The sequence below is a fragment of the Alosa pseudoharengus genome, unplaced genomic scaffold (assembly GCF_046254945.1).
Source record: "Alosa pseudoharengus isolate Yale_2024_CS ecotype anadromous, Long Island Sound unplaced genomic scaffold, YU_APseudo_1.1 YU_APseudo_1.1_scf_13, whole genome shotgun sequence".
Classification (NCBI taxonomy): domain Eukaryota; kingdom Metazoa; phylum Chordata; class Actinopteri; order Clupeiformes; family Clupeidae; genus Alosa; species Alosa pseudoharengus.
In genome coordinates, this window is record NW_027468598.1 from 26,047,702 (window position 1) to 26,119,790 (window position 72,089).

General features: G+C 42.4%; 2 protein-coding genes and 1 pseudogene across 2 annotated transcripts; all 3 read left to right on the plus strand.

Annotated features, from left to right (window-relative positions):
* Positions 1-4,309: 4,309 nt before the first annotated feature.
* On the plus strand, positions 4,310-14,871 carry LOC143121371 (olfactory receptor 5F1-like). The gene is made up of 3 exons (XM_076281730.1): positions 4,310-4,765; positions 4,928-5,089; positions 14,764-14,871. The coding sequence occupies exons 1-3, from the start codon at positions 4,310-4,312 to the stop codon at positions 14,869-14,871; spliced, it is 726 nt and encodes a 241-aa protein (XP_076137845.1).
* Positions 14,872-23,781: 8,910 nt separating this feature from the next.
* On the plus strand, positions 23,782-40,901 carry LOC143121373 (olfactory receptor 5F1-like; annotated as a pseudogene).
* A 21,509-nt stretch (positions 40,902-62,410) lies between these two features.
* LOC143121374 (olfactory receptor 52L1-like) lies at positions 62,411-69,342 on the plus strand. The gene is made up of 2 exons (XM_076281731.1): positions 62,411-63,318; positions 69,180-69,342. Exons 1-2 carry the CDS (start codon positions 62,411-62,413, stop codon positions 69,217-69,219), a joined length of 948 nt encoding a protein of 315 aa, XP_076137846.1. The 3' UTR covers positions 69,220-69,342.
* Positions 69,343-72,089: the final 2,747 nt, after the last annotated feature.

Genomic DNA, 72,089 nt, shown 5'->3' on the forward strand with positions numbered 1-72,089 from the left:
ACCTTTCATACACAGTTGTCTGGGGTGAACAGAGCCTTAAAAAATCACTTTAATCAAGTACAACACCAAGTTCCTGAACTCAAAGACTTCCGCCTGGTCTCTGCATATAGGAGAAACAGGAACTTACAAGACATGTTAGTTCATACACGTTTTGACCGTCCACAGCGGGAAAATGGGCCTTTTCTGTTCCCACATTACATAGTTAACTCCCTCACAGGTAAGGGTGCACCAATTGTTAGACGCCTTGAACCTGACTCTGTAAATCTGGTCTATGCCGTTAAATGCATGACTTGTGGTGCCCTATACATTGGTGAAACCAAACATTCCATGAAAATACGAGTCAGACAACACCTTTACTACATCCGTAAGAACAAGGATAGGTGCGTTTACAACCATTTTCAAATTCATTCCATTGATCAGCTTAGAATCATGGGCCTCCAATCAGACCATTCCTGGACCAAGCAACATAGACTGAATGTTGAACGTAGGTGGATGTTAAAACTTAACACAATTGAACCGTGGGGCTTAAATGAAAAATGGTAATTTACGCCTCATGTAATTACTAGTGTATGACTAGTGTATTACCGTATTAAGATCATGTTATTACTGCGTAATTACTAGTGTATTACCTTATTGGGATCATACTATTACTGTGTAATTACTAGTGTATTACTAGTTTATTACCTTATTAGGATCTTACTATTACTGTGTTATTACCATCATTTGAACCTCCTTATTCTGCCTGCTCCTTTCCAGGATTGTTACCAATAAAGCGAACCTGTGGCTGTGTCTTCCTTGTCCTTGTTGATTGTTGTCTAGGGTTCTAGAACATCTTTTTGACGTTCCAGTGTTTAATACTAGTATGGGTTTAAACAAAGTGATGTCTTGACTTTTATGGAGACCATGTTAGTTTTACCTGGGAAACTTAGACCAAGATGATCAACACATAGACTACAAAATCTTACTGTACAAAAACCCTCAAAAAAACTTCTAAAGTGAGAAAATTGTAGTCTTATTTTTTTTCTCTCACAAAAAAAAAAAAAAAAATTACAAAGTCTACTCTTGTAGAATGTCATAGGTATACAATGGGTTAAAAAAAGTGTGTTTGCAGATTTTGGGGTGTCTGTATGCCTTTTTGGTCAATTAGGATGGGTCTATATAGTACTAGAATTTAAAAACCAGGATTTTCCTGTTGGAACACCTCATTAGTTCTAATTTTTTAATTTTTTTCAATTTCTTTTGTTTTTTGCTATTAATTATGTGTGTTATAGATTACTTTTTTCTCAGGAAACTGCCTTATACTCAACAGTATAGAGGAAGAGTGCCGACCAGACACCCGGGAGTCCTGGGTTCAATTCCTGGCTCTGCCCCCCCCCCCCCTTTTTTTTCCCCTTCTCCATTTGTGTGTAATTTATGGTTTAGTCTAAATCATATCAAAACCATATCCTAACCCTAACCTCAGTGATAAGTATAAATCATATCATAACCCTTACCTTAACCCAAACCCTGACCCTAACCTCAGTGATAAGTATAAACCATATCATAACCCTAACCTTAACCCAAACCCTGACCCTAACCTCAGTGATAAGTATAAATCATATCATAACCCTAACCTTAACCTCTGTGACAAATCCAACTGGGATTCTAAAATGAGCATCTGCTCAATAGCTCAGGGGTAAACCTGGGGTATGCCACGCTGAGGACCAGGGTTCAATTCCCACCCTTTTGTTTCTTACCTTCCCTTCCCCCCTTTTTCTTTATAGGTTGTCTTTTCTTGACCATATCCAAAAGCACAGGTGGCAGAGTGCATGAGCTGGGGGTTACCACCCAGGAGTCCCGGGTTCGATCCTTGGCAGGCACGAAGCCACATTTCCTACTCCCTTACCACAAGTTGCCTGTACCTTCTCTATATTCTAATCCTAATCCTAACCCAAAAACCGAATGACACTTAATGACAGAAGCGTTATGTCATAAATGTTTATGACTTGTTTATGACACGTTCATGACAGTGTCATGTCACTCTTATGTCGATACCGTCAAGTAAAGTGTAACCATTATTTCTTACATACTGCATAACACTGAGTCCATCAGTTGATCACGTTACACTATTTATGCGACTAGTGGTAGTCATCTTGTGTCCAGATGTTATGCCAACCTTTGGACATATTGGAACGTCTGATTGAGCATATCTCCCTGTTAGCCAAGGTATACAAAAACTTTTCTCCGTACACCACCTGCAGATCACGTTTCACAACTGCCAAAGCAGAAGTGGGGCTGTGGCCAATTTCGAACAGTCCTGTGAAGGTTTGTTGTACACTTTTCCCCCACATCTCGGTGACGGACAGCGTCCACAACATAGAGATTGTGATTGGTGATTCACAATGCGAACCTCATACGGGTCCTTAAATTGTTGTTCAATAAACTTTCTTTTAGAAGAGCTGTAGTCCTTTTTCCTTACGCTATCCTGCATTTTCAGATAATAAAACAAAACTCGCGATAACCCGTTTCAAAATAAAAGTCAACCCCTTCTTACACATAAAAATAAAAGGCCTATTCATTCACAAACTAATAGTTAAACAAATATTATAATAAAGGCAAAATAGAAAGTATAAACAGATACATTTCTTAAATATAGAACCTTAAGGCGAGACACGGCAGGTGAAAACATCGTTTTTTCATGCACTGGTCAATTTTCGAGATTTTGAGCTAGTCTGTTACCTTAGCATGTATTCTATCACACTACTACAACAAAAAAGTCCGATTTACACATTTAGGTGTTTATTTCATTATATTGTGTCTACTCGCGCCTGTATATTTATCCTAAATTCAGCAAAAGTTAGCATTCTAACCTTGCATGCACTCCCGCGACTGTGACCCAAACATATCCTGTGTAGTACCGTTGGAAAGCTCTGTTTTTCCTGTATCACGCTATGTGTTCCATATATGGACACTTCCTTTGTATCAGCAACCAATCGCGAAAGTTCAAAGACGAGTCTAGGCTGAGAACGGAATCTCATTGGGTCTTTCAAGGCTGTTTTCTCAAAACGAGCTCCCACTCTGAGCAAGGAAACTCCACTTCAGAAGCACTTACATACACCAAACTTTCTAGACTTATGCCTAACTATATTTCGAAGATATTTACAGAGGGGTTTGTTGATATATTATTCCTAGCCTGACTTACATGACATTTTATGCCTAAAAACATGGCAAAAATCGATTTTTTATGGCTATTGACATTATATTCTGATTTACAGGATAACTAAAGTAGATATTCATTAATCCCTCTGTAATTTTTTCAACATCTATTATCTGAACACAATGAAAACATAATTTTGAACCTGGCTGTATCCAATGCTCAGGTTTCTTGTTTTAAAATGTATGCAAATTAGCGCATATTTAATGAGATAATGCCTAATTTGCATATGTAAACATTATATTACAGAAAACTTGTAATACATTCTCATATTAATGTAAGTAATCAACTGGGTAAGTTTCATAATGATATCTGCTTGTTAAAATTTTTACCCTATTCACCTGTAGTGTCTCGCCTTAATGGGGTCATTTACAATAACACTTCCAATACTTCTAAGACACAATAACATCATGAACTTCACATCATTAAACTCACATGCTTATTTGCACCAGATTATTACACCGAGTGCACAACTGAAGCATTGTGTTCATAAAACAGTTTAAGATCTAATGGTCTGGTCTAATTTTTTCAAAAATGTGTGCTGCTATCACTTCTGGTGTACCCAGTTCCATCAATTATAGTCGAAGCTAATTGTTGTTGTACGCTCTGTGAACTGAATGCTTCAGTTGCACTCCCATTGTACCCCAGCTGTAGTGTTTGCAACTTGTCATAACTATGAGGATGAGATCTGTGGTGATAAAATGTCACTGATTGTACCTCTCTGTGAGGGCAGTTTAGATATCTCATTCCTGTAGCATTTCTCGGTGAGGGCAGTTTAGATAACACGTTTTGATATCTCATTCCTGTAGCATTCACTGTGTTCATTCGTGGAAATCAAAACATGATATAGGTCCCTAAGGTGGAGGTTAAGGTATAAATGAGCTATCGACAGTATCTGTATCTAGTGCTTGTGTTCACAGAATAACAAAAAGTAGCCAGAGTATACAGCTGTAAGCTGTTCAAACATTGTGAATATACTTTTAATCAATACACTTTAATGTATAATACTAAATATGATATTTTATTTGGTATATGTTTGTAGGTGGATGTATTTAAATGCTTCATGATGTTAAATGTGCTGTAGCATTACATTACATGTGAAATATGCCTGAAATTATGGGAAACATCTCTACTTTTAAATTCTTTATTCTTTCTGGGCTGCAGGACTCAGGAGTTTACAAGCCTCTGTACTTCTGTTTGGTGTTTGTCCTTTACACCCTCATTATTATAGTCAACTTAACATTGATCTTTATTGTGACAGTGGATAAAAGTCTCCATGAGCCCATGTACATTTTCATCTGCAATCTGTCTGCAAATGGACTTTTCGGGACTGTTGGTTTTTACCCTAAATTTTTGCTGGACTTGCAATCTGACATTCACACAATAGCCCACAGTTGGTGCATGATTCAAACGTATGTTATTTATAGCTCTGGATTAAGTGAAATTACAGTTTTAACAGTGATGTCATACGACCGCTATGTGGCAATTTGCAGACCACTGCAATACCACAACATTATGTCTCCACATGTTGTGTTGAAGTTGCTTATATTAGCCTGGTCTTCTAATCTTTTGGCAACAGCAATAGTTATTCTCCTGACTTCTAGAATACCCATTTGTGGATCTCACATCCATAAACTATTCTGTGACAATCCTTCAATGTTAATGCTGGGGTGTCATCGAGCAATAGCCAACCGGGTATGGAGTATGTTAGTTATTTCAGTATATCTTCTACAGTTTGTTTTCATTTTAATTTCTTATGCTCATATTGTCAAGGTTTGTATATCATCTAGTGAGGGTAGAGCAAAGTTCAGTAAAACTTGTGTGCCTCATATTGTGGTCATGGTCATATATAGTGTGACTGGATTGTTTGATGTATTTTACAGCTGGGATGGTTCAGTAAATCTTCCAACTGGTGTGCGTAATGCATTGTCTATACAATTTCTGATTTTTCCTCCACTACTGAACCCAATAATTTATGGCCTACAACTTCCACAGATACGTGGAAAAGTACTATGCAGACAACGTTGTAAACACATGTGTTATCTTAGAAACAATGGATGATTAATCATTGTTTGATAAACCCTGACCTCTTGTTCTGAAATTAGATGTTGAAGTACAGACTGTGACCCCAACTGATAAATATAGTTTCTTCACTTAATCATGATTTGAGGTCAGTTAAATACTTTGGACATTGGACAACAGAGATTATAAAATGTAGAGCTTACATAATGTATTGTTGACAAATTTAACTGTATTGACTGTCCATTGAATATAGGAAGACATAAAATGACCTTTTGTATTATGTGCTTTGTTGATATATTTAAGATGTAGTTTGTTATAAAATAAATCCTTTTTTCTGTGTGGCTGGGAGGGTAGCTATTATTTCTGTATATCAGGACACCTATGAAGTAGATCTGGTGAAAAAGTTTATTCGCCGGTCCATATCAGTCAGCAATCAAAGAAAGTACATTGGCTGTTGTTGGCTTCTTTATAAACTAAACTGCATGTTTCCCTCGCTTGCTATAAATGCATGACTATCACCTACTATCGGTGTCCCAATATACAGAATTAATGAAACCACTTTGCGTTTTGGAGGTCTTTACCTCCGCCTCATTCATTAAAGGTACACTATGCAAGATTTCACCTTAATATAACCTTTACAAAGGTTACAAAGGTAGGTTGTCTTCTACACAATGATAATAAAAATGGAATACATATTTTATTTGGTAATGAGGGTCAGCAACATGTCATAAGTCTAGAAAATTCATAACTACATAAATAACAAGAATTAATATAACTTATCTGTCAATATATTTAAAAACAACAACAGCATAACCATAACAACAAGAATGCTGTTACAATTATATAAAAAAAAACATCAGACACATTCAAACAACTACAACTTTACATCTATACTATATCCAACTACGTTCCCATTCTTTATTATGTTTAGGCTACTTCAGCCTCAGATTTTAGCGCGCAAAATAGCATACATTTAATGGTCATAATAATATGATTAAAAGCGGACAAAAATGCAATCAAGTTATGAAACAAGACGTTGCCAGAATTGTTTGGCATTATCTTTGCTAAGTGAAGGCTATATTTTATTAGGCCTATGAGGTAAAAGCAGAGAAAAGGAACATGTGGTTTAGTCTGTGCTGCATCAAAATCTAAGCCTAGACTTATGTTATTTAAGCCTACACATTTCCTCACTTTCTTACCATTAAACGTCTTTTTAAGTGACATACTGTAGACATAAACATAAAAGGTGCAACAATCTAATCTTAAGTAATTATTATTTATGTCTGTGTGTGGTTTATAGCCTACTTGGGATGCTTTCTATTTTCGTATTGATGTGAATTAATGTGTAGATCCGAAGTTTAAATGGTGGGCCTATAGCTGTGACGTCCAGTCACCTGACATCACCATCAAATTAGAGGATATTTCAGAACTATTAACATGGCCAGCTCCCCTTACGAGCATCTTAAGAGCTACGTTCACGCTACGAGCATGTTCGGGAAACAGTCGGGAAAACCAAACGAACGATCGTAAGATAAATCGTAGAAAACCCTCGTAAGTGCGTGTCTCCGTCGTTATCGGGAAACGGGGCCCTGGCCATGACTAATGTAATGGCCCAACTCGAGGGGCGGCACCAAGTTTGCATTTAAAAATCTCACTGCACCCAATTGGATAACACTACGACTAATGTTTACTGACTGATTCCGGACTTCGATGCAATTGGATAACACTATGACCAATGTTTACTGACTGATTCATTGCAGCGCTGTCGTCATCTATTTAGCTTGCCTCTGGCCCGTCTATATCAGATACACCGATGTGATTGGTTCCTTGCTATGCAAGGAGTAAAAGTAACGTGCATCATTACTCATTGCCAGAGTGTCTCGCAGAGACGATTCAAATTGTGCTCTCGTGAGAACTCTGGATTTCAAGGGTACATGTCTGATGGAACCATCCTTCACACTTCACCCACTCCTCCATCTTTGGATCTTCTGCAACTCTAATAGGCCTACTTCCTTTTGCTTCCCCCAATCCACAAGGAGCTCTGATACAATCCACCCATTGTCTGACACCCGCAGAATGGTGTTTGGGGGCATGTTGTACAGTCTTTGACTTTTAGTCCAGCAACATTAAATGAGACAAGGGCTGGGGTGATATCAGCCTTTTTCCCAGATATGATGTCTATACAGGCCATACCCTTCTCTGCAACTACTTTGGAATACAATAAATTGTCCGGTACCCCAGTCTCATCTAGATTCTCGGTGTGACTTTGGACATCCTTAATTCCCAAATCTGTGAGAAGGCTCTCATAGATTTCAAACCACTTCTGAACAGTTATTTTGTTTATGCATGCTGATAGGGCCTCAGGCTTTCTCAATCCAATATCTGCACGTCTTCAGATGAAATGACCTCTGTAACCTTCTCTACATTTGTGCTCAGACCTGGTGGCCACAACCTGTACTGTACATGACCTTGGCAGGATGCATGCTTCTGTAACCCCCTCTCACGCCCAAGTGCCGCTTTCCAGTTGTTAAAACCTCGTATGGTAAAAACACCCTTATCATTGGCAAGGGCATATTCCGACATGGGAAACAGAAGCATGCATCCCGCTGAACAGAGTATTCTAGTCATGGTTGTGTACGATACTAGGCAAGATTGAATTAATGCATTATAGACCAAATCAGGGATGTAGTGGTAAAATAAGAGGTGGGTAAACTATGAATCCTGTGATCACGGTGAGATGGACAGTGCCATGCGGTATCAGATTTAAAAAAAAAAGGCATTCAGAACATATTTGATGATGGTGGAGGTTATTGTCCAATGTTTATAACAATACCAGTGGTATCAAATGGTTCCTAGAGTATTAATGAGTGTACATATTGTGAATGTAGATAATACAGTGTGATTTTTGGATGTTCAAAGTTGCAATTGGTGAATAAACTCTTTTGAGAGGTGGATAAACTCTAATAAGAGGTGGATAAACTCTATTTTTGAAATTTCAGAGTTGGATAAACTATGTTTACTTGCGTTTAGCCTCCACTATATCCCTGGACCAAATGCACGCTTTAGAACCCTGCACTCGCCAGAACTCAAACCTTAGGCTCGAGATGCTAGTAGTCATGCTAAAACCCCAGGAAGCTAGTGTGGCAAATGGTAAGTTAGTTCTCTATTTACGAATTGTCGACTACGCCATCTGAGGCCCTGCCCCTCAGAATCTTCAATGAATTGGACTACAATCTGTTACCTGAAGCCCAACCAGGCAACACAGGTTTGTGATCACAGGAAAACCAGAGGCGTGGTTCCAAAAAAAACTGTCTTTATTAACAAATATTTGAAAACATACAGGGAGTGGGTTCTCTCCACATAGTCAGTAAACTCCTTTGCCACCAAGGCACTGACACAAGTGGCCTACAAGGCCTGGACATACATGTATACACACACGCACACAGTCATACACACCCACGCGCACACAGACCAAAATGTGCTCATCAGATTAATGGCTGAAGAAAGATGGGGAAAGCCAGGGACAGGACTGAAGCTTACCCGGGGCTGGGGAGTATATCAGAAGAGAGGGTCTAAGGCACACCACACGTGAACATGTCAAACCAAATGCTCAGATGCACCACAGCAGGAAAAGTGAAGGGACGCCACCACCTTGAGATAGCCCACCACCCCAGTTGGCCTGCAGCTCCTGTCTCGCAAGAGAGAAAGATCACTGAATGAGCCACTAATCATAACCTCCTGGGAACCAAGAAAAAAAAGTGTCCAACAATGTCTTTTTTTGTGTGATTTCCTTTCTATTTAGGATTAAAAAAAAATCTTACAATTTTTATTTTTTTAAATTTATTTTTATTTTAAATTTTATAGCATGTCCCCTGTGGTGGACAAAAGGACCGTTTTACTATGAAAAGGTAGCCATGAAAATAGACAAAAATGGACAAATTATGCTTTTAGTGGTATTAAATTAAGGGTAAACTTAACCAAATGTAAGGGGAAATGTTATTTATCCTTCTAGACTACTTTATTTGCCTTTTTGGACAGTTGTATTTCTTTTTTCTGGATTGTTCATTTCATTTTCATGTTTTTCTTTCATCTGCGATAATTCATTTTTTAGTCTTACTCTTCCTCGCTATCTTCTTGAGGCACAGGTTCATAGTCCTCATCTCTGTTTCACTCACTCATCACCTGAGAGCTCCAAATCTGATCCCCCCTCATTCATCCTATACAAATGATCTCCTAAATTTCCCAAAAAATCTAAATATTTTGGTCCTGGTGTCCATTATAATGGACATTGATAAAGTCACTATTATTTCAAAATGTAAATAACTTAACTTCTTTCAAAATGAATCATATGATTCCTGACATTTTCATTAACAAGACCATATATTGCCATCATAATGAATGCTTAATAAGAAGACACTATTTGACTTATCTCTCCTCCTTCCATAAAATGTGCTTGTTTTGATGTCAACCATTTTTGAGAATCAGGAAGAGGAGGTTCCCAGCAACCCAGCCAATCACATGATATATCATTAGAAAGCCCAGGATGTCCTCTTTAAAAGACCACAGGAATTGATAGAATAGCTCAAAGGGGTAAAGGGGTATGCTTCTAGAACTTATGTCCACTACAGAGGACACAGGTCTATGGATTGGTTCTCAGGAGGATAACACACAAAATACACAGTGGGAAGAACATATTCTCATACAGCAATGCCTAATGTATTCTCGCACGTTGGCATGACTTCTGGTTAATGTCCATTTACAATTAGAAACAGGCATTCAGTGCGCAATTACAGCTTCTATTGACATTGAACCCGCAGGGCGTTCAAGGCCACTTTAACAGACATAACGCTGGACGGGAGCGTCCGTTGTACAGTTCTTCTCCCGTGTGGAATGCAAACATAAAAACATGTAAAATTGACCAACACAACTTGGGTGCAAACAAAACAGCAGCGTTCGGAAACCCGGACCAAAGTAGCCTTGATGTTGCCGCTCCTTGTGTTACCATCAAGCTCTGCTACATGAAAAGATACAACTAAAACCCACGCAAGCTACATATTATTTTAAAGACAGTTAAAATTACATACCGATCAGATGAGGTTGGTTATGAGGCCCATGTTCTGCGACCGACAGCAGTCCTAAAACCCGAAAGTTTGTATTAACTATACTAGCCTACATCATACAGGGAAAGCTACTACGAATGCAATGCCACGATAACCTACCAGGAATATCACTGGATGCATGCACAGCGGGCCTAGACAAGGGGCGTGGACCTTGTCCTGTTACACTAGCTTTCTCACTACTACTAGCATGTCTCTTAAAGCAGCGGTCCCCAACCACCGGGCCGCAGGACATTCCTAACCGGGCCGTAGCCTACGACATGAGTTAAAAAAAACTGCATGCAAACTAAACTAAATTAAATTCGCAATAATGTCACGTTTTTACATAGCATAGGTCTATATGCAGTTGTTTGATTGCGCGCATGTTTGCATTTTGCAAGGTCTATTTTCTTACATCTGTCTGTCCCGCCTTCAACACTTCAACACATATTGCCTTCAGCGCTGCGCAGCCTCAGGTCAGCTCACTTCACTTGATCAGTTCTTGGCGAACGGTAGTGTCACACGAAGTTAGCTAAACTGCTAGAATGAGCAACAAAAAACAAGCATCTTTAGCAGGTCACTGGCCAGTGTTTGAGTTGCGAGAGCCCGATTCTTACAGAAAAAAAGTCACTGTTAGCTGCACATTTTAGTGATGAGGACTGTGTGTCAAAACTCGCTTACCTGTGTGACATATTCGGGTTGCTTAATGACCTCAACCTGTCACTCCAGGGGAGAATGACGACTGTCTTTAAACTGGCAGATAAAGTCGCTGCATTTAAAGCCAAGCTTGATTTGTGGGGACGACGAGTGGACCGGGGTGTATTTGATATGTTCCAAACAGTAGTGGGGGTTTTGGGAGAGACTGAGGCAGGGCCCTTTCTCTCGCAGCTGGTGCGCGATCACCTTGTTGCGCTTTCAAATGAGTTTGAGCGTTACTTCCCATCCTCCAAAGATCCACGGCAAACCAATGAGTGGGTCCGCAACCCATTTGTCAATATCCCGAATAGTCCTAACTTGTCAGCGCAGGAGGAAGAGCAGTTGATCGAAATAGCAAATGACGGTGGTCTTAAGAGTGTGTAAGGAAACCTCTCTGGCGGGTTTTTGGATCAAAACCAAAGCAGAATATCCCGAGATAGCCGTACAAGCGCTGAAAACTTTCCCACCACGTATCTATGCGAGGCCGGGTTTTCGGCAATGACTGCAACTAAGACCAAATTGCGCAATCGACTGGACATTTCAAACACACTGAGGGTGTCACTGTCTTCCATCACCCCCAGATGGAAGCTTCTTGTTGCAGGGAAACAAGCAGGGCTCCCACAGATTATATTCGTAATGCACGTTTAGTTCCCATGTTTTGTTCCCATATTTTTTTAAGCATGTTCACACTTATAGATGTAGCTTCAAGTTATTAAATATTCATAGTTCATATTGTTAAATTTTCACTTCTTCAAGTTCACGTTTTTCACAAGAGATCGTTACCTTCACTGTTCATACATAACTGGAGCTAGTTCTTTTCAAGTAATGCATGCACAACACATATGGAACATGGAACCCCCCCCCCAACCACCGCAAATTACGTTTGATTTTAGTTCACATCGCCTGCCTGTATGTGAACCAGACGTGAACGGTAATGTGTTTCTTTTTAATAAACTGCATGGACACTTACAAAGTTCTCAATGCTTCAGTTTACATGTAGAGACCCTCATTATGCTACTGTGTAAGTGTGGTGCTATTTTGAGCCTTGTTAGTGGTATAGAAATAGCGATTTCTTTCTACTGTGCGTTTGCCCCGAAGGCTAGCGTTAAACGCTGATTAGCTAATCAGTGGTCACATTCGACTAGCATGAAAACAAATCCCAGCGAACGGTCGAACTCGGTACACATGTGTTATTAACCCCTAGGTTCATTTTGCGCCGGAATTGTCCTTTAAGGCATTAGCAGGGGGGGTTACCTAAAGTACATACTGCACATCTATGTACCATAGGGGTGTAAAGGTACATGTATTCGTACCGAACCGTTTTGGTAACCTGAGACCCCATTTACACGAGCATGTGTATTTTTATAAACGAAGACATTTCCCTACGTTTGAGCCTTTCATTTAGATGCAAACGGAGAATTCGCCCCGTAAAACGGTTATCCCAAAAAAACTCTGGCCAAAGTGATTTTTTTGGAAAACTTCGTTTATGTGTTTGGTTGTAAACTGTGGTAAACGGAGTTTTGGGCAGCCAACGTCACAGTATGCGACAGAAGTACACCAAATGTGCGACCAATGTTTACATTTACATGTTCTCACGTGCTTCACATTTTGGTGCTGAGGTGATCATGGATGCGCTCAGAATAGCCAAAGATTGTTAAGGCGGAGCAAGATACTTCATCAGGAGCCACTTCCGGGAACCCAGATCGCACGAGGGGGGGTCAAAATCCCCCTTTATGCAGAGCAGAGGCAGCGACTGCTCCATTGAAGTCTATGGGCATAGCTCAGAATTTTACCACATATGCTAAGGTCTTAGTTCTATAGAGTTAGGAATGTGAATTTCGGGCACGTTTTCATGATCCTCAAACCCTTGTGAACATTTCAGGTACATTTTTAGCATTTTTGAGCATTCCAGTCTGGAGAAAATCGACTTTATATCAGGTGTGCGCCGGTTATTTATGCCGCTGCTGTTGGCGGGTTGCAACGTACGCTCATCAATACGTCATCGACACGCCTCTTTATGCAAACAGGATTCGATCCCCATTTCGCGCCCATAGACATGAACTACGACGAAGTATCTTGCTCCGCCTTAACAATCTTTGGAATAGCCATCGCGTTTATGTATCGACAACAACTTGCTTTACCGCTGCTACCGCTGCGGCTCGGGCAACTTTTCAGGATTCTGATTGGTTAATGTGAGCTTGAGCTTATCGTTAGACTGCCACTGTGGTTTGGCGTGCTCATGACAGCATGTATGTACACGGGTTCGTGTAAACAAATTTAAAAAAAAAACGGTCTTGTGTAAATGCAGTTTTATTTGCAAACTTAGATGGCCAGATATTCGTTTAGGAAAATACCCTGCTTCGTGTAAACGTAGACTCTCGCCAGATGAATTTCGTTCCGCCTAGCTCCACTCATCCATCTGGAACCGATCCATTGGAATGGTGTTTCAGAGGCTGGGCCTAATCAAAAAATGCTTGCATATGATTTAATAAGCCACTTGTCCGTCATCTATTGACGTGCTACTTCAACCACTCACATCGAAGCCAACCCGTGACGCTGATAACAGTCTCACAGTCGCTTCTACGCTATGTCACATCTATGAAACTCCCGCCTTGCGTCCTGATTGACTCAACCATAAAATCTCGTGCTGAAATCACTCTCAATGGAAGAGGTCCCAGATGGATGTGAGTGAAGCTAGGCGGAGCTAGGCGGAACGAAATTCATCTGGCGAGAGTCAGGTTACCGTTTTGGTACAAGATGTATAGGTTCAATACAGATGTGTACTGAATGTACCAAATGTAGTCCTTAAAGGAGAATTCCGGTGTGATATTGACCTAAAGTGTGTTGACACCGGAATTCTCCTTTAACAGTAATCAACAGTAGACTTTTCTCTGCTTGTGGACCATGTTTCAAATTTGAGTTTCCACATAAAAACATATTAAGTAGCGGGCCATATGTCAGTTTAGTAAATTAACATCAAAAAACATTTGACACCTTTTAAAAAAACTATTCCCATTGTACTGTATATCAAAAATATTGTCAATGAATTTGAGGTTAGCAGTACCTACAGGCTTACTGTACCGAAAAATAACCGAACTGTGACTTCGGAAACCGTGGTACACACCAAACCGTGATTTTTGTGTACCGTTACACCCGTGGGGCAGCCGTGGCCTACTGGTTAGGGCTTCGGGCCTGTGACCGAAAGGTTGCCGGGCTTGTGACCGAATGGTTGCCAGGTATCGGTCACAAAGACCCAGTGTTGCCAACTATTTCAAATGGAAAGTAGCTAAAGCCAGCTCCAAAAGTCGCTAAATGTCGCTAGATGACGTCATGCACTAATTTACATATCAATTACGTCACCAGGTCGTGACTCCCCCCCCCCCCCCCCCCCCAAAAAAAAAAAAAAAACGGCCCTTTAATTCCCCTTTACACTTGTTTGCTTTTCTCCTAGGCCTACTGAAATAGGCAACTTTAAGGGCCTAATTTAAATAATATTCTCCGAACTCACTGCTCACTCAGAAGAGTAAAAAGGGACGTTACATGCCATCACATCAGAGTCTCAAAAAGTCTCCAAGAACGCCAGAAAAAGAAGCTAGATTTGTCGCTGGTCGCTTTTTACAAAAAAAAGTAGCTTGGGGGGGGTCTGAAATCTCGCTAAATATGGCGAAAAAGTCGCTAAGTTGGCAACACTGCAAAGACCTGGGGTCCTGCCTGTCCCCTGCCAGCAAATACCTTTTCTCCTGCAATCGTCTTTAGGAGCTCCAGACCCTCAAAGATGGTCTCTTGACAGAGGAGAATGCCAGGTGGCTGACCACCAGCACAACTGTGGCTGACCACCAGCACAACTGTGGATCAGGAGGATGAACACTGTTGTGTATGTTACTTTTTTATCAGAGACGCATGGAGACGCAGCTTGCATGAAACTAGTAGCTTCGTTTAATAAACAGCACAGAGCGGTGGCAGCAAAACAGGCATAACCAATCAACATAGGATCTCATTCTATAGGCATTACTAATCGCCAACTCTTACAGAACTGACTACTAAGACACCAGTGGGTTACTCAAAACACTACAATTCCTCCCTCCTAGATAGAAACTAATAAACGTAATGACATTTTAAGCTAGGTCTTAACATTACACTTTTGTTTCTTTTTCTTTTTTTTTCTTTTTTTCATCATATAAACTTAAAGCACTTGGAAAACAACTGTAATGAACATTATTCAATGTTAAGACATTTGCAATTAGATGTAACTAAGTAGTTATTCTTCTATCAGTCTTTGAGGGGGCCTATGGACACGAGTGGGGTAACGTCCCTCATCGCTAGGCGTGTCCGCCTGATTTCCCACAGGGACACTGGTGTCGGTGGAAGATGAAGGAATAGGGACAGGCTGACAGTCCATTGATGGAGAGGGCTCTGGTGGTGTTGCGGGCCCTCCTGTTTCAGCAGCAGTGGACACCATGGACAAATCTTCATCCGGAGTGAGTCCTGATTTCCTCAGCTGGTCAACATGGCGCCGCCAAACGATGCCTGATGCTACTTCAACATCTTGAATGTCTTGGAGCTGTTGGAGTTGTCTGTCTTGGACAGTGCGTCGGCTGGAGTAGATCCAATCTGGAACAAAGATGACGCCCCAGGAACAGCATGACTGGTGTCTGGTTGGTGGTGGCATGTGTAGCATTCCTGTAGGCGAACAGGAAGTTACTCAGTTTATGGTGGAGAGTGATATTGTCATTCTGCATTGCCCTAAGGGCTTGTTTCAAAGTCTGAACAAACCTTTCTGCTTGACCATTGGTTGCCGGGTGCCAGGGGGCTGAAGAGATGTGACGGATCCCATTTCTTCTCAAAAATGTCTGGAAGTCTTCACTTGTGAATTGGGGCCCGTTATCACTGACAAGTTGCTCTGGAACTCCAGTTCTGGCAAAGAGATCCCTCAGCACTGTAATTGTTTGACTTGTTGTGGTGGAGTTCATAGTAAAAACTTCTGGCCATTTGGAACATGCATCCACCACCACTAGGAAGTTTGCAGGGCCCTTCATGGGCACAAAGTCAACATGAATGCGTTGCCATGGAGATGCAGGCCATTCCCACTGGTGAAGTGGGGCATGTGCCGGTTCGTTTTGCACCTGTTGGCAGCCCGGGCATTGCATTGCTACACGCTCAATATCCTGGTCAATTCCGGGCCACCACATAAAGCTCCTTGCTAGCGCCTTCATTTTCACCACTCCCAGATGGCCAGAATGGAGTTCTTCTAAAACCTTCGTTCTGAGGCTACTCGGTATGATGACTCTTACCCCCCACATGACACAGCCAGCATTCAAGGTAAGTTCACTTCTACGCTGATAGAAAGGAGCTAAGGTGGTTTTGTGGGCTGCTGTCCAGCCAGCTTGCGTGGCTGTGTAAACCTGAGACGATGCCTTGTCACGTCTAGTCTCAGCCTGTACCATTTCTGCTGTGACAGGTGGGCTTTCAATTTGGCCGAGGGTGAACATATCTAATGCGTAGCAGTCATCCTGTTTGTTTTTGATACTGTCCAGAGGCAAACGTGACAGTCCGTCTGCGTTTGCGTGGTTCCCAGTCCTCCGGAACTCTATCTTGTACTGGTGTCCCCCGAGAAACAATGCCCAGAGTTGCATACGGGCTGCAGCAGTCACTGGAACGCCTTTTTGAGGACTGAAGATGGACATGAGTGGCTGATGGTCATTAATGAGAGTAAATTCTCTGCCAAACAAATATTGATTAAATCTTTTTACGCCCCACACCAGACTCAGTGCCTCTTTGTCAATCTGGGCGTAGTTTTTCTCTGCTTTGGTTAGGGATCGAGATGCAAAAGCTATTGGCCGTTCACTGCAGTCATCCATAATGTGAGACATCACTGCCCCAATGCCGTACGGTGAAGCATCGCAGGCTAGCCTAACTGGTAGAGAAGGGTTTTAGTGGGTCAGGACTGTGTCTGATGTCACCAGGATCTTTGCTTCTTTGAAGGAATGTTCACAGTCCCTGGTCCACACCCATTTCCGTCCTACCTGGAGCAGCTTGTTCAGGGGATGGAGCACCATTGCCAGGTTGGGCAAGAATCTGTGATAATAGTTCACAAACCCCAGAAAGGATCTCAACTGCGAAACATCTTGAGGTCGAGGGGCCTTTAACACTGCCTGGACCTTCTCTTGACACTTGTGTAGCTCATTCACATCAATGGTGTGTCCACAATACGTGACGCTGGACTCGAGGAAATTTACATTTGTCTCTCCGTGCCCGGAGTCCATAGTCTTCCAGCCTCTTTAGGACCTGTCTTAGGTTCTCTAGGTGCTCAGTATCAGTGGCCCCCGTGACAATGATGTCATCGAGGTAGCATTGTGTGCCTGGTACTCCTTGTAACACCTGGTCCATGGCCCGTTGCCATATTGCTGGTGCTGAGGCCACTCCGAACACAAGTCTATTGTAGCGGTACAAACCCTTGATGGTATTGATGGTCAAAAATGTCTTTGAGTCCTCCTCCATTTCCATCTGGAGGTATGCTTCTGCTAAGTCCACCTTTCAAAAACGCTGCCCACCAGACAATTTTGAAAAAATATCCTCAATCCTCGGTAGTGGGTATTGCTCAACCTGGAGCACCGGGTTAATTGTGACTTTAAAGTCGCCACAAAGCCTGACCGTGCCATTTTTCTTAACGACTGGAACCACTGGGGTTGCCCAGGGACTCCAGTCGACTCTGGAAAGTATTCCATCAGCTTCTAGCCGGTCAAGTTCCTTCTCTACTACAGGCCGTATGACATAGGGGACAGGGCGTGCCTTATGAAATATTGCCTGAGCTCCATCTTTGAGTGTGATTTTCCCCTTTATATGTCGAAGTGTTCCAATCCCCTCTTTGAACACTGCTGCAGCTTCTTCCAATACCTGGTCCAGCTTGACCTCAGTTGATTGTGGTGTTTTGGACAACACATGCAGGCTTTTTATGACACTCCAATCGAGCCTCAGCTTTCTCAGCCATTCACGTCCCCAGAGTGGTGCACTTCCTCTCTCCAAAACATACAGGTGCAACACCTCTTCCTGACCATTATACTCCACTTGTACAGACTGTACACCAACAGGAACAACTTTCTCTTCTGTATAAGTTTTGGGAAGCATAGAAGTTGGTTTGAACGTTGTTTTGCCAAAAAGTGTGTCATAGTCTTTTTTTGATATTACTGAAACAGCTGATCCAGTGTCCAATTCCATTTTTATCATCTGTCCATTTACTTTTGGAGTAAGCCAAATCATCTGTTTATCCCTACCATGTATGCTGTGCAATTGCAGACTGGCCAATGCGTCCTCACTTTCACTATCTGATATTTCAGTAACATTATGCACGCGTCTGTTGCCTCTTACGATTGTCTCTGGTGTCAGTCTCGGCAGACTCGCTGAATATGTCCAGTTTTCCCACATTTCCTACATTGTTCGTTTCTAAATCTACACTATGATGATAAATGATAGCCACCACACCTGTAGCATTGTTCTGAATCTACACTGAGATGATAAATGATAGCCACCACACCTGTAGCATTGTTCTGACTGCCTTTGCGTAGCTCCTTTCATGGCCAGCTGATTCACATTTTCGGTTTTCACATCACCCTGTAGTTCGAGTGCATCCTTTGCCGCCGTTTGCATCGAAACTGAAATTGCCAAAGCCCTTTTGAATGTGAGATCAGCCTCCGTCAACAGTCTTTTCTGAATTCCTTCATGACGAATGCCAAAGACTAAACGGTCCCGTAATGCGTCATTTAAACCAGTCCCAAATTGACAATGTTCTGACAGTCTTTTCAGCTCAGCAACGTATGCCACTACCGTTTCTTCCTTTTTTTGATTCCATTTATGAAACCTATAACGTTCCGCAATTACCAGCGGTTTAGGCGATAAATGTGCACGCATTACCTCCACAATCTCGTCATACTTCTTGCCGGCAGGTGTCTCTGGGGCTGTTAAGTTGCTGTACGCTTTCCCACCCATCACACTTAGCAGGACAGGAACATATTTATCCGCCTCCACTTCGTTGGCAACAAAGAATTGTTCAAGTCGTTCGACATAAGTGTTCCAGTCCTCCGTGGAGCTATCGAATGCATCGAGCCTGCCTATGTAGTATGCCATGTTAGCTGGAGGTACTCACACCTGAGCAGTTCTGTAGTTTCCAAACCTTTAGTGTAACTTCCTTCCTGAAGTCACAGAATGTCCGTATTTTGTGATTTAATCACAGACATTGGCATATCGTTTTTATCGCCACTGTTGTGTATGTTACTTTTTATCAGAGACGCATGGAGACGCAGCTTGCATGAAACTAGTAGCTTCGTTTAATAAACAGCACAGAGCGGTGGCAGCAAAACAGGCATAACCAATCAACATAGGATCTCATTCTATAGGCATTACTAATCGCCAACTCTTACAGAACTGACTACTAAGACACCAGTGGGTTACTCAAAACACTACAAACACCATGCAGCTCTCTCTCTCTCCATGTTCCCTGAAGAGTCCATGAAACACAGCTACCCACTGTTGGTGCACCCTCTGCATCAAGGGAGAGCATACGACGACAAGAGGAGTGCCTCTGGAAGATGTTTACATGAGGGCACAGGACTCCTCACACTTGCTGTTGTACAGTATCTTTCCACTTGATTTTGAAGAGCCACCAACATGGTAGGCCCATTTTGTGCTCTGTACTCTGCCCTACACACCTTGGGGAAGAGTCTAGAAAAGACATTCATAGAACATTAGAATACTATCGCTTAACCTTTGATTTAATTATTTCTTACTGCATAACACTGAGTCCATCAATTGATCACTTTAGATTTATTTGACAAATGCAACTAGTGGTAGTCATCTTAAAAGTGTGTCCAGATGTTATGCCAACCTTTGGACATATTGGAACATCTGACTGAGCATATCTCCCTGTTTGCTGAGGTATATAAAAACCTTTATCCGTACTCCACAAGCAGATCACGTTTCACAACTGCCAAAGCAGAAGTGGGGCTGTGGCCAATTTCGAACAGCGCTGTGAGTTTTTTTTGTACACTTTACCCCCACATCTTTCCCCACATCTTGGTGACAGAGAGCATCCACAACATAAAGATGGTGATTGGGGTGATTCACAATGTGAAACTCATACGGGTCCTTAAATTGTTACTGTTCAATAAACTTTCTTTTGGAAGAGCTAGACTTGTAGTCAAGACCGCCTAAACCGAGACCAAGACACTACCAAGACCAGAGGGTATCAAGACCGAGACCAAGACGAGACCAAGGCCAAGACAGACTGAGTCAAGACCAAGACAAAGTCGAGACGAGACCGAGACCAAGACCGAGACCAAAAAAAAAAAAAAAAAAACAGCTAGCGAGCTAGTGTTACCAAAGTCCTTTTAGGCATGTCCCTCCACTCGGCGGCCATATTGCAACGCTTTTTGGGTACTCATCGGGCATCCTATTCAGCAGAAATGCGCGTGCGCAAGGCTTCACCACACCAACCGTGCTCCAGTGTCGAGTTCACAACACATGATTGGCACAATGTCTGCACAACACAGCACATAATTGGCTCAAAGTAGTCAACTCACACCACATGATTCGCTCAATGTATACACATGTCGACATTTTGCCGAGGAAGGGGTGGGATATGTGTAGACAACGGCGTTGCAAACTAGCCCCATGCATTTCTATGTAGGATTTTTTGAGTGCTGTGTCTCCACATTAGAAAGTCTCTGGTGTTACACCATAACTTGCATCAATTGAATAAGAGCAGCATACTGGGGCAGGGTTCTAAAGTTTTGAGCTCAGCTTGGAGTGAGATTGGGGGGGGGGGGGGGGGTGCACTCACTCACTAATTATTTAAAAAAAATGGAAAGAAGCATTAACCCTTTGAGACCTTGAATTTGTCATTGTAATCTATACATCCTATATCTTGTTTTTGTCTGGGAAAGTATAATGCATAGCCTATGTCTCTTATGTCAGCCTTATCAAAGGAAACCATTTGTTGTTTTATGTCACCAGGAAGCATGTCAGTAGAAATGACTTTTCATATTTAGGTGAGATAGATTGGAATCTTGAAATATAATAATCGTGACGCTGGGATATTCTATGGCTCACCAATTTACGAGATGTAGGCCTATGAGACAAATATTTTATTTATTAGGCTAATTGCTTTATTCACTTGAGTAGCCTATATTGTCACTGAATCATTAGACTAAGCATGTGCATGCCGAAACCGAGGACAGCAAGTTCATTATACATTATGGTGGTTGGCAGGTCATTGTCTGCAGCAGTCCTGTATGTTTAGAAATAAATGTAGGCCTATGTGTAGCATACTCGCTCAAATTGATAACACTCGTTAATAATAAGCTAATTTTCATTCATTGTTGACATGGTCCATGGAGGATCAGATGGGTGTCCCGGGACCTGATGAACACGGCGCTAAAAAGCACAAACGAGTGCGAAAGTTGCACGACAGGGAAAGTGCAGGCAGCCACGAGAGTGATTGGTCGTGTAAAATGAATGTTGATGATGTCTGGCTTACACAAAGCTATAACGACACAATCATTAGGTTTTCTTAATGACCGACAGTTTAGTTTAGTTTATAGATAAGAAATAATTTTGCCATAAAGTAGGCTAGGCCAAATGTTCGTGAAAAGGCTTGATTTACACACCCTGTAAAGTACCATAAGTAGGCTGGTTTACCAAATGACAGACAGTTGAATTTCTGAATAAAAAGAATGTTGGTGCCGTTTTGAAATCTTAAACGTGTAACCCCACACAAGCATAACGTGGTTGTAGGGAGGGGATGTGCTATTTTGGAATTTTACCCGGATACAACGAATAGCCTACTATTTTTGATTGGATGTCGGTGGCTATTTCTTTTTTTGATTTTGCTGGTGAGTGGTGCGCTAGTTCTGAACCCTGCGAGAAATCCTCTCGTATCCCTGCGCCTCCTCTAATAATTATGCAGATGCCTTGACATCCCTAGTAATATTTCTGCGTGAGAAATGCAAGGTGTGGTGTGTGAGCGTGTGAACTTGTTGAATTGCGTGTGTCTCACGCCCATTGCGTGAGACTTGAGAACCCTGCTGGGGTAAGAGGTTCAGTCCCAGTTTAAATTAAATTTAAGAAGGTATTATTTCAACTACAGACAGAACAATGCAGAGACAGAGCATGTCATGAATGTGTGTGACTGTGAGCTCACTCACTGTAAATGTTTTCGTAGACTGGGTGAGATAAACTATGTAGGCTATAGCAATTGCATGACAATGATGATAGAGAGAGACTTTGCAAAACTTGCATTTTGCAGAATGCTTCTTTCTTGCCCCTGGACTGCAAATTTCTTTATGTTCCGTGAATGCAAATTTAATGATGGCGGAATTCTCTGACATTATTATTACTAGGTCTGACTGAGACTGACAGCTACGACGTAAACCTAACGTTTCCGCTGGCTACACTTGCGTCTTTAGATTGGATGAGCGCCAGTTTCTTAATCACAACAAAATACATGTAGGCCTATGTCATTGATTGGTTGCATTTGAAAGGTTGCATTTGAAGGGCGTGAAAGGCGAAATAATTTAATGTTGCATTATCGAATGTTATGTTTTGTATCATGGACATATTTGTTGCAAATCTCCCGACCACTATTTCGACCCGAGACCGCAAGACCAAGACAATGAGACCAAGACAAGACCGAGGGATCCGAGACCAAGACAAGACCCAGACCAAAGACGGTCGAGACTGTGACAAGACCGAGACCACGTAAAAGTGGTCTCGAGACCGGTCTCGAGACCAAGACCGGTCTCGAGACATCCAACTCTAGGAAGAGCTGTAGTCCTTTTTCCTTACGCTATCCCCCATCTTCAGATAATAAAACAAAGATAATAAAACAAAACTCGCGATAGCCCGTTTCAAAATAAAAGTTCACCCTTTGTTGCTACATAAAAGTAAAAGGCCTATTCATTCACAAACTAATAATTAAACACATATTATAATAAAGACAAAATAGAAAGAAACATATACATTTCTTAAATACAGAACCCTTATGGGGTCATTTACAATAATGCTTCTATGACACAATAACATCATGAACTTCATATCATTAAACTCACATGCTCATTTGCACCTACTTATTACACCGAGCGCACAACTGAAGCATTGTGCTCATAAAAACAGTCTAAGATTTAATGGTCTGGTCTAATTTTTTCAAAAATGTGTGCTGCTATCACGTCTGGTGTACCCAGTTCCATCAATTATAGTCGAAACTAATTGTTGTTGTATACGCTCTGTGAACTGAATGCTTCAGTTGCACTCCCATTGTACCCCAGCTGTAGTGTTTGCAACTTGTCATAACTATGAGGATGAGGTCTGTGGTGTTAAAATGTCACTGATTGTACCTCTCTGTGAGGGCAGTTTAGATATCTCATTCCTGTAGCATTTCTCTGTGAGGGCACTTTAGATAACACGTTTTGATATCTCATTCCTGTAGCATTTCACTGTGTTCATCTGTGGAAATTAAAACATGATATAAGTCCCTAAGGTGGAGCTTAAGGTATAAATGAGCTATCTATCTAGTAGTGCTTGTATTCACAGAACAACAAAAGGTATAGCAGAGTATATAGCTGTAACTGATAGAGTTTCAAACATTGTGAATATGGTTTTAATCAAAACACTTTAATATATAATATTTTATTTGGTATATGTTTGTATGTGGATGTATTTAAATGCTGCTTTATGATGTTACAATTTGCTGTAGCATTACAATACATGTGAAATATGCCTGAAATTATGGGAAACATCTTCACTTTTAAATTCTTTATTCTTTCTGGGCTGCAGGACTCAGGAGTTTACAAGCCTCTGTACTTCTTGTTGGTGTTTGTCCTTTACATCCTCATTATTATAGTCAACTTAACTTTGATCTTTATTGTGACAGTGGATAAAAGCCTCCATGAGCCCATGTACATTTTCCTCTCTCATCTGTGTGCAAATGGACTTTACGGGACTGTTGGTTTTTACCCTAAACTTTTGTTGGACTTGCAGTCTGATATTCACATGATAAGCTACAGTTGGTGCATGATTCAAACATATGTGATTTACAGCTCTGCCATGTGTGAATTTACAGTTTTAACAGTGATGTCTTATGACCGCTATGTGGCAATTTGCAGACCACTGCAATACCACAACATTGTGACTCCACGTGCTGTGTTGAAGTTGCTTGTATTGCCTGGTCTTATCCTCTCTTGTCAGCACTAATAAATATTCTCCTTACTTCTAGACTACCCATTTGTGGATCTCGAATCCATAAACTATTCTGTGACAATCCTTCAATAGTAATGTTGGGATGTTATCAAACAATAGCCAACCGGGTATGGAGTATGATGGCAGTTGCGATTTATCTTTTACAGTTAGTCTTGATTTTAATTTCTTATGCTCATATTGTCCATGTTTGTATATCATCTAGTGAGGGTAGATCAAAGTTCAGTAAAACTTGTGTGCCTCATATTGTGGTTATGGTCATATATATTGTGACTTCATTGTTTGATGTATTATACAGCTGGTATGGTTCAGTACATCTTCCAGTTAGTGTTCGCAATGCATTGGCTATACAATTTCTTATTTTTCCTCCTCTACTGAACCCATTAATTTATGGCCTCCAACTTCCACAAATTCGAAAAGTACTATACAGTCAAAGTTGTAAACACAAAATGACATGTCATCTTAGAAAAAATGGATGATTGATTTTTGTTTGATGAACCATACTGCTTTGGATATCCTGATCTTAAATGAATTTAAATACAAACACATCTTTATTAATGGTGTTGACACACTGTGACCAGAACTCATATTTTTGTTTATTTATTTATTTACTATTGCTCTTACTTTGATTATTTTTTTTTTACTATTGCTTATACTATGTATTTACTATCAATATTATTAACTTATTTTACTTAACCATGATTTGATATTTAATCACAATGAGAAATGAATGTACCTTGAGCAACAGAATTAATAAATGTATCAGAGCTTTTGAACAAAAGGTGACACATTGATTCTGTTTTTTAACTGAGGTAATAATAGACATGATAGAATTTAAACCAGAGAAATGGACATCCACTGCCCCAGCACACAAGTGGTTTTCACAGCTCTTGATCAGTCTTTAAAACAGATTTATGTTGTTTGGTCTGTTTTTGGCTGCATACATGAAGGGCAATGTGAGCATTTTTTTTCCTGGTTTGAGGAAGTACTCAATACTCAGTATTTTTTTCAAGGTTGGGAGGTCTGGAAATGGCTTCTCCATCATCAAGTTATTCAATTAGGCTAAGCTCAAAACAGTTGGTAGGCCTACTGCCTATTAATCTGTAAAAATGTAAAATAGTTAAATTCTGGGTAACACTTTACTTGACAGTATCGACATAAGTGACATGACACATGAGCCCTGATCCTAACCTCTAACCCTAATCCTAACCCTAACTTGTTATGACAAAAAATGAATGTCACTTAATAACAGAAGCGTTACAGTATGTCATAAACGTTTATGACTTGTTTATGATACGTTCATGACAGTGTCATGTCACTCTTATGTCAATACTGTCAAGTAAAGTGTAACCAAATTGTGCTTATTGCACATTTACAATACATTATCACCCAGAGAGAAGAAATGCTCTTTTCTGATTGGCTGGTGGGGTGGCTATTAATTCTGATTAACGGGACACCTATGAAGTAGATCTGGTAAAAAAAGTTTAATCACCGTTCCATATCAATGCTTATGAATGGTAACTAAAACAACCATAGTAGGACGACGGTTGAGCCTGGAAGCAGGCTTTGCAACAATGGAATTAAGTGTAAACAAGCTAACTGTCCGGGCCATAGAAAGTTGTACAAAAACTGAACAAGTCGGCTTCTTTTTAAACAGAACCGCTTGTTTCCTTTGCGTATAAAGGCATGACTATTGCCTATAGTGGCAACCGGGTGATAAGCGGTATAACGACCCTGCGAGGTGTCCTATTACACGGAATTAATGGACTCGGGTGGAGGCAACTCCCCTCAGCTGTGCGTCAGGCAGGGATTAGAAACGGTTCAAAGAACGAAAACGAAAACCGGTAAAGAAAGAAATTTTGTGATGAACGTAATCGAAAACGGGAACAAAAACAATTTCAGCTGTTCCGGAGTGAAAACAATATTTTCAATAATAATATTAATAATAATTTTAAATAACCGGTTAATAACGTTATTTTTCGTTCCAAATAACCTTTCTTGAAATATTGTGGAAATAAAAAATAAATCTTGAAATAAAGTTTTATTCCGGAAGTGATAGGCTTGGCTACCTGCCCGCTCAATGTTCCCCAGACCGCCTGGCTGAAGTGAAACTACTGTTGACACTAGCGAGTAGCCTATAGATCCATATCTTCCTGGTCCTATGCAACTTCACAGTGGTAAGATGCTACATCCAATGTTACATGCCCTTACAAGTTCCTCACGCCACTTGCCATAAATAGTCTAAATGAACAGTAGACAAGGGGTTTGCGATGTGCTGGTTAGCAATCTGACATTGAAAAAACAGTGGTGTAATTAGCCTGCGGATTTGGGGCTAACGGGTCACTTTCTTCCGACCTAACAGATGGGACATCACCAGGAAAATCCAGCCCGAAAGTTTTACATCTACAATCCTGTAGATAATACATCGCACTGCAAAGTAGATGGATGCTCCGACTCCATTAAGAGCAACCATGGAGGAAATCTTTTGCGGCACATCCAGAGGATCCCACAGTGTATGCAGAACTAGAGAGCGCGTCAACTGATACATGATCGACTGGATCAAAGAGGACAGCTGATAGCCAAACAACACTAGACTCTTTAGTGATTAAAAAACCTCGCAGTATATCTGTTCAGTTAGCACCCGACACTTTGAAAGAAGCCTGTCTAGAGCTCGTTACTGCAAATGGTCGACCTTTTTCTCTTATGGAAGATTCTGGTTTCCAGAAAATAATCTCTCCAATTGTAGAGGCGATGGGGAATTCTGTTGCAATCAACCAGTCAAATATCAGGGAGATGGTTATAGATACCGCCAGAATTGAACGTGAAAAACTCTCAGAACAGCTCAGTGACAAGCTGCTGATGTTAAAAATAGATGCAGCAACATGCAGGGAACGCTCTGTTCTTGGAATTAATGCACAGTTTACAGATGGTCAGCAAATAGTGCTGAGAACTTTAGCAGTAAGAGAACTTACAGAGAAGCACACTGGAAGCTACATCTCATCGATTGTTCGCGGAGTTCTTGGGGAATATAATTTAACACTTCAGATCTATTCAGTCACAACTGATAATGGGGCTAATATGATCGAAGCTGTGTCATTGATGACTGAGATGTAGGGAGAGGAGATCCAGGGGATGGATGACGAAGATAGTGAGGAGGGGGAGAGTGACTTGGATGACGGGTTTGAGGTAGAGTTTGACACTAGTGAGCTGCATGGGCGTCCAATGCTTCGAAGTGTAAGATGCGCTGCCCACACCTTACAGTTAGCAGTACTGGATGCCTTAAAAGATAGACAAGTGTCTAATCTCATAGCAAAAGCCAGGCACGTCACTAAAAAACTTAGAACGCAAACTGTAGATGCCGTGCTAAAGAGAACGGGTCACAATAGAGCCATCATCTATTGCATAACACGATGGCATTCAACCCACGATATGCTAGAGCGACTTTGTGAACTCCGAGCTTTCTGTGAGAATATGGCCCCTAGCATCCCAGAGCGGCATCTTAGCGTAGCGGAATGGCAGGAGATCTCTGTTTTAGTAGATGCATTGAAACCTGCCAAAATAGCAACAAAATGTCTACAGTGCGACCAGTTAACAGCAGGAGATTTCTGTGGTGTGTGGCTAAAATGCCAACTCGAAACAGGTAAGGTGGAGTCCAGATTCGCTAAAACCTTGTCAAGCTGTCTCCAGCGCCGCAAAACGATGCTGTTCGACAATGTAGCTTTTATCTCTGCCGTTTTTCTCGACCCGCGTTACAAAGTCCTCCTAAGTGACCACCAGACTGACGTGGCTAAAGTCCACCTCACTAGAACGTGGGAAATAATGCAGGCCCTGGCATCCACCAAACCTTCTCCTCAAACCCCGTCATCCTCATCTGAGGAAGAAGAAGACGAAGTAGATAGTTTACTTCAACAAAGGGAGACAGGTCGCAGGACAGTCCCAAGCGTTTCACTGTCCAATTTCTTAGACGTCTATGCTAGAGAGGCTAGACATAAAAGAAGCGAAAGCATCTTTTCTTATTGGGCTTGCATGTCTAGCGCAAACCCTGAGCTATACAAACTTGCAATGAGTGTGCTGCCTGTACCCGTTACCCAGGTCAGTGTAGAGTGTGCCTTTTCATCTCTCAAATATATCCTGTCTCCTTTGCGCAGCAATCTGAAGGAGAATGTTTTGGAGGACATACTTATCCTTAAACTAAATAAGCAATTTGGTATGTAAGCTATCTGTTGTCTATTTAAAATAGCTCTCGAGTTATAGAAGAGAGTAGGCCTAGGCCTCTGGACATGAGTTGTGTTTATTTTGCGCGTAATGGAGAACGTTTTGTTGGAGATGCTTTCCGAATTAGTTTGAATGTGACCGGCTGAGTTTGTTGTCATTTTGTTTTGAATAGCCATGGGTCTAGGCTGCTGCATTTTCTTGCTTTCCTTTTTTTGAACGGACTTCCGTTCGAAAGACATGGCCATGTTTGTGTTTAAATGGTAGCCTGCAGCCTAATTTCATGTTGCCGACTGTCGGAAAGGAGGAACCTTTTGTACGGAAACAAATAAAATTTAACTGCAAGGTGATATAATGTTGTTTCATTATTTATTATTCTTATTATAAGTTGTAGGCAAACTTTTTAAAAATAACGTTATTAACCGTTCTTTTATAATCGATAACCAGTTTGGGCAGCCGTGGCCCACTGGTTAGCACTCTGGACTTGTAACCGGAGGGTTGCCGGTTCGAGCCCCGACCAGTGGGCCGCGGCTGAAGTGCCCTTGAGCAAGGCACCTAACCCCTCACTGCTCCCCGAGCGCCGCCATTGTAGCAGGCAGCTCACTGCGCCGGGATTAGTGTGTGCTTCACCTCACTGTGTGCTGTTTGTGTTTCACTAATTCACGATTGGGTTAAATGCAGAGACCAAATTTCCCTCACGGGATCAAAAAAGTATATATACTTATACTTAAACTTAATAATTAGAAGAGAAGCCTAGGAACACTGGAACGGAACAGAAAAATAAAGTTTCTGGTCAGAACGAAACGAAATGAAAAATATTATCGTTTATAATCCCTGGCATCAGGGACTGCTTTAGCCCCTCACCCTCGTCCATTAATTCCGTATAACAGGACACCTCAGCGGCCGTTATCCCTTACATATAAGAATATTCAATATTCATTGTTGAATACAAGATGGCGGCGCGTGCACACGCAGCGACCTCTCTCTGTCCCAACCGAACGGTGTTTTGTTCGTTTAAAAAGTGTTTGTCCGAAAGTTTTACGTGTTCGTCTCGTCTTACTACGTCATACAGCAGGCAGTTTCTACTGGACATCTGCAAAAGCAAGTTTTGCAGCGTTCTGGACTTTGCAACAGAGACGCTAAAGGAACTCGGACTACTCCGGCCTGCAACAACACCGGACTCGCCTGCTACTCCTCCCCCGGAAAGAAAGCGTCGGAAGCGGTGTGCGAGGAAGCAGAAGAGGGGCAAGCGCGGAGGCGTCTGGGCCAGGCTAGCGGCCAACCCAACTCGCCCAGCCATACCATCCATTCTCCTGGCAAATGTACAATCACTGGACAACAAAATGGATTACATACGACTGCTGAGATCAACGAACCGGACAGTGAGTGACTGCTGTGTGCTCGTCTTCACTGAGACTTGGTTAAATGACAACATTCCGGACTCTGCTGTACAACTGGAGCTGCTAGCATGCTATCGAGCAGACAGGGCCATTGTAAAGGGAGGAAAATCACGAGGAGGAGGAATCTGTGTTTATATCCGTGACGAATGGTGCCGGGACACTGTAGTAGTATGCAAACACTGCTCACCACTGGCGGAGTTAATGATCATAAAGTGCCGTCCTTTTTACCTGCCAAGGGAAATTACTGCGATTCTGCTAGTCGCAGTATACATCCCGCCTACCAACAATAACAGCGATAGGAACACGGCTCTTAGTGAACTGTACCAGGCTGTCAGTGAACAACAGACGGCACACCCAGACGGTTTCACCATCTTCGCTGGAGATTTTAACCATGCAGATCTTAAAACTGTTCTTCCAAAGCTACACCAGCATGTTGATTTTCCAACAAGAGGAGACAACATCCTGGACCTGGTCTACACTACACACAAAGGAGCATACAAAGCCACCCCCCTCCCCCACATTGGACTTTCTGACCATATCACTGTTATGCTAATGCCTGCATACAGACAAAGAGTAAAAGCAAACAAACCGGTTCGTAAGCAGGTAAAAGTGTGGCCTGAGGGAGCCTCCGATGCTCTTCAAGACTGCTTTGACACAACAGACTGGGAAATGTTGAAGCAGGCAGCCACTTACAACAACCAGACAGACATAGAGGAGTATACAGACACTGTACAGACACTTACATCACCAAGTGCATCGATGATGTGACCCACACAAAAGACATCATCACTCGGGCTAACTGGAAGCCATGGCTGACAGGGGATGTCCTCAGGCTGCTGAGGGCCAGAGACAAAGCCTACAGAGCTGGGGATGAAGCTGGCATGAGAACAGCGAGAGCCAACCTGTCCCGTGGCATCAAGGAAGCAAAAAAGGAATACACTCACAAGATAACCACCCACTTCAAAGACAGCAGGAACGCACAAAGCCTATGGCAGGGCATTCAGGCCATCAAGAACTACAAGCCCGCGCCACAGAGCTGTGAGAGCAACATCCCTCTGCTCAACAATCTGAACCGCTTCTTTGCTCGCTTTGAAGCACAAAACAGCACTTGCCCACAGAAGACCCCTCCCCCTCCACACGAACAGCCCCTGTGCCTCTCTGCCGACAGCGTGAAGAGGACACTTGCTGCTATCAACACCCGTAAGGCAGCAGGCCCAGACAACATCCCAGGTCGTGCGCTGAAGGACTGCGCTGAGGAGCTTAAGGATGTCTTCACAGACATCTTTAACACTTCCCTGAAGCAAGCTATCGTCCCATCATGTTTCAAAGCTGCCACCATCATACCTGTGCCGAAGAAAACTGCTCCATCCTGCTTCAATGATTACCGCCCCGTGGCACTGACACCCATCATCATGAAGTGCTTTGAGCGGCTTGTCATGTCACACATCAAATCCATTCTCCCCCCCACCCTGGACCCCTTCCAGTTTGCATACCAAGCCAAACGGTCCACAGAGGATGCAATCTGCTCTGCCCTCCACCCAGCCCTCACCCACCTGGAAAAATAGACTCATATGTGAGATTGCTGTTTATAGACTTCAGTTCTGCATTCAACACCATAATAACAACAACTCATCTGCAAACTTGACAAACTGGGACTCAGTACCTACCTCTGCAACTGGCTACTGGACTTCCTCTGTCAGAGGCCTCAAGTAGTACGTGTTGGCAACAATATCTCAAGCAGCATCACACTGAGCACGGGGGCCTCCCAAGGCTGCGTGCTCAGTCCACCAACCTACAGCAACAACCACAAAGTGAAATTTGCTGACGACACAACTCTGGTGGGTCTCATCACCAAGGGCGACGAGACTCAATACAGGTTGGAGGTCGACCTTCTGACCACGTGGTGCAGGGACAACAACCTCCTGCTGAACGTGAGCAAGACAAAGGAGATTGTTGTTGACTTCCGGAGAGGTTACACCCACGGTGCTGTGGTGGATAGAGTGAGCAGCACCAAATTCCTGGGGGTGCACATCAGTGAAGACCTCTCCTGGACCACCAACACTGCATCACTGGCAAAGAAAGCTCAGCGCCGCCTCTACTTCCTGCGGAAACTCAGGCGAGCAAGTGCTCCACCAGCCATCATGACCACATTCTACCGAGGTACCATTGAGAGCATCCTCTCCAGCTGTATCGCTGTGTGGGGCGGAAGCTGCACTGAATACAACAGGAAAGCCCTGCAGCGCATAGTGAACACAGCTGGAAATTTACACCACCCACCTCACCCGCAAGGCGACCACAATTGTGAGTGATGCAAGTCACCCCGCTCACAATTTGTTTGATCTACTGCCCTCTGGGAAGAGGTACAGAACCCTGCGCTCCCGCACCACCAGACTCACCAACAGCTTCATACACCAGGCTGTTAGGATGCTGAACTCTCTCCCCCCTCCACCCTCAGCTACATAACATCCTGGACTTTGGACCCAAAATGGCTGCCTTGCACTACTCCACTTGCACTACTCCACTTGTACACTTGCACACTTTGCAACTTGTTGTTGTTGTCCTGTTGTCCTGAAAACACTTCTGAACACTTCTGCTGCTCTTACATAACTTGCACCACTATGCCACTTGCATACTTAGGTCAAACAGAACTACCTCAGCAATTTATTGGCCTGACTTTTGCACTAATATATTGACTGTCTACTGTATGCACAATTGCACAATTTCAACCCAAATTTTGCTGCTCTTATTTCTTCATTGTATGTGCCTTCTTATTTACTTTTTATATTGTTTAGGGACCGTTCGTTATTTATAAACGGGGTCACCGGAGGGATTTTGAGTGTTTCAATCAAAAGTTGCATGACCCTCCCCTGCCTGCAAGAAAATTTTCAACGACCCTTCAGCAGTGTTTTCAAAAAACACATCGACGTAAGCTACCTTTCTAAACTCACCCTCTGCTTTCTGATCTTACACATCACACTTCACCAAGATGGTGGCCATTTCAGTAGATTTATTCACTAATTGTTGTGGAAACACAATAAGCATGGAAACTAAATGCACACTTCCTGCAACTGCATTAGCCTAGGCTACTTGAAATAAGTTACTCCTCTAGTAAGTATTCACATGAAATAAAACAATAAAACATTGAGACCATTCAACAAAGCACACTGGGTAATAACAAATTCAACACATGAAGTTGTTGCTATGGACTCGTCTCTAGGCTTCCTCAGTCATTGTAAAGCTGCCGAAGCTGAAGATTATCCAAAACTCAATTTCTCAGACGAGCGTCAATTTGGGAGCATGCTACACTCCTTCCTTCTCAAATGACTTGAAAAGGCCGTTAGAAACAATTTCACAAATAATCACAGGGACCGAAAAATACCTAACATGGCAACTTTTTCCGGGTTTAGGCCTATCATTTTTACTTTTCCCCGCTGTCTTGCCGTTTTAATATTTTCCCGTAGAATATCCCATATTACTGTAATACTCTCATAACATTAGTCCTGCATTCTGGCCTGTCTCTGTGTTGTCCTGTTGATACCTCTTGCCCTTCCAGAGAAACAGATGTATTCAAATCATCGTTTTGCTTGCTTGAATTTGAACTTGATGTTATTTGAAGTGATTTGAAGTGATGTTAACCTACAGAAGGCCTATTTAAGTTAACGACGTGGTGGTCGTGAGAGCACGATTCATTGGCGCTTGCAGTGTTCGGCCATAGGCTATGTCTACGTGCGCACCTGCCAGGCTAAGAGCCAAAGAAATCCCCCTGTATATTCACTCCAAGTTGGCCTACCATAACTTACCAACTCTACACTGTAGACCATAAACTGGCTATTTATATGACCAATGTATTTGTTCAACTTTATGAAGCAGAATTACGCACTGCTACTTGGAACGTAACACATTTTTGTTGGAGAGAGAATGACAGCGATTAACAAATTGCACTTGTTGCTGGTTACCAATAAATAGGGCCTACTACTATATATTTTTGCAAACAACAAAAACAGAAAGGATGGAGCTCAGCAAAGCTAGAGATGGGCAGAAACAAGGTCAATTGGTAGAAATGCTAATCAAAACGTTAGGAGCTGGATGTGTGGATGAATGAAGCACAAGTATGCTTTATAAGCATGCACACTGTTTAAAGTTAGGCTAGGCTACACGGTAAACTACAGGTAAAACAAAGTTAAATTTAGCTTTTTTAGGGCTGGATAAAGTAGGCTAAGCTACTTTGTTGCTCCAACCTTCCAATGTTAATGGGGAGGGATGTTGACATTTTCCGTATTTTGCGTGAGAAACCCGGGAAATCTCCCTTATTTTCATTGTTCAATGTTGACAGAGCTATAGAACGAAATAGAACGTTATATGGCGACAGAAATCAACAATCAAAAAAGCCACTTTGATTTTTTGCTGTTTTCATTAATACAAAAGATGGGTGACCCCCCCCTCCTAGACAAAAAAAAAGTTAGGTGACCCTCCCCTCAACAAAGAATAAAAAGACATGACCCTCCCCTATTTTCCTCCGGTGGCCCCGTTTATAAATAACGAACTGTCCCTTACTTGAATGTTATGTTTGTCTGTGGACTTAATTGGTAAAATATGTCTTGTCTCCACCGTGGGATAGTGGGAAACGTCATGTCAGTCTCTTTGTATGTCTTGACATGTGAAGAAATTGACAATAAAGCAGACTTTGACTTTGACTTTGAATACATCATAGGTCTACCTATGGGCATGTAATGTAAATGTTGGCTTTTCCCGTTATACACTTTATACTCGGTTACACTTTACTTGAAGGTATCTACATAAGACTGACATGACACCGTCATGTAGAGGTCTGCACTCCCGCGGTAGACCCGGGGGTCCTGACGCAAAAGAGTGCGGCGCGGGACAACTTTTGAAAGCTCTTTGCGGGAGCGGGCGGAATGAGAGAGGTGCGTTCGCGGGTGCGGGACAAACTGATGATTCACTGCACTCCCGCAAATGAAATATGTGCGTAAAATTAAATATGGAAATGATTAAAGTAGTGTTCATAACTATAGTTCAGCTGGATGTTCTGTTAGGCAGCATTAAAAAACGGGGTTTAAGCATAACTGACGGATAGCAGGCCTATAGCCTATATTGTCGTTTACGTGGGTTCTGATCCCGTGAGGGAAATTTGGTCTCTGCATTTATCCCAATCCGTGAATTAGTGAAACACACACAGCACACAGTGAACACACACTAATCCCGCAGTGAGCTGCCTGCATCAACAGCGGCGCTCGGGGAGCAGTGAGGGGTTAGGTGCCTTGCTCAAGGGCACTTCAGCCGTGGCCTACCGGTCGAGGTTCGAACCGGCAACCCTCCGGTTACAAGTCCGAATCGCTAACCAGTAGGCCACGGCCGCCCCCATTTGTTCCTGCTGCTATATCTTTAAAGCAAGAAGCGTCTGTGTGTCTGTGGCACGCATATCTCGTTGACCATTTGTCAGACTGACCTAAGATTTCATATGTGGCTCGTGCGTGGCACAAAAGTGCACTCTCGATTTTGAAGATTTTTGAATGCATATTTCAAAATATGCTTATTTACGTAGGACGTTTATCGCTGCACTGCACTGTTTCTAAGGGGACCAGTTTCAGGGGAGCTCCACCCCATGGATCGTCTTTTATGCTAAAGACTGTTTTTGAGTCACATCATTGCAAATTTCAAACAATGATGCATCATTACACAAAATGGGTTGTCTTCAGTATTAGGAAGTTATTCAGTAAGCTTAATACACATTTAGCCTTAACTCAAAACAGTTGTTAGGCTTATATCATTCTGATCTGTAGAAATGTCACATGCAGCCATGCCTAAATTTATTATGACCGCCGTGCAGTGAAACGGCGGTCATATAGGTTTAGTCAGATTTTTTTTTTTTTTCGCATGCCCAATTTTCCGTCAAGGATTCCCGGGACACTGAAAGACCGGGGTACACGAAACTTGTTGGGCATGTAGCCCCACATGGATAGCATGGAACCATCGTTTTTCGTTTTGATATTTGCCTCCAGGGGTCATGCTAACCCATTCCATATGCACACATGTGCATAAACAGATACAAATGCACACACATGCATTCACAGTAATCATACGTATGACACATACTCACACAGTAGACATATGTACGCATGCATGCACATGCACACACACAGGCACATACACAGGCACACACACAAGCACATGCACACACGCACACACACACGCACGCACGCACGCACACACACACACACACACACACAAACATAAACATGTGCACGTACACAATTTCTCAGAATTATGAACAGGCAAGATGGGGGTGGGGTGGTATAAAATGTATTTTACATGTGAAATCAATGAACTAATCATGTTTTGATACTTGTTGTCTAGCAGATACCAGTGAGAATTGAGTGTGCATAATGCAATTCAGTGAGACAGTTAGAATCATATATGCTCTGCCCTCCATCCAGCCCTCACCTACTTGGACAATAAAGACTCATGTGAGAATGCTGTTCATAGACTTCAGTTCAGCATTCAAGACCATAATACCACAACAACTCATCAGCAAACTGGACAAGCTAGGATTCAGTACCTCCCTCTGCAACTGGCTGCTGGACTTCCTGTTGCAGAGACCACAAGCAGTACGTGTCGGGAACAACACCTCAAGCACTCTGACCCTGAGCACGGGGGCCCCTCAAGGGTGTGTGCTCAGCCCCCTGCTCTTCACACTGCTAACACATGACTGTACAACCACTCACAGCTCCAACCATCTGGTGAAGTTTGCGGACGACACAACACTGGTGGGCCTCATCACTAAGGGCGATGAGGCTTACTACAGAGAAGAAGTAGACCTGCTGGCTAAATGGTGCAAAGACAACAACCTCCTGCTGAATGTCAGCAAGACCAAGGAGATTGTTGTCAACTTTCAGAGAGGCCACAAACAACTGCCACCACTGTCCATCGACGGAGATGCTGTGGAGAGAGTGAGCAGCACAAAATTCCTGGGGGTGCACATCAGCGACGACCTCTCCTGGACCACCAACACAGCATCACTGGCGAAGAAAGCCCAGCAGCGCCTCTACTTCTTGCGCAAATTGAAGAAGGCAAGTGCCACGCCTCCAGTCATGACCACATTATACAGAGGGACCATTGAGAGCATCGTGTCCAGCTGCATCACAGTGAGGGACGGAAGCTGCACAGATCAGAACAGGAAGACCCTCCAACGCATTGTTAACACAGCTAAGAGGATCATTGGAGCACCACTCCCCTCCCTGCAGGACATTTACACCACCCGCCTCACCCGCAAAGCACTAATGATTGTCAAGGTCACAACCCACCCTGCACACGAACTGTTCAGCCTCCTGCCCTCTGGAAAGAGGTACAGGAGCCTCCGCTCCCGCACCACCAGACTTGCAAATAGCTTCATCCACCAAGCAATCAGGATGCTGAACACTCTACCCACTCTCCCATCACTGACAGCCCCCCCACCCACCAGCCAGCCAGGAACCTAGGATCCTGTCTACCCTAACCCCCCCCCCCCCAGGACCGCCCTGTGGAACTGCACTGTGACTGCGCAGCCTAACGTGTTGCTCCTTCACATCAAGCCTCATATACTTGAAATGACTGCATATATACAGTACACACAAGCACAAGTTTAAACTTAATGTAAATGTTATCATTGTTATTTATCACTCTGCCACAATGCTGCTGCTACTACTACTCTGTCAGAAGGTTACGCTAGGACTATGTAAATATACAACACAACTACCTCTATTTTTTTTATATATGTTCTATATTTCAGTCTCGCACTTTAATTTATGTTTATTGTCTATGGCTATGTCTATGTCTAAAGTATGTCTATGTCTGTATTTAAAGTATGTCTATGTCTGCATGGGAAAGTAAGAAACGAAATTTCAATTCTTTGTATGACCAGTGCATGTAAAGAAATTGACAATAAAGCCGACTTGACTTTGACTTGATATGCCTTTCAGCGTGACTTATTTTTGTGGAAAAAATGTGCTGGACTGGGAGGCGGTCATATTTTGTACCGCTCTGCGGTACATCTAGTTACACATGTATAAGATGCCACATTAATTATAGGCTAATTTATTATAATATTCAGTATTCATTATTGAATGCCTAGTTGGAATGATGTTTTCCTATCATCTTATTTTTAAAGCAGGTGCATGTAATTGGGCTACGGGTTTTTCAGGAATGGCATGTTTGAACGGGCACTGCACTAGTTGTCAAAACTCAAAATCGAAAGCATGACAGAGGAAGAGGGAACCAGACTAGGCCTACTTCAGTAGTTAGCCTACATTCAGAACCAAGAAACTGACATCTGGAGTCTTTCTCAGGTGTGTGTGAAAAATCAGTCCCACACAGACCTCTACCGTCATGAATGTGTCATGACTTAACGGTTCTGTCACTCGCTTCTGTCAAGTGTCATTCAGTTCTTGTCATGACAAGTTAGGGTTAAGTGAGGAAAAGATGCTTCTCTAAGAGAGGAAGGGGTTAGCCTTTGGGTGCACAGGCCTATTGGGATACAGCTATGGAAAAATAAGGAAGAAAGTGAGATGGGAATGTGCTAACTGAAGAAGGGAAAGGCTTGTTCTAAACAAACCATAATAATGATACCAAGACTAGTGTGTAAAAGGGTAAAGGTGTAATAACTAAATAATATTTAATAATAAAATTATAATAACAAGAGTTCAATATTTCATGCAGAAAAGAGGGAGTTGGGAGGGGTTAGGTTAAGGATTAAGTTTAGGTGAGGGAATAGTGTAGACTATTTGAGGTTGATATTTAAGTGATTATGTCAAAGTGCTCAAAACAAACCAAGCATGATACAAAAACGTAAAAACAAACTCAAATCCAGTGCAATACACAAACTGAATAATAAAGGGAAAGGGAAGGGTTAACATAATAGAAAAAAGATTGGTTAGGAATAATAGAAAGTCTCAACCTCAGTAGGGATTAATGGGGAATATTAAACAGGAAGGGTGGGGGGAAGGTGGACTACAAGAAAATAACAAATAATGGATAGGAATTAGACAAAACATAGATCAAATACAAACTGAAAGCTGTGGTGTGACATGTAGACTAGCCAAAGAAGAGGGAAAGGGGGTAAACAGTAATTAAAACAGTGAAATTAAACTTATGACTGGAGAGAAATAAATGTTTGAATGCCTTAATTGAATTGAAAGAAACCCAGAAAGAAAGAAAGGGGAGAGTTTTAAGGGGTGGGCTGTGTAGTTATTATTCATTTGAACCAAGTAGATGTTGAGTGAGGAGTTTCTGGATCCAGATTCTCTTCTACCTTTTCCTTTGTGATGGTGACCACCCTATGTTATTTTCTAACCCACAAAAACCCAAATAAGAAGTGTCGCAAATTTGAAAGTGCTGAACTTTGTGTGTGGTGTGAATGTTCTGGGAAATATTATAAAGATGCTGTGGGAGTTGAATTTGAAGGGAGTTGCCAATTTCAACTATATACTGTAGGTGACATTCCAAAAAATAATATAAATTGCATCGGTGGAATTGAGGGATAAGGAAGGGGTCATTAGGTGCTGAACGGTGTGGAGAGTGTCTAGAAAAACAGGAAGGAATGAGAAGGTCCTTGAGGTTTTTATTTTTCCGGTAAACTGAAATGATCTTGTGAGAAGAAAATGTAAGGTGAAGAGATTAAGTGAGTAAAGTGTTGTTTGAAAATATGCTGTAATGGTTGTGATGTGTAAGAGTAAGTGGTAATGAGTGGTATCAGTATTGGGGGGGATCAGGAAGTGGGATAGAGGAATGAGAGTTTAGGGTTGGGGTTAGGGCCAGGGTTAAGGAGGGGAGAATAGGGTTGGGGTTAGGGTTATGACATTGTCATGTCACTCTTATGTAGATACTTTCAAGTAAAGTGTTACAATATGGTACATTAAAATGGTAAAATTTTTATATTGACATACTGTATATATTGTTATTGTAAAAAAAGAACATGACAATGACAATGTGACAATATTGACATAATAAAATTGCAATACGTTATATATACACAAAAGTGGTGTGCAAAAATGAGGGATGTGTCATCGGTCCACCCTAAGCTACTGCATACATGAACAGAATATCAAACAGTTTTCAGTTGCCTGCCACTGTTGCAGATATCACATATAGGTATCCCTTAAATGTTTGTACATTTCCACACATTTCCAACATAAGGAAGCAGTATGTGTCATGAATTATGTGACTGTTGTTCCACAGTGTTTTTGTTTGATGCCTGTCACATGTTCAGATCACATGTTCTCATTATTGATTTGTTAGTTTCACCTGAGCCTTGTTAAGTTGCCTATTTAAACCCCCTGTTGTTTTGAGTTCTTTGCTCAGTCTTGAGTTGACACTGGTGCAGTCCTGTAGACTAGCCGTTCCGTGAGTTTTTCTCAGAGTGTTTCCCTGTGATAGTTTGCTTGTAACTGACCTTACCTGCCTGTTTTCTGGATTACGAGTTTGCCTGCTACTTTTGGATTGTTCACTGTTTTCTGACTGTTTTGGATTGGACCTTGCCTGGATTGGACCTTGGATTTTGCCTGTTCCCTGTTGGATACCTTTGCCCTGCTTTTCAAGTAAAAACCTTGAACTGAGTTAACGTGTGTCTCTGCATTCTGAGTCTCAACACACCACCTTGTGGCACCGAGGTAGGGCTCCCGCCTGCTATGCGGGAGACCCGGGTTCGATTCCCAGACGAACCTAACAGCAAGACTGAGCCCTGGACGTAGACTCAGCAGAGACCCAGCAGGCACAGCCGAAGCCGCAGACACCGCCTCCCCGTCCTTCGACCATGGAGCAGATGTATGCAGCGGTGGTCAGTCATGATGCTACGGTGCTTCGTCACGAGGAGTGACTACGGGCTCATGACAGTTCCGTTAGCCGCCATGAACAACTTCTCCACCAGATCCAAGGGACATTGACCACATTAGTCAATCGTTCTCCTCCAGCTCCTCCTGTCCCTCCAGCTCCACCGGTTCCAGTCCAGCCTGCCTGCGAGCCTCGTCTGCCTACTCCCGAGAGATTTGACGGTGACCCAAGAGACTGCAGGGGGTTCCTGACCCAGTGCTCGCTTACCTTCGAGCTCCAGTCCTCCACCTTCCCTACTGATCGTGCCAGGATTGCTTACATCATCACCCTTCTGACAGGAAGGCCCGAGCTTGGGCTACTGCCATTTGGGAGCAGCAAGGTCCTTCCTGTAACAGCTACCAGGACTTTACTGCTGAGATGCGGCGAGTATTCGACCATCCAGTTGGAGGGAGAGAGGCTGCCAACAGGTTGTTCCAGCTGCGTCAGGGCAACTCTAGTGTGGCTGAGTATGCTGTGCACTTCCGCACTTTGGCGGCAGAGAGCAGGTGGAATATGGAAGCACTCATCGCCGCTTTCCATCACGGCCTGTCTAATGGCATTAAGGATGAACTGGCTACAAAGGATCCGGCCACAGATCTCGAGTCCCTGATCGACCAGACTATTCGGCTTGACATGCGAGAGAGGAGACGTGAACGACAACCAGAGCTTTAATCCACCCACAGAGCCAGTGCCCCAGCCTCGAGTCCACTGCAGGGGTTCCAAGAGTTCCAGAACGTGTCCCCTTGTCCAGAGGAACCAATGCAGCTAGGAGGCACCCGACTTTCCCAAGCCGAACGAAACCGCAGGATGAGGGAAAGATGCTGTCTCTACTGTGGGAAGCCGGATCACTTTCGCTCATCTTGTCCTGAGCTTTCGGGAAAAGTGCAGTCCCGTCCAGGAGGGGGAGTACTGTGACGGGAGCAACTCTTACTCCCACAACTTCTACCACGTGCCTGCGGATTCCAGTCAAGATTTCCTGGGGACATCAACATCACCACACCCTGCAGGCTCTCGTGGACTCCGGCGCTGCTGGAAACTTCATGGATTCCTCCCTAGCTAGTGACCTTCGTCTCCCTGTAACCAACCTGGACCACCATCTCACTGTGACTGCCCTTGATGGAAGACCCTTGGGAAAAGGTACCGTTGATCTTATTACTACTCCTCTTCTCTTGTCAGTGGGCGAAAGACATCATGAGAGGGTCCAGTTCAATCTCATCCAGTCTCCTGAGTTCCCTGTTGTGCTTGGTTTTCCCTGGTTGTCTCACCATAGTCCCCATATCAACTGGTCTTCAGGGACTGTGGTTGAGTGGGGCCCTAATTGCCAAGCTACCTGTCTTCTCTCCAGAGTCTCCCCCTGTGCTCCTAAGTCTCTTGGTCCTCTCGAGTTGTCCCGAGTCCCTTCCGAGTACCATTACCTGCGTGAGGTTTTCAATAAGAAGAGGGCCACATCACTGCCACCTCACAGACCTTACGATTGTGCGATTGATCTCCTTCCAGGGGCCTTTCCTCCACGTGGTAGAATCTTCTCCCTCACATCCGCTGAGACCAAAGCTATGGAGGAATATATCACAACCTCCATAGAAGCTGGAATCATTCGTCCATCATCTTCTCCCGCGGGGGCTGGATTCTTTTGTGTTGGTAAAAAGGATGGCGGTCTCCGACCCTGCATCGATTACCGTGGGCTAAACAAGGTGACTGTGAAGAACCGTTATCCTTTACCACTAATGTCTTCAGCCTTTGAGTTGCTTCAGGGGGCAACAGTTTTCACCAAGCTTGACCTTCGCAATGCCTATCATTTGGTTCGGATCCGAGAGGGGGATGAGTGGAAGACAGCTTTTAACACGCCAACAGGACATTATGAGTACTTGGTCATGCCCTTTGGGTTAACCAATGCTCCAGCTGTCTTCCAGGCACTCATCAACGACGTCCTGAGGGATATGTTGAACAGATCCGTCTTCGTTTATTTGGATGACATCCTCATATTCTCCAAGTCCCTACATGAGCATGTACATCATGTCAGACTCGTTCTTCAGCGTCTTCTGGACAACCACCTTTTTGTGAAGCCGGAGAAGTGTGAATTTCATGTTTCCGAGGTGTCCTTTTTGGGGTTCATCCTGTCCAAGGGAAATCTTTGTATGGACCCCAAGAAGACTCTAGCAGTACGTGAATGGTCTCCACCCACCTCGGTCAAGGAGGTCCAGCGCTTTCTTGGGTTTGCTAATTTCTACAGGAAATTCATTAGAGGATTCAGTTCAGTGGTTGCACCACTGACCAACCTAACCAAGAAGCGATTGGGTCCTTTTGTCTGGTCTCCAGAGGCTGAGCGGGCCTTTCAAGCTCTGAAGGTGAGGTTTACTTCAGCTCCAATACTTACCTTGCCTGACCCTTGTCTTCCTTTTGTTGTTGAAGTAGATGCTTCGGATGTGGCAGTGGGTGCGGTCCTCTCCCAGCGTCTTGCAGATGGCAAACTCCACCCTTGCGCCTTCCTCTCCTCTCGTCTCTCTCCTGCTGAAAGGAATTATGATGTGGGTGATAGAGAGCTTCTGGCAATCAAGATGGCCTTAGGAGAGTGGCGGCATTGGCTTGAGGGGGCACAGCATCCTTTCCTGGTTTGGACGGACCATAAGAATTTGGAATATGTGCAAAAGGCCAGGCGTCTCAATCCTCGGCAGGCAAGGTGGGCCCTTTTCTTCAATCGTTTTGATTTTGTGCTCTCTTATCGTCCTGGTTCTAAGAATCAGAAGCCAGATGCTCTGTCCAGACTCTTTCAGAACACTGACCATGACGACACCCCGGCGACAATCCTTCCGGATTCCAAGATTGTGGCTCCTGTGCAATGGGGAATTGAGACGGTGGTGTGACGAGCCCAGAGGATGGAGCCGGGTCCTGGTAATGGTCCTTCGGGACAACTTTTTGTTCCAACCTCTGTGCGCACACAAGTTCTACAATGGGGACATTCCTCCCAGTTGACTAACCATCCAGGCACAGGCAGGACATTGGAGTTTTTGAAAAAGCGGTTCTGGTGGCCCAGGATGAGTACTGACGTTAAGTCCTTTGTTGCTGCTTGTCCTGTTTGTGCCCGAAACAAGAGCCCCCACACCCGCCCCCATGGCCTGCTTCACCCCCTGCCCATACCCAAACGGCCCTGGTCCCACATCTCCATGGACTTCATTACGGGTCTTCCCAGGGTCACACGGTCATTTTAGTTGTTGTGGACCGTTTTTCCAAGGCCTGCCGTTTTATTCACTTGCCCAAACTCCCCTCCGCTCAAGAGACTGCTGAGCTTGTGTGCCAGCAGGTTTTCAGAACGTTTGGCCTTCCTCTGGACATAGTCTTGGATCGTGGGCCTCAGTTCACATCTCGGTTTTGGAGAGCCTTTTGTAAACTGATTGGGGCTGATGTCAGTCTCTCCTCTGGCTTTCATCCAGAGTCTAATGGTCAGACAGAGAGGCTCAACCAGGACCTCGAGACCACCCTCCGATGCCTGGCCTCCGCCAACCCTTCTTCTTGGAGCAGGTATGTCATTTGGGCGGAATACGCTCATAACACCCTGTGTTGCTCTTCTACAGGTCTCTCGCCCTTTGAGTGCCAGTTTGGGTTTCGGCCTCCACTGTTTCCGGACCAGGAGGCAGATGTTGGGGTTCCTTCAGCCCAGAACTTCGTCCGGCGGTGCAGACGTGTCTGGCGTAAGGTCCGGTCGGCTCTTCAAAGGTCTGCGAGACAATACCAGCTTCAGTCCAACCGCCGTCGCAGGCCTGCTCCACCACTACGCCCTGGGCAGAGAGTCTGGCTGTCGACACGAGATCTTCCTCTGCGGGTGGAGTCTTGCAAGCTGGCGCCTCGGTTTGTGGGACCCTTCAAGATCTTGAGGAGGATTAATCCTGTCTCCTATCGTCTTCAACTTCCCCGGGCCATGCGGATTAACCCTACGTTCCACGTCTCCCGTCTTCGGCCTGTTGTCACCAGCCCGCTGGCGCCTGCGACAAGACCACCACCGCCCCCTAGACTCATCGATGGTGAGCCGGTGTTCGCGATTAACCGCCTCTTGGATTCCCGTCGAGTTCAACGGGGTCTTCAATATCTGGTGGACTGGGAGGGGTTTGGCCCAGAAGAACGATCCTGGGTCCCTGCTCGAGATATTCTGGACCCAGACCTCAAAGACTTCCATCGGAACCATCCTGATCGCCCCAGAAGGAACGTCAGGAGACGTTCGTAGGGAGGGGGGTCCTGTCATGAATTATGTGACTGTTGTCATGTGAGGTCCTCAGTGTTTTTGTTTGATGCCTGTCACATGTTCAGATCACATGTTCTCATTATTGATTTGTTAGTTTCACCTGAGCCTTGTTAAGTTGCCTATTTAAACCCCCTGTTGTTTTGAGTTCTTTGCTCAGTCTTGAGTTGACACTGGTGCAGTCCTGTAGACTAGCCGTTCCGTGAGTTTTTCTCAGAGTGTTTCCCTGTGATAGTTTGCTTGTAACTGACCTTACCTGCCTGTTTTCTGGATTACGAGTTTGCCTGCTACTTTTGGATTGTTCACTGTTTTCTGACTGTTTTGGATTGGACCTTGCCTGGATTGTGAGATTGGATTTTGCCTGTTCCCTGTTGGATACCTTTGCCCTGCTTTTCAAGTAAAAACCTTGAACTGAGTTAACGTGTGTCTCTGCATTCTGAGTCTCAACACACCACCTTGTGGCACTGAGGTAGGGCTCCCGCCTGCTATGCGGGAGACCCGGGTTCGATTCCCAGACGAACCTAACAGTATGGACAACTTTCTTCTAGCTCCTTGTCTAAAACCAGTGCGATAGCAGCTTAAAATATTTATAATCTTTGATATTTAAGAAAAAACTACTTCAACGTCTGTGCTCTATCATCATCATGTAAAGCCCGCCTCAACGGTTGTGATTGGTGCCTGAATTTAGGAAAATTGGAAATGGGCTTTAATGGGCTCTTAGCCAGACGGACCTGCATAGCAAATCTCAAATTTGCTGGAAGTTCGTCTGGGTTTCCCAGGCTAGTATGGCCCTCCATTGATGGAATTTCACAAAACTCGGCACGCAGTTATGGGATTGGTTTAGATGGCCTCTTGAGACCAACATACAAAAAATGTGGTTCTCCTAGGCCCTATTGTTCTCGAGATATTCACAGAAAACTGAGTCCGCCCTACCCTCTATGGTTCCGTGTCATCCTTGTTGGGCTATATGCCCACCAAGTTTTGTACAGGCTGGTCTTTCAGTGTGCCAGGAATCATTAACACAAATTACTGGGGTGGGGGGGAATCCGGAAGAAACAAAAACTCTAATGACTAATCCTATATGACCGCTGCTCATAATATTATAGATAACTAGATGTACATCTGTTCCGCGAAAATAAATCACACTTCAATTTGTCTCCATCTTTTACTCCATCCCCCACTCTTGAAACTTTTGTGTATGCTTGTTTGGCATGCCTGAGTGTGTGTGTCCGGCTGCTCAGAAAGTAGCCTACTGGTGCTGAAAACGTGAATAGATTGTAGAATAGCCAAAGAAGATGTAGCATTGTTATGAAACCTTTAAAATCTCTAAACAGTCACAGGGCAGTTCATCACAGTTCATCCATTGCAACTGGATTGATGAAAGGTCACTTACACCTGTAGGCTACATTGTATTTGGGAAAAGCAAAAGGTATCAGCATAATGTTATTTATTTATTTATTTATAAACAAAAACATCTCTGTCAGTTCCATGCCGTTTTTCAACAGCTATCAAAAACAAAGGTCATTTTTGGATGGATGGATTTTTTGTGAATGTTTCTTCTTCTACATAAGATTTTAGTCATCTTTAGTTCATGTGATACTTTATTGTCAATGCATAAATTAAGTAACAGTAGTCTGAAACGTTATTGTTAATGCACAAATTAAGTAACAGTAGTCTGAAACGAAATGCTGTTTTACATCTAACCAGTAGTGCAAATAACTGACATGTCCAAATGGGCCTTGATGAAATGCGTCGCTAGACTGTTCATACACATTTTAACGGGCCAAAGTTGAAGAGCTGTTGTCCGTTATTGTTTGTGCAAATATAGGCTGATTCATGTTCCCTTGCATTGTATAACTGAGGTCCATGGCTAGTCTGGCTTTCACCAGACCAAGCTCAATCTTTTAAGAAATCAAAAAATAAATAGCGGGCAGGTCCATAGGCACCCGATATTCTTTAATTTTCTGATTGAGATATCCACGCTCTGGCTATTCTAAATGCAAAAATGCATCAGGGAGTTATGACAAAACTGTAACTAACAAACTAGATCCTAATAGAAAGCTGTTAGCTTCCCTAAGCTACAGGTAGGCTTATAAGGTAGGCCTATTTACAACATAAATTGTCAATAGGCTATGCTGGCGACACAAATAAAATCTCCTTTGGAGATTGGAGAAAAGTTGTAATAAAATTCACGCAGCTCCATGAGTCAAGGAAAGCGCGAATTAAGTAGCCACTTCTAAATGGGACCCACTACACAGTAGCTTAAGGTGTGTTGCTAAAGCAGCCATAATGAAATGAAGGTGTCATTGTTTGGATACTTCACACACACGTGCTTTTTAATTTCACTTTTTAATTTCATCAAAGCACATCGATTCCCCTCTCACACCCTGCACGCACAAATAAACAGGCGTCTCAGTCTCACGCATGTAGCCTATAGGCAAAACTGTATCAGACCGGTGTAACGTTGGTAAATCTTCCATTGCACAGAATGATTTTTGTAGCACATGCAACAAATGACAGTCGAAAGATACAATTACAGTGCTGCTATCAATTAGCTTGGTATAACCGCATTTATAGTTTTCTACAAATGCAATCAATCAAATTGGCCTCCATCACTCAACCAACGCTAACGGTAACAATACCTAGGTCCTTATTGATATTATAAGATTAACGTACCTGCAGTAAAAACCAAGCATGTCCGATAAACATCCTCAGATTTATTTTGGCTTCAAGAAGAAATGGGAATTACATTTCATGTGAACATCGTCCTATCCTTATAGGCTAGTGACAATGGCCCCACATTTTTTAGATACCCCTACCGGAGGTAGAACCAAACCCAACAATGTTTTTCCTCATCTCTAAGGTCTCCCATATATGAAATGGATTCTTGGCTAAAATATTTTACTGCTAAGATTGTTAAATTAACAGATATTGTTATACACCCCAAAACCAAAAAAGGACTAAAATATAGCCTGTCCGTATTGGAGTTAAGGCATATAAATTAGTGCAGATCAATCACACAAGCTCTGAAAGCTTTGAAACTTGGCATGTTTATAGTCAGGAAGTTACTTTACCTACTAGAAAAGACTGGATGTGAATATATTGATGTATGGAATGAATAGAGACATGTAAACATACACCTAAAATAAGCGGACATGCAAAAAAATAATATCTATGCAGAATGTTTTCATTTACTTTGTGGCTGCTTTGCCAGGGATTATCATAGAAACACATATGATGGCTTGTTGGAAAGGTGGGGTTGTACTGAATCCAACAATACCAAATATGTAAATATAGTATGACACATTGGGGTGTTCTGTCACTCAATGTATGAGGTGTCCAAAATGAAAGAAAACAGAACACTGGCAAAATACAGTCTCAAGTCCAAATCACATTATCAGTGGTGAGAAGAATGTTGACAAATGCATTGTTACTGCAAGGTAAGTGGTGATCTATATCTACATTTAATAATGATACATTTCATATGAAACACAGATCCAATTGAATCAGGTTAACATTGGAATGGAAAACCTTTATTAAAATATTTACATTCACTTGAATTTTGTTTTGGTAATGTCATTACTGAATAATGGAAAATAATATTGTTAGCTTTTGTCTATCCAGACCAGCAGTGGACAGTAGAGCCTACACTGCTTACTTCACCCCTAAGTAGCTAAACAGTTAGTTGTAGAAACTACTTTCCCTAGCTAAGAAAGTACTTAGCCCTCTGACTAATGTTGCATGTGTAATTCAACTTGATTTGCATTTCAATGAAATATCTGAAATGTATATCATTTTTCCTTTTCACTAGTCTCTTGAATTATGGAGAATGTCTTACAGACATTGGATCCAAAGCTTTGTATCATTTGTGGAAAACATTTTGAAAAGGGCAAGAAAAAAGATTCCTATGTCTAAAACCCCACAGTAGAAGGCCTCCAACGCTTAGCAGATAGAGAGATGGTGATGTCCATAAAACTCTGGCTCCATATACAGATGATGTTTCCTCCAAAATCAAAGTTTCATATCATGTAGAGTGAACTACTGCAGTAAGACAAAAATCAGTGAGCAGCAGCAAGTTGCAAATGTTGAGAGTGAGAGCACATCTGCACCAAGAAGGCTGAGTAGGGTTGATGCAACATCATTTCAAATACGGAGAGATTGTTTCATTTGTGGGCCAGCTCTAGATCAGAACCTTTGACAGCCATTTCGACTGGTACAGGCGCAATGTAAATTATAGGACAAGTAGGCTTGCGTATACAAGGAATTTGGTCTCTGCATTTTTCCCATCGGTGAATTAGTGAACACACAGAGCACACAGTGAACACAATAAGGGGAAGCACACTAACCCAGAGCAGTGAGCTGCTTTACTACAGCGGCGCTCGGGGAGCAGTGAGGGGTTGGGTGTCTTGCTCAAGGGCACCGTGGATGTGAGCATGGGAGAGCAGTGCTCAACCACTTCCCCCGCCTTTTTCCCTTCTGGGTTGGGGATCAAACCGGTAACTCTTCGGTTACAGGCCCGAACCCCTAACCAGTAGGCCAAGGCTGTCCCCAGTACCAGAGACAAGGTCCTTCGGGCAGCTTCTGAAATTCTTGATGAAGATGTACATCTTCAAATTCTTTCATGCCCATATCTCTTTGCATATGATGCCAAATACCATAAAATGTGCCTTGTACACTACATCTCTAAACGAAATATAACAGCAGCCATAGAAAAGAATCAAAAAAGCAGACCAATGTCTATAACAAAGCCTTTATTAAGCTCACTCAAGACATTGATAAAACAGTATTGTCTAAAGATATGAAAGTGAGGACTCAATTCTTCGACTGATAGCTATGACAACATACTAAAGACCATTGCTGAGCAAGAAGGTGTGTCCATAGTTCAACACAAGAAATATAGTTCTACCAGAAAAACTCAGTAGACAGAATAGAATCAGTTAACAATTTAATTAGTAAATGAACGGCTTGGATACGAGCATGAAAGAGTCCTGAATAGGTAACAGTCTTTGGCGTAGGCCCCGTCTCGGATCTGTACAGCGATGAGCGGATCTCATCTCCTGCCGATGGATGAATGCCTACCCCCCCCCCCCCCCCCCCCACGACGAGACGGGGACCAACTGGTGGCGGTGGCTGAAGGAAGATTATGTGGTAGGCAGACCATGCCCGATGGACGTGGACTGCTAGCAGAGGTGGCTGGAGGGGAGGTGGAGGGGACGTCAAAGTCAGCGTACTGAGAAGCAGAAGCAGTGTTAGGTGGAACATATTTAAAGAGCCCACTGAATTCCTATAGGCTAGCGCTGATTGAATGAGTGAATGATCAGATTGCAGGGCTTTCCCGAAAAGTAGGCAAAGCTAAGATTGGCTCCATGTAAGCATGGGAGGAGTAAAGGCTACACTACGAGTCTTCCTAGTAGAACTTTCGCTGAAGCTATCATATCCTGGAAACTAAAGGAAAAGCTGATACAGCACAAAGACAGGCTTGCATTTGTTCCACGTCCAAGACAGTCAGATCTGATCTGCTCAGATAGTATGACCATATTGTGCACTGAGGTAAGCTGCTAAACTCCAAATATTACACAGGGCTGCAGACATATTGAGGAAAAGCATGGATCAGGTAGAGTATGACAGTGAGTAATATGTCAGCAGTGACTGTCTATTATGTTTCCAATGCAGCAAATATGTACCCAACATCCTGTATGACTTTGTGAATTGGTGTGTGGATTAACATGCCCACAGAGATTACCAAACTTGATGATGACCCAACATGCCCACAGAGATTACCAAACTTGATGATGACCCAGCTTCAAAGGAGAATATGTGTGTTATCGCAATTTGTCATGATCTCATTGAACAGAGCTGTCACATCCATACACCAATCACACTGGGACTTCCCATTTTGATACATCATGAGTTTGGTAGTAAGACAGTCATCAAAGAGCTCAGTGCAATGGGGCACTGTGTTTCCTATACAGAAGTTAGGCACTTCTCACATTTGTTGCAGCAGACCAGATATCAAGGACAGAGAGTGGTGTCTACATCCCAACTGCCTCACTGGAGTTGCTGAACATGGAATTTTTGATGCAGCCATCAGCAACTTTGACCAAAATGAAGACACCCTGGGGATCGTTTCTGGAAAAGTTAGCAACGATGATGCTTAACCACCATGGTACGACGCAACTTGCGACCAAACAACGACACTGTTACACCTGTTTCCAGAAAGCATCGTACCTGTGTCGCAATTCGCTACCTCCGACGTTCGAACACCATAGTTCCAACAACGTTGTTGATGATGCAGCAATACATATCATTGGTGGAAACAGTGGCAACGTGTAATACCCCACCCCCTAGAAATGTTCTGTCACGGCCTATGTCGACATGTTTCTAATCTAAACCGAGTGATTAATGCTGGTATTGTCATTGCCATCAGCCAAAACCTAAACCTATTGCAAGCATATAAAACAGTTAACTTAAGCAGACCAATATGAGTCATTATTTGTGTTAAATATCTATGTTGGAAAAAATATATAGCCTGGAAAAATATCTGGGTATCCCATAGGTTATCAACTGTCTCGTGGCTTAACGGCAGCGCGTTGGTGCACTGCGCGCTCGGCTGGGGTTCGCATCCTCTTCTTTTCATCTCTGAGTAAGAGTAGGCCTACGAGACACAACAATAGGTTTTGACCATACATATTTATGTATATAGTTACTCTACATCGAGAGACCATAGGTACAATACATCAGTCAAAAACAATTGAATCTACGTGTCACACTAGTTCACCTGCAGGTAGCAGGAAGCAAGAAGACAATCTCACATCATAAGAAAATCGAACCTACAACGTTGGGATAATAAGTCATCTGCTTTAGCCACTACACCATTTAACACTGCTGTTGTTAGGGACTGTGAAGATTATAATACTAAAAGCAAGGCAATAATTTAATTAACATAAATAGCAAGAATGAGCCAAGTAGTGGGACAGTGTCTTAATCAAAATTAAGCTACAGGATAGATCAATCATTGAGTCACGAGTAAGCATCCACCTTGCAAATTTTGGTTAGGCGGTTGTGATTTTTGGTCCGGACACCAACAGGAACTACAAAGGAACGACACAAGTGCGACTGCCTTGGGGCAGTAGTTCAAACGACCAAACTTTGCGTCCTTGTTTGCGATTGAGAGTTCGAACTACCCTTTCTAGAAACACCAAATCCAAGAACTATGGAGCGAACTACAAAGGTTGCGACGCAAGTTAGCAAACGATGCTTTCTAGGAATGACCCCCTGGATGTGAAGAATGGACAAAATGTACCTGTAAAGTTTATCTCCATTCATATCAAACGTGTTTAAGGTGGTGAGGGACCTCTGTGGAACCTGTGCTAGGCATTTTTTCTGCTGTGGAGACTTGGCCTCTTCGGAACACAACAACGCCATAACATGAGTTGTATGCTTCCAATTCAGGGTGTCTTCATTTTGGTAAAAGTTGTTGATGTCTGCATCAACAATTCCATGTTCAGCGTCTCAAGTGAGAACAGTTGGGATGTAGACACCACTGTCCTTGATCTATATTTCTTGTGTTGACACACCTTCTTGCTCAGCAATGGTCTTTAGTATGTTCTCATAGCTATCAATGAAAGAGTTGAGAGTCCTCACTTTCATACCTTTGGACAATACTGTTTTATCAATGTCTTCAGTGAGCTTAATAAAGGCTTTGTTATAGACATTGGTCTGCTTTTTTTATTCTTTTCTATGGCTTCTGCTATATTTCATTTAGAGATGTAGTGTGCAAGGCATTTTATGGTATTTGGTATCATATGCAAAGAGATCTGGGCATGAAAGAATTTGAAGATGTACATCTTCATCATCTTTGGTTCATCATCTTTGGTTTTGACTCTGAAGAAGACGCATGGGCGTCAAAACGTTAGTCAGTTTGCACTAATAAAAATCACTTTAAGCATTGAGTGCTCCGGTCCTGCTCCTTGGCTCCTGTTAGACCTTGGATCTCCCTTTTTATCTTCATCAAGCCTTTCAGAAGCTGCCCGAAGGACCTTGTCTCTGGTACTTGCGCCTGTTCCAGTTGAAATTGCTGTCAGAGTTTCTGGTTTAGAGCTGGCCTTCCCACAAATTAAACAATCTCTCCATATTTGAAATAATGCTGTATCAGCCCTACTCAGCCTTCTTGGTGCTCTCACTCTCAACATTTGCAACTTGCTGCTGCTCACTGATTTTTGTCTTACTGCAGTTGTTCGCTCTACATGATACATAATATGAAACTTTGATTTTGGAGGAAATATCATCTGTATATGGAGCCAGAGTTTTATGGACATCACCATCTCTCTCTCTGCTGAGCAAGGGTAAGGATGCGTTGAAGGCCTTCTACTGTGGGGTTTTAGACATAGGAATCTTTTTTCTTGCCTTTTTCAAAATGTTTTCCACAAATGATACAAAGCTTTGGATCCAATGTCTGTAAGACATTCTCCATAATTCAAGGGACTAGTGAAAAGGAAAAATGATATACATTTCAGATATTTCATTGAAATGCAAATCAAGTTGAATTACACATGCAACATTAGTCAGAGGGCTAAGTACTTTCTTAGCTAGGGAAAGTAGTTTCTACAACTAACTGTTTAGCTACTTAGGGGTGAAGTAAGCAGTGTAGGCTCTACTGTCCACTGCTGGTCTGGATAGACAAAAGCTAACAATATTATTTTCCATTATTCAGTAATGACATGACCAAAACAAAATTCAAGTGAATGTAAATATTTTAATAAAGGTGTTCCATTCCAATGTTAACCTGATTCAATTGGATCTGTGTTTCATATGAAATGTCTCATTATTAAATGTAGATATAGATCAGCACTTACCTTGCAGTAACAATGAATTTGTCAACATTCTTCTCACCACTGATAATGTGATTTGGACTTGAGACTGTATTTTGCCAGTGTTCTGTTTTCTTTCATTTTGGACACCTCATACATTGAGTGACAGAACACCCTAATGTGTCATACTATATTTACATATTTGGTATTGTTGGATTCAGTACAACCCCACCTTTCCAACAAGCCATCATATGTGTTTCTATGATAATCCCTGGCAAAGCAGCCACAAAGTAAATGAAAACATTCTGCATAGATATTATTTTTTTGCATGTCCGCTTATTTTAGGTGTATGTTTACATGTCTCTTTTCATTCCATACATCAAGATATTCACATCCAGTCTTTTCTAGTAGGTAAAGCAACTTCCTGACTATAAACATGCCAAGTTTCAAAGCTTTCAGAGCTTGTGTGATTGATCTGCACTAATTTTAATGCCTTAACTCCAATACGGACAGGCTATATTTTAGTCCTTTTTTGGTTTTGGGGTGTATAACAATATTAATTTAATTTAACAATCTTAGCAGTAAAATACTTTTAGCCAAGAATCCATTTCATATATGGGAGACCTTAGAGATGAGGAAAAACATTGTTGGGTTTAGTTCTACCTCCGGTAGGGGTATCTCAATAACTAAAGCCCTTTCTGACCATTTGTCACTAGCCTATTATTAGACATCCTATCATCGTCCTATCCTCATAGACAGTAAAAGATATGGACAGAGTCATCACGTAGACGTCAATCGAGGCGGGTGAAGCAAATTTCAACCGTTTCCTGTTGGTCGACGAGGCTTTCTGCGCAGGCTCAGGGGACGTAAATGTAACGTAGGCACGTAGTCTGACTCGTGTAACTCTTGTGATAGCTGCACCGAGAGATTGGGTATGTAGCCACTTACTTCGTTACCACATTACTGTTCTAAATGTCCTAGTTGTTCGTAGATAAATGTGATTTCATATAAACAGCACTCGCCACATTCATAGCCTAGGCTACTGTCAATCTATCAAAACTTCGCAGAAATGTGCTCCGATGCTTTCGTTCTTATCCAGAGAATACGGTTATTTTGCTCCTGTGCGACGCTTTCACCCGCTCTGGTTGTATGCTCATTACGTCACTTTAGCATTGATTTCGGAAAAAAGTTTATTACTCAGCCGTTAAGTCAATTACGAGGCTATGACGCCAATTACACAATGTTGTATTACTCCGAAAATAGAAAAATTTCATATAAAGGCTTAAAACGCTTCAGCTGTAACGTTATTTGATGTCAAAGTGGCGCCAACATTGAATGGACTTCAATGGGATGGCTAGGTGAACTGGTATACTATTTAGCCTCAGATCAGCCATAGTGTCTACGCTCTCCGAACGTTCGCCTGCCCCCTTGGGAGAGAGAGTTAAGTCATTAACGGCTCCCACACACAGCTGCGTGCATCGCGTTACTGGAGACCATAGACAGTAAAAGAAATGGACGAACAGACTCCGTCGTTTTCAAAGGGAGGGCACTGAGTCAAATAGAAAGATTTTTCAGTTGGTCCCCCCAGTACTGCAGACTCACACTTAACTTCGTGACGTTAGCCATCGAACTGAATCTTGTAACTCATATGATAGATACACAGAAATTCTTCTCACACTTCCTTCGCCTTCAAAGTCATCAAAGTTAAACAATTATTTATGTATTATCATCCTCACCAAGTCGAGTTAATGTTGAAGCTACCACACATGAACATCTTCAAAAACAGTCATGCTAAAACAAAACAAAGTTATAGCCTTGAAGCTAATCTTCTTTCCACTTTTCCGACCTACGGTCAATCCATCGAAAACCTCTGAAATGATTAGTGCCCTTTTTAAAAAAAATTAGGTTTACTTTTTTATTATTATTAGGTTCCCTCTGTGTAATGCTTTACCTTAACATACGGTTGTGTATGCTAGGTTTTGCTTATGAGTTACCGTCAGACAGTAAGGTGGACTGAGCTTCTTATCCAAACAATACGGTTATCTCCCTACGGCGCGAAAGAGAGATTACGTCAAAGCTAGCTTCCCTCCAACCGAACAAGCTAACCGTTCTTCTTACGGGTAACCAACGTTACGGACAAGGTAGTGGAGTCTGTTTTGCCATTGTAGTGTTTATGTGGATTACACAGAAGCTACAATATCGGCACAGGATATATGTTATATGAAGTTTTGGTATTTCAAAAAAAATCCTTCAATGAATGGACTTCTATGGGAGTTAGCAGAGAGGTGGTCCCTCCAGCCTACGTCGATTCTTCTACTTCCGGGAATTCGCCTGCCCCCTTGCTGGAGACGCATCCCATTCACTTTAAATGGGCTCACGTGATCCGTTGGCGAACTGAATTGTGGGTCCGTCGCGTCGCGTTTCTCCCGCCGCTCGCGTTGTGGAGTTCAGCTGTTGCTGCACCGACAGACGGCACCGGCCAATCAAGCCAATCTACGGACGGCACCAACCAACATTACGGTTTTACTTCAAGTCATTTGCATAGCTACCGTTGCGAACACCCACTGGCATGCGTTGACTGAACGCAGCTGTGTGTGGGAGCCGTTAGAGACGAATGACCGTGCATCATAACTAAGGGACGCCAGCTGTACTCAGTGATACTGCAGACTTGTAAAAGTAGTTAGAAAATAAGGCAGAAAAACGACAAGTTTCCTCATGCTGCTTCCTTATGTTGGAATGTGCAAAAATGTACAAACAATCAAGAGGATTCCTTCTTGTATGTGATTTCTGCAACAGTGATACTGCAAACGTGTTGATAGCCTATTGTTGGTTTTTATGCTGTAGTGTAAAGCATGTCACACAGTAGCTTAGCCTACAGAAAACACTTAATTGATGTGATATAATGATTAACTTGTTAAATGTATGCCTACAATGGTTTATTAAACATCTTCATAGTCATTTATTTAGTCAGTCGACATGTTCATGTTAATGAATAGGAAGGACAGCTAAACAATAGCTATAAACCAAAATTTCACGCAATATCTGCCTTGAGTCCCTATGCGTGAGTCACAAGCTCCTCCCAGCTGACTCGATTATTTAATAAATAAATGTGAATTACGAATAATAATAAAAAGCTTCTACCTAATGTAACTATTTTTTCCATGAACTGTAGATGAAAACAGGTTTTTCCCCGCTGTATTCTCCATAAAGAGTAAAGTAAATTATGTACTTATTTCCGGAATTGACGTCACTTCCTGGACTCGTCTGAGGCTGGTCTAATGGGTCTGAGGTCTCTCAATAGGCTTGTTCGGCTTCGGCTGAGTCTGACTTGGGGTGCATTCAGGGCACTTAGGAATGACAAGGACCGCCCCCATGGCTACTTGGTTTTTCCGACAGCAAGTGTTCATGTGCTTTGCCGTCGGAATGTGTGACAAACCCGGATGCCACAACAAAGGTTAAAACATACACTCACTAATCCTAAACAAACAACTGTATTTGCTTAAAATATAGTGTAAGACGCTCGTGAAAGAAAGATATGCAGCTTTCAAGTGACAAAAACGGCAAATTCCCAAGTTCACATTAAAACTGTTGGACATGAAAGGCCACATGGACTACAAACGAACTACAACGTGACGACAAAAGTGATGATGAGCCCCTAACTGGGCAACTCTGTTAGCAAAATCTAGCCCCAGTTTCCGACCTCTGACTCACACATTACGTGACGTGAATGACGCGGAATGATGATGTTTTCACTCGGAGAAAGGTTTTTCCAAAGCCCATGAACGCTAGGTATGTCTGGCTTACTACGTAAACGTGATCTTCAGAGGCTAGCCGGGAGGAGCTACAACAGAGGGCAGCTCATCCCGGACAGAAAGGCTACAGTCTGCCTGACGTGACTCACGGGAGACATCGCGGAATGTTGTTTGCAATAAACACAGCATAACTTTCATTCTTACTCATTAAAATGAGCATGATGACTGACGAAATAAATTCTTATGATGTAGTTTAAATAAACCACTGTTGTCATACAGTTAACAGGCCTGCATTGTAGCACATAAATTCAATATCAAGTGTTTCCCCTATATGGGTGTCTATCTATTTAGCCAACAGCAGAAAATAACAGAATATCCAACCGTTTTCAGTAGGCTAGCCTACCATTGTTGCAGAAATCACGTATAAGAAGATATCCCTTCGATTTCTGTTTATTTTCGCATATTCCAACATAAGGAAGCAGCATGAGCCTCCAGTCATAATCGTCATGAGGACATTCCTCCCAAATGGCCCTATCACGTCTTTGAACTGACGTCATGAGGGCGTGTTTCAGCTCGTGGAAGGCAACTGCAAGATCTGTCTGCAGGCTAAGACTCCCGCGATATTTTAAGGCCATGTGACATGGTGTCACGGTGGTAAGTCCCTCCCCGGCTGACAGAAGTCGGACAGAATTTCTAACCAGTATGCATTGCGTCCATCCCAGTATGCATTGTGTTCAACCCAGCATGCATCACATCAAGTCAGATCTGCCGCAAGTCGAACTCGCCTAATGACTTAACCCCTACTGCCCCTTGGGTAAACTACAGTCCTGTAGGAAGCGTCCATTCTTCTTCTTCTTCTTTTGGCTAATGGCGGTTCACAATATAGGATTGTATATCGCCACCTACTGCACAGGAGTGAGTGATGTGATCAGGTCAAGTCGTGGCATGTCATCATATCATCATCTCCTCCCTGTTCTCTCCAGTGTGACCTGTGGTCAGTGTATTTCCTGCAGTGAAAAAGGATGTGCTCTACATCTTCTTTGACTTGGCATTCAGTGCAAAGCCTATCAGTTTTGCCCAACACATGTAATGTGGCATTGATGCCAGCGTGCCCTAATCTCAGCCTTGTGTATACAACTTCCTCCCTTCTTCCAAGCCCCACTGATGTAATTCTTCTCCCCCCAACCTGCTGTTGCACATTAAAGTATTTCCTGCCCTTTGGGTCTGACTCCCATTCATCCTGCCACCTATTCATGATTTCTGTCTTAATATAAGATTTAGCTTCCCCTTTTCCTAGTGGAACATGGATTGAGATACATTGGTGGCCTAATGCGTCCTTGGCAGCTTTATCTGCGGTTTCGTTACCCTTGAGGCCCTTATGAGCTGGCACCCAGCAAAATTGGACAATGAGCCCCAGATTACTGAGTTGAGCCAAAAGCTGCCTAGTTTCAATAACCAAGTCATCTCTTACTGCATTTCCAGAGATAAAGCTTTGCAATACTGAGAGTGAATCTGTGCAGATGACTGATTTAAAAGGCTTGACTTCTTCAATCCATCTCAATGCAGTAATTATAGCAGTTAGTTCTACTTAATATATGGATAAGAAGTTATTCAGCCGGTATCCATACGTCCTTTGGAATTCAGGTATATAGATTCCAATACTACACTGGCCAGTTTGAGGGTTTTTTGAGCCATCTGTAAATATCTGTACGTACCCATAAAATGCAGAATTCAAATAAGTTTTACAATGTATTGCAAATCCAATATCATTAGGGTGGTCTTCCTTCACTTTCAGTAGCTCTGTGTTAACATCTGGGGCAGGAAGGATCCATGGGGGTACATTACTCATAGCCAATGCAGAGTTAAACTTAAGGCTTTTTAAACCAAACACGCTTGCAGCCTCTTCAATGGACCACCCAAATCCCTTTCCTTCTTTATAATATTCCCAACAATCTTTGAGCACTGACATGGCTGGGCTGTCAGTGCAACATAGTCAATAGCCAATTTTTCAAAGCGCAGCTGAATAGGAGTTTCCTTTGCCTCCACTTGCAGGGCACTGATGGGAGTTGTCTTAATGGCACCCAGGGCTATTCTCAGGGCCCTTGAGTGTACTCTCTCAAGTTTCAGGAAGTGTCCATTGTTTTTCTAACCCACTTTTAACTTCCAACAAAATTACGTCTCACTGCAACGATGCGCCATCTAGTGGACAAACGACTACTTATCGCCAATACTGGAAATGCAGCCATGATGATGATGATGAATATTTTTGGCTTTCTTTTAATCCTACTGAATTTGTAATTATGTATCGGCCGTTCTAATACCGATAGTATGTGGGTGCCTGTGTGTGTATGCATGTGTATATGTGTGCACCGCCATCTACAGGCCAATGAGTGTACAGTCACTAAATGTACACATAACCTAATTTTTTTTTAGACCCCCCCCCCCCATGGATGAAATTGACCGATCCCAAGCCACGCCCCCTTTTAATATGTCACAATGAGGACTTCGGAGGACCTCGGTCAACCTCGGTCAATTTTGAATTTTCTAGTGTCCATTCTGTATGACAATACGCCGGTTATGCGAATGCTATAATGCTTCTTTTGCGAGTAGCTAAATAACTAAAGAGCTCAAAAAGGTTCAAAGATAAGCCTGGGATACTTGTAGAAGTGACATCCGATATCCTGACCGTGTGAAACGTTGACACACATAGCATAGGCCTAACTTTGCATAACTTTGGATAGCTACTTTTCAGTAAAGAAATCTGAGTGTGTACGAAAATGTTGCCTTTATTTGTGTTCATAACTACACACAAAAACATAACTAAATCTGGTTTCCACTGATGAAACGACAACATAAGCCTACGCAAAAAATTATACCTACCTTGCAGGAACTGAACTCGCACATTCATACGAAAGACGCACAAAAGGCTACAGTACACCTTCAATCACGTATCGCCTTACACACAACAAGAATAAGCCTACTTTCAGCTTTGCTACCTTGCCATGTTTAACTTGGGATAGAAGGAAGACTGTTCACAGAAATAAGCTAATGATCATTTTTTCAACAAACGCAATAATAGCCTACTGCATGGCTGAACGAGAGATAGCCAATGTCTTCTAAAGATCGAATCGTGCAAATTCAAAACTATGCCTTGCTATATAGGCTATGCAGTCTCGAAATCGCCAATATTAGACCTAGGCTACTACATTGCCTATGTTTAAATTAATTATAGCATAAGCGGGCACTGATGAAGTCTAGTGCAAGACAAATCACGTCTGCAAACATATGTCATGCGTGATTTGGGTTTGAACTCGGAGTGGTTTCTTTTCAATACACTTGTATCATGTTTATTTGAACTCTTCCTTCTAAAGCAGCCATTCAAAATAATAAGTAGGCTATCGGCCTACCGAAGAGAAGCTATCTCTCCACCCCAACATGAGCTGCTTAACAGGCTAGTCACTCTCCTAAGTTGCGTGGGAACTTGGATCTGCAGCACTTGGTCCCGTTTATTAATCCTCGAAATATGGTTAGATTTTGTTATGGACACGTCGACACCATATTTTTGCACAGTCTGTTTATTGAATCAGAGTCACATCTGCAGCAAATACGGTAAACTACCTGCTCGTGATAACGTGCTAATTGTTTATCCCCAGTTAACATGCATCCCATAAGATCCACGACACCGGACTGGTTTGTCCTCAATTTGTGGTGTTCCACCTCGTTGATAACAGCGGACATTGTGAATGTGTCCATCTGCATACTGAAGGCTTTTCTGACCTCTGTTTTTTGAATATATCAATATTACTTGACGCCCAGAAATCCAGCATACTGTTGCACTCGGCTAAATGGGGGTGCTGCGTCCCCATGTTGAACACGCGTTCTCCCACACTTTCCTGCAAACTTGTCCGACTTAGCAACAGTAACTATGGGACTGACAATGGGAGGAGGGGCTTGGGATCGGTCAATTCTATGCCAGGTCAATCATACACATACATTTTGGTGCAGTTCTGAACATCTTAACTGAAGATAGGGGCGATTAAAGCAGAATAATATTGCATTTTCATTTTTTTACTGGGGGGAGGGGGGTGCAAATCACAAATGAGTGATTATGGGCCAGGTTGATGTGGGCCCTTGAGACCAACATACCATACCATAAATGATTTTGACCCGTTTCTCACCCTCCTCTCTCTTCCTTCCATTTGCTTCCTACCAAACTATTCTATCATACAGGCAAAAAGCTCCATGCCTCCAAAAAATGTTGGGCCTTGGGGCCTGGGAGTTTTGGGCCTAGATCACAAAATGTCATGATGAATGCTTTTTCTGTCTGGTTGGAAGGACACCAGGTGTGTTTATGTGTTGTTCACATACCTATACATCATACAAATAATCTTCAAGATGATAGAAACACTGTATCACTATACCCACAAAAACACATCTCCATAATGTGCCTTCAATTAATCACCAGTAACTATCATTGATTACACATGTACTGTACCTTTGTGTGTCAGTAACTATCATTGATTACACATGTACTGTACCTTTATGTGTCTTTGGCCAGATCATGTGGAGCGGATCTGTACACAGGGGAGTTTCCCTTTTAGCACAAACAAGACAAAGTGTAATATAAAGGAGGAGAACTGAGCAGTGAGGCTCTCAGTCGGAGGACATTGCCGAAATCACCAGTAACTGTGCTGGTCTGTGCAGTCCATTACCTTGTGGGAATGATGATTAGAGACACAAAAGGACAAGATTGTGAGATTATAAACTAACACAAAATTTAAATCATAACAAGCATTTCTGGAAGAAGTTTAAATAATGCCTAATGTCAAACAGTGTGCCTAAAATTTACTTTTAAATGGGTCTGTGTTGAATATCTCTCAGGTGTCATATTCAGACATGAATGAATCCTCCACCAGGGATACTTTAACTTTCACAGTTTATTTGGGCATAGGCTCACCCAGATATGTATTACTTGCTATTGTTATCTTGATATACCTTGCCACTGTATTAGCCAATGTTACTCTCATGCTGTTGATTTTCCTAGATACATCCCTACACAAGCCTATGTATATATTTGTATTTAGTTTAATCTTAAATGGGCTGATAGGGAGTACTGCTGTTTGGCCAATGGTAATGAATATATTATTGACAAACACCCCTCTTATCTCATATGAAGGATGTCTCATCCAAGCGTTTATCATTATAACCTATGGAGCTTGCAACTACTCCATGTTGACAGTGATGGCTTATGACAGATTTGTGTCCATATTTAAGCCTTTGCAGTACCATACCATCATGACCCCACAGAAAGTAATACAGCTGTTGTTTGTTGCAAACGTCAGTCCTACAGCTTTAATGTTTTTCCAAATATGCCTATCTTCTCAGCTAACATTGTGCAGATACAAAATCAATAAGTTATACTGTGATAATTTAGCCATTACCCGGTTATCATGTGATGACAGTCAAGCCATTAAACATCAAGTTAGCAACCTATATGGTATAGTTAACATTATACTTATTGTAGCCCTGCCAGTGGTTCTCATTTTGTTGTCGTATGTTAAAATTATAATGCTCAGCTTCAAAGCTTCAAGGAACGCAAGACAGAAAACATTTGAAACCTGCTTTCCACACATTATCATTTTTATAAATTTCTCACTGGTAACACTGTTCTCTCTCCTATATAACCGCTTCAATGCGTACTTACCAGGACAGGTCAACATTCTCAACTCAATCAATTATATTCTTGTTCCACCATTGTTGCATCCAATAATATATGGTTTAAAAACACAGGAAATAAGACAAAGGTTCTCAAGAGCCTGGAGAAAAACTGTTCGCAATCATGTCAATTTGCTCTAAAATGTATACTAAAAAGGATAAAGTCCCTATGCACAGCCTTCTGACTTCCAGGTGCTGGCGAAGTGCAGTCAATGAAATTCAGAAAAGTGAAAGATCACCGCACACTGGTAGACTTATTTTCTGGTTTATTTTTCTTTGAACGACACGTTTTGCCATTGCTTCATCAGGTTCACTCTTGATGAAGTAATGGCGAAACACATTGTTTACTGAAAAAATAAACCAGCAAAATAAGTCTACCAGTGTGCAGTGATCTTTCACTTTTCTGAATTGCTCTAAAAATGTACTCCATCATCAGTATTTTCTTTCTGTGCGACAGTTTAAAAGTAACATTTTGCAGCTTCCTATATGACAAATGATCTTGCATCCAGGCTTATCAGAGCCTCTACTGACTTAAAGACATATATGTCCACACATGGGCAAAAAAAATACCATGTAGGGAGAATGTTATACTTCAGATAATATCTTATGGTGAACTGAATGTTATACTTCAGATAATATTTTATGGTAAACTGATACCATATAGAGAGAATGTTATACTTCAAATAATATCTTGTGGTGAATGGAAATTTGTGTCAGCAATTCCCAGTAGCGGAGTACACATCAGACTCTATTGTATGTGATGATGACATTTTGTCAAAACTAAAAATGGGTTATTATACAAGGGTGATAACAGTTGATTGATGTAGGATATTTTGGTATAGCTATTATATATCCAACCAAGTAGGTCCCTGCTTTGTTGTTGTTCTATGCTGCAATTTGCAATACAACATGGTGCATTAAAATGATTCAATATTTACTTGTATTTACTAATAAACTAATATCTACAGTACTCCTGTGTAAGGCAGGTTTTGTTGTAATATCTACTCCTGTGTCAGGCCAGTTGGGATAAGTAATTACTAAATATTATTGTAAATGTTATTTATACAACACCTCTCATACATAACATTCCACACATACTGTAGATTCAAACATTAACGAGCAACACACAAAATAACTAACCAGATAACCGGAGAGAGCAAGCCTTTGAGCAAGCGTGGCTTTATCAAAGAAACTTTATCAAAGCTGCCCTGTGAGTTAGCACAACTCCAGAATGTAACGGGTCCTTCTTTGGGCCAAGCTACACCTTTCTGACCAGTTTTATGAACATCTGTCCAGTTCTGTTACCCTGGGCTTAGACAAACTGAAACAGACTATATTGAAACCATATCTTTATTGACAGAGGTAATAAAGGAGAACATTTGGAAAACTAGATATACCACATAGCGGTACAAAATATACTCAGTTCATCCTCTCCCGCTTGTTACGCTTGTCAATTTGTCTCCATCTCCTACTTTGGTGTGTGTACTGTATGTCAGTTTGTCTCCATCTCCTATAAAGCCTGACCAATTTTGAAGGCTGATAATCTACCAATTTCAATATTTGAGTTATTCAAAAACTGATAACCTATATATCGGCCGATAGTCATTTTTAATAACATTTTAACATGCAAAAATTTTCTCCCATAACAAGGTTGTAATCAAGATAGGACATTATGTATTTGAATAGGCCTAACTATATAGATTCCTAATGAAATACTCTTCAGTCATTTGTTTAAGAAATAAAAGAGTATAAAATAGAAAGAATAAGAATAAAATAGGTCTTTGTTCTGTGATAACCACATTGCCATAAACGACATTGTACTTGCAGTGCCTGTTCACACATGCTATTCCTGTAGAAAACCCATAGCCTGTAGGTAGGCATGCTTTAAAAATAAGATGATACAATGTAAAACCCAACTTTATGTTTCCATGCTGCAAAAGAATTTTATGTCAAGACAACAAAGACAATGGAGTTAACTCAAATAAATCTTGATATTTGACTCAACTCAATTTTAGTTTGTATAACTTGATAGCTTTAGTTGCTATAACTTGATTACTTTACTTTATATAACTTAATATCCTTAGTTGATATAACTTGATGGTCAAGATGAAGACACAAACAAATCCATCATTCTCAATGCCTGTCCAGGTTATTCGCTATGTACAGTTAGCCTGGTTTCACCAGACTCTGGAGTCTGGACACCCAATTGGGGAATGTTTCCAACCCTAGCATCCCTGCTCCCAACTCTGCTAACAACTTACACATGTGAGAGAGAAATAGGCTACAGCATAGCAGCTTAAAGGTTTAGTAACACTTTACTTGACAGTATCTACATAATAGAGACATGAGACATGGGCAGTATTTTAATTATATGTATTTTAAATACGTATTTAATTACTTTAGTGTATTTTGTAATTTGTATTTTGCAGGATTGGAACAAATCTAATGTAGTTTGTAACAAAATACTTTGAGGGATTGTAATTAGAGTATTTCAAATACTTAAAGCTGCAGTTGGCAAGATTTTTTTGATCATATTCACTGAAACCGACACTATTCTCTGACAGAACAACATACATCAGCCGGTTTTAGAAAAAAACCCGCACTTCTACCTCCACCTAGAGCCTGTTATTTGTTTTGCAAAAATCCACAGCTCCCGGTTCTTCTGGTCCAATCAGAGCAGGGCTCTGTGAGATCTGACTGTCAATCACAGTCTGGTACGCAATGACGAGCACAAACTCGATGAAAGGGTGCTCGGTGGTAGTGGGGGGGGCAGGAGAAACATTCAAAATGTTGGCTAAGTCCCCTCAATCTGTCAGACTTCCCAACTGCAGCTTTAAATACTTAAGAACAATCTGTTCTTTTTTCTCTAATAAGCCAACATTTCATCACTCAGTTAAATATACTAACCATTACAATAAGCTATGCTTATCATAGTCCGGGAGCCAAAGGCCAGAATCATGGTGAACCTGGTTTTGTCAGTTAGTTTTTTTCTTTTTCTTTGTTGTTTCTTGTTGCCTAGGGGTTACTCCATAAGAATAGGGTGGGTACCCAATGATATCCCTTGAGCAATTCCCTATATTCAGCTCTAAAGTTGACCTAAGTAGATAGATAGATGGATAGATAGATAGATAGATACTTTATTGATCCCCAAGGGGAAATTCAAGTAGCGATTTGTCCATACAAATACTAATTTCATTACCCCTTTGGAGGGACAGTGTAAAAAGTGTTAACCCATTTTTCCTTTTCCTTGCAGTATTGCCACATTGTGACCAACGTAAGTCTCTTTTATGATCCCCTCTGGACAACAAATTAAAAAAAAAAAAAAAAAGTCAACTGAGGGAGCAAAATGGTCAATAGCCTGGGTGCCATTCCGAACTTAGTCCCGCCCACAACATTTGAGGTCGGGAAGTTCGGTCTGGCATTGTGGAGCAAGTATGCTCGCCCTACTGTAGATCGGGCGGACCAATCAAATCGGGCTTTACGATGATGGACAGGTGAGCAACAGAGGTTTTATCACTGAAAACAATTATTTCTGAAAACTTTGGCCAAAGTTGAGATGTGGGAAAACTTGTGGTTTCACTTTCATCAAGGGAAAACAGCGATGTTGCATTGCGACATGTTCCCTCGTTCGTTTGAAATCTCTGATTGACCACCTGTTCGAGGGATTTGCGACAGCCTTTCCCAGCTGTTTAACATGTTTGTAGCATATCAGCATACCTGTCAACACTCCCGTTTTTCCTGGGTTTCTCCCGTATTTCAAGGTCATCTCCCAGCACCCTCCCGTTTTGTTATTTCTCCCAGAAAACTCCCGTGATTTGCATGGCCATCAAACTTCATTTTAAAATCATTGATCCATTCAGGTTGCCAGATTGTGTATGAAATACACCCTACACATACACGATCACTTAGTTTCAATTTCAACCGTTTTGTCATAGGCTAAAACCTGGCAACCCAAAACCCAAATAAGGAAGCGGGTGCCGACTGCGCAGCCTGAGGGCCTGTCCACACGGAGACACTTTTTAGGTTAAACGCAGAGGTTTTGCTTCGTCTTGGCCGAGCGTCCAAATGAATCCTGTAAACACACTGCCCGAAACCGCACTTTTCTGAAACCTGGTCCCAGAGTGGAAACATCTGAAACCGTAGCCCGTTTGAATTAGTTTAGACAGCGAAACCGCACATCCTGCTTGCGTATCGATGATGTCATCGCCACACCTCAGCTGCCCTGGACTTGCACTTATAGTATTGCCTAACAATACTAGTTTTCATACATGACATTACCTACGATTACACTCCGTAAGATAAATATCACAACTGGTGCTGCGCAGCGCCGATAGCTTATGACTTGGTGGACTGAACACTGTTTTTCCCGGTGTTTTTTTATGCATTCTAGCTACTGTCAGTGACGCGAGAGAACTTAAGTTATTAGGAAAGTGTGCTGTAAGTTTAGGCTACATTAATTTGTGCGTAGTGCCAGTGTCATTCATTTATTTTACATGTCTTACAACATATATACATGCATTCACAGTCGAGTGAAATCAGATATAAGCATACAAAGACGCTTAGAACTTACGTTAAGCCGATGGTAGCACACTGAATGCAAATGCGCGATTTGATGCAGGCAAACGTATTGACTGTTACTAACGAAGGTTTTATAGCAATATTATAAATGTGGCGACAGAATAGCCTAGAACTTGGGTAAGCCTTGCGTTTATGGCCTAATTGTGGTGATAGCCAAAACTAATGTGAATCACGGACTATCCTACAACCAAAGAAAGTAAAGGTGATTAGTAGGCCTACCTGCATTAGCCAAATAAAGGACGGGACTGCACCCTTCACAAACCGTAAAATAAAGTTTATTACAGTTGACTACAGTTGACAGTTCACCATCAGTCCACACAAACAATTCTGGTTTCCTTGCACTAGCCATTTCGTCGTAGCCTATTCTGTCTGTTTGTAAAGCGCAAGTTTTGGTCAATTTCTGTAAAGAAACAGTACCACCTATAGGCCTGGGGTATGAGGTAACGTGTTGAGTCGTGTTGAGATGGATCCATTTGGACGCAAATATTCTTGATACGGTTCCAGGGAAGTCAATGGTTGTCTTTCAGAAAGGCGTATCTCTTCCACTGGCTCTCCTCAGGGTTGTGTACTTTCCCCTCTGCTGTACATCCTCTACACAAATGACTGTAGAAGTCAGCATATAAATAGGCATATCCTGAAATTTGCTGATGACACAGTCATTGTGAGTTTACTGCATAAACATGAATCCCAGCATGGGCCAGTGGTTGATGAGTTTGTCTGTTGGTGTGACAAGTCTTTTCTTCAGTTAAACATCTCAAAGACAAAAGATATGGTCATTGATTTTAGAAGAAACCAATCCTGTTCTCCACCACTGACTTATATAAATGGAAGCTGCATAGAGATGGTTGACCAGTATAAATATCTCGGTACAATGTTAGACAACAAGCTCAAATTTGATATAAATACCGAGGCTATTTGCAAGAAGGGACAACAACGGTTGTACTTCCTTAGGAAGCTCAATTTGTTTAATGTGGATAAGGTTATGCTGTCTTTATTTTACAAATCTTTTATAGAATCTGTTCTCACGTTTTCTTTTATTGCCTGGTATGGAGGCATCAGTCTTAGGGACAAAAACAATCTTAGCCACATTGTGAAGGTGGCTGGGAAGTTGATTGGCTGTCCACAGTTGTCCTTGCTGACCATTTATGAGAAGCAGGTCATCCAGAAGGCAAGTTCTATACTGGACTGTAAAAATCATCCCCTTCACTATTCATTTGAAGCTCTTCCCTCAGGCCGGAGACTAAAAGTCCCATTTTATAAGTCCAATAGGACAAAAAACTCTTTTATTCCTAGTGCAATACGCCTGCTAAATTTGCACAATTTTGCTTTATTGCACAGAAACGATTCTGATGAGCATCTGTCAGGAACGTAGATTGATAAGACAGTTTCTTTCTTTCTTATTTTCTTTCTGAACCTTCTTAACTGATATTAACCTGTGTCTTTTACCCCATCTTGTGTCTTTGTGTATCTTATGCTATTTATATGTGTACCTGACTGCGAGACAAGTTTCCCTTTGGGACAATAAAGTTAACTGAACTGAACTGAACTGAAGACGGAGGAAAAAAAGATCGGTTTGGTACGTGTGGACTAGGCCTGAGTCTCGTCGTAAGCAAGCGGGCTAGTTGAATGGCCTACTCCAGAACTAGCTGTTGTGAAATTGTTGGGAATTTAATTGATTAACACATCACATAAACTGTTTTTGAGTGTTGTTGATACACTGAACTTGTGCCCTCGGAACCAAATCTGATAGCAAGCAGCTTTGGAGTTTTGGAAGTAGGCTGCAGGCAGGCAGCTGGTGGATACATAACTGTCATGCGTAAGGTAATGGTAAGGTAAAAGCAATGACCGAAATGCAGTGTTGAAACACGTGTATGAAACGTATTAAATATGCAAACACAGATCCCCCCCCCCCTCCCGTTTTTGGAAAGCTAAATGTTGACAGGAATGCACAGGGTGCGATTTGTGTAAAAACCAGAGGGGGGAATGATTTTGAATAAGTTTGTAACCCCCCCCCCAAAAAAAAAAAAAAAAAAATGAACGAACGATTCATAGCCTAGTAATGTCATGGCTAATAATACCCTAGGCCTATATTATTTTTGCCACCTTTGTAACATTTTAGTTTTAGTTTACCGTGGTGTATGACTTTAAACAGCGAGTGTGCTTGGTATGATGATCAGCTCCTCTAATGCAGGGTAGGCAGGGGCGGAGCTAATGGTTCACTATAGGGGGTGCGACGATCTTTAGTGGGCCCCTATACTGTCGGTGTTTATTCCAACATCATGTTTTATTTAGCCCACTTCATATTGTGCTTATTAGAGGCTGAGGCATTTTGTTTATGTCCTGATGACCTAGCCTACCGTTTAGTCTGTGCATCGGGGCAGCTGTGCGTATCATCAGGCAACTCAACGAGAGAGAATTTCCCGTGTGTGTTCACACAAAGTTAGCCCACCATAATTTCCCAACTGCTTCACAACTGTGCAGTATCCCATTAACTGCTCGACAATAGGCTATTTACAAATTTCTTTTAAATTTGTAAACACGTTGTCAAAATCAACTTTAATGTACGCATCTTTTGTTTGAGCAGGAGAGGGAATTATAGCCTAACAAACGCACACAGCAATTACAGAAGTTGTGGGCTAGGCTACTTGCTTTCTTTTACTATGGTTGCCTGTTATCAACACACAATGTTAAGCTAATTCACTAACTCAAGACTTCAAGGCTATCATGGATATAAAACGTTTTTTGGAAACAATGAAAGGGTGGAGGCAGCAAAACTAGAGGAGTTATTTCAGATGAACAAGGTAGGCAAATTAGCCTGGCGGGCCATCCTATATCATTGACATGTATAGTCTGGCATCGAATCATTCACCTCGCTTAATCCAAGGGGCGGGCAGAGAATTGTCTTTCAAACTGCCTAGGCATGCAATAGGCCAGCGCTACGACCATATCCGTATCCGGTCGGCAAAACGGCAAATACATCCTTCTTCGAAAGGAATGACTTAAGTGCATTGTGTTGATCTACTTTCAAAGAAAAGCACAAGTCCAACTCCTCCAAAGTTGACGCCAACGCCGATTCAAACAACCACTCTTCGTTTGCCATAGCCACCTTCCTTGTTGTTCACCGTCGCAGGATGTCGTTATCCTGTTAAGCCCGCCTTAAGACTCTCTAACGAAATAGAGCGCTGTGATTGGCCGTCATCCACGGTGTTAAGCCAATAGAAATTCCTATGGTTCGATACTAGACGTACAAGCTGAGCAAATTAATTTGCCGCCGCTAGGGTGCGTCTAGATTTCTAGGCTATAGGCAAATGCTTTTCAAAACGTTAGCATTATAATGTTTACTGATGTTAAAGCGTGAACGGTGTTTAAAGCCATAAACAACGGTAAACTAGAACAAAACTAACGGTAACTTTACCCTTATAGGGTGGTATAAAGTTGTCCAAATGAATTATTAGGCGTTATTGTTGTATAATGCATTTTGTACTAGGCTACTTTTTAGGTGGCCAATGCATGAACGAAACCGGGAAACGGACAAATATTAAGCCTTTCAATGTTTTGTTGCGCGCGGAGGGGTAGATGCGCTTAACCTTCATTCCTGCTGGCGCGCCTGATAGTGACTGCTGTTGTCGCGGCAAGCTTAGGCCTATGCTCCTGCCTCTAAATAGGCACAGTGTAGACTAGACCTACACTGTAATAAATGCAGCCTGTAGCATAGGCTACTTCGGCAAACCCAGACCGGTTGTGGCATCAGTTTCGCTTTTAAAACGCAACAGTGTAGCGAGAGGGAGAGTGCGGGATATTTAATTTGCAGCATGACAGACGAACTCCCATTGTGAGCGCACTCTACGGACCAGTGGCATCTTTAGTAGGCCTAACATTTTAGTACAAATAAGCATCGGTAAATATAACAATTAATCAAGATAGATTTGGCCAAAAGTGGGCCCCCTTTGCGGTCGTGGGCCCGGAGCGACCGCCCCCCCTGCCCCCCCCGCTCCCTCCGCTTATGAGGGTAGGACTACGTTTTGACAAGCAAACAAATTCACCTTGTTCTTGCCCCATCTGAAACTTCTCTACTTTTGCTGCCTCCATCCTTTCTGTATTTGTTGTGTAAAAAACGTTGTATATTATGGCACTTAAGTCTTAAGTTAGTGAATTGGCTAACAGTGTTAGTTGGTAACCAAATAGCCTACACGTTGCGCTACACGCTGCGTAGGCTACGTGCATTCTCTCTCCTGCTGATTTGCGTTCAGTAGCCAAGTGCGTAATATTGCAAAAGTTGAAA

Bases quoted from the DNA above. Each gene is read 5' to 3' on its own strand.
- LOC143121371 (XM_076281730.1), top strand. From the start codon at position 4,310: ATGGGAAACATCTCTACTTTTAAATTCTTTATTCTTTCTGGGCTGCAG. The intron at 4,766-4,927 runs GCAACAGCAATA...TATCTTCTACAG, and splicing joins CCTGGTCTTCTAATCTTTTG to TTTGTTTTCATTTTAATTTC. The intron at 5,090-14,763 runs GTAAATCTTCCA...AATCGTCTTTAG, and splicing joins TTTACAGCTGGGATGGTTCA to GAGCTCCAGACCCTCAAAGA.
- LOC143121374 (XM_076281731.1), top strand. From the start codon at position 62,411: ATGAATGAATCCTCCACCAGGGATACTTTAACTTTCACAGTTTATTTG. The intron at 63,319-69,179 runs GTTCTCAAGAGC...TCAGGAACGTAG, and splicing joins ACACAGGAAATAAGACAAAG to ATTGATAAGACAGTTTCTTT.